The sequence below is a fragment of the Cibotium barometz genome, chromosome 29 (assembly GCF_041138505.1).
Source record: "Cibotium barometz isolate CiBa-2024 chromosome 29, ASM4113850v1, whole genome shotgun sequence".
Taxonomy (NCBI): Eukaryota; Viridiplantae; Streptophyta; class Polypodiopsida; order Cyatheales; family Cibotiaceae; genus Cibotium; species Cibotium barometz.
In genome coordinates, this window is record NC_141074.1 from 31,610,412 (window position 1) to 31,682,500 (window position 72,089).

At 39.6% G+C, this 72,089-nt stretch overlaps 3 protein-coding genes across 3 annotated transcripts; all 3 read left to right on the forward strand.

Annotated features, from left to right (window-relative positions):
• The first annotated feature begins 28,817 nt into the window (after window positions 1–28,817).
• LOC147622054 (major pollen allergen Bet v 1-K-like) lies at window positions 28,818–30,354 on the forward strand. The gene is made up of 2 exons (XM_086823129.1): window positions 28,818–29,113; window positions 29,921–30,354. The coding sequence occupies exons 1-2, from the start codon at window positions 28,927–28,929 to the stop codon at window positions 30,199–30,201; spliced, it is 468 nt and encodes a 155-aa protein (XP_086679255.1). The 5' UTR covers window positions 28,818–28,926; the 3' UTR covers window positions 30,202–30,354.
• Window positions 30,355–34,301: 3,947 nt separating this feature from the next.
• LOC147622055 (major pollen allergen Bet v 1-B-like) lies at window positions 34,302–35,695 on the forward strand. Its single transcript, XM_086823665.1, has 2 exons — window positions 34,302–34,503; window positions 35,330–35,695. Exons 1-2 carry the CDS (start codon window positions 34,317–34,319, stop codon window positions 35,608–35,610), a joined length of 468 nt encoding a protein of 155 aa, XP_086679791.1. The 5' UTR covers window positions 34,302–34,316; the 3' UTR covers window positions 35,611–35,695.
• Window positions 35,696–51,381: 15,686 nt separating this feature from the next.
• Window positions 51,382–53,114, forward strand: LOC147622056 (major pollen allergen Bet v 1-K-like). The gene is made up of 2 exons (XM_086823130.1): window positions 51,382–51,697; window positions 52,539–53,114. Exons 1-2 carry the CDS (start codon window positions 51,511–51,513, stop codon window positions 52,817–52,819), a joined length of 468 nt encoding a protein of 155 aa, XP_086679256.1. The 5' UTR covers window positions 51,382–51,510; the 3' UTR covers window positions 52,820–53,114.
• The last annotated feature ends 18,975 nt before the right edge of the window (window positions 53,115–72,089 follow it).

Sequence of the window (72,089 nt, forward strand, 5' to 3'; positions counted from 1 at the left end):
GTAGATCAGTGTTTGAATAGTCTAACTTTTACTAATGTGGTTCCTTATGCCTTTATAGGATTGTGTTCTTTTTGAGATGATCTTATCTACTTTGTTTTTTATAGGGATTGTAATGATGGATATGAGTGTATAAAGTTTGAAGTTTCTAAATTTCATTGTTCTATGCCCAGATACCTCCTGATGGATACTTGGCGAGATACATGTCCACCATGCATTGACCCTGATAGTACTCAACCTGAACATCGCGGGGGTTATTGTGCTCCTCCTTTTCAAACTCATTCTAGGTACTTTTATGCTCCCTTAGGTGAAATTTGTTGTGGGCATCACTTTGTCACTTTATTCTATCAACAACATCATCCATTTCCACATTGTCAAGAGTGTGCAGCACGACTCGTATTAGGGGAAGCTTCACACATTTATTGGCTATGCTGCTCTTACTTTCGACGATATGGCACCGGCTTAATGAAACAAATTGTGGGAATTACACCCCAACGCCATAACCTTCTTGATGTGAGAGTACCAGACCGAGGACCAAATCAACATAGATTACCTGAGGAGGTTCAAGCACAACAATGGAGGGATACATGCATAAATGTCTTGCAACCACCTATCTTGCAAGCCCTTCTTCCCCCAGCCTCAACATGTCAATTTTGGATCACTATGAGCACCTATATTGAGCAATTTCAAAATCGGAATTGTCTGCTTAACCTTCCCATAGAATCAATGCCATATTTTAGCGAGGAAGCACTCCTTCCTCTACCACCTTCTCTAGAGGCCGGCTTTTGTACAGGGTTGTTCTTACATCCTGAAGTGATTGATACCATCTTTCCAGCAGAAGTGGACACGGATCCACCCGCCAGTGCAAGGATAATCTCATCAACTCCACAATAAGATCAACAAGCCAGGGCACTTTTCTCCCACTGGGTTTTTCCCCTCGGCTATATTCGGTGATTGGCACCAATAATAAATTTTATTTTTTTCTTTTCTTGTTTGTTAATAAGACATTTTGCAGAGATCTCAGCTAAACAAGAGCATAAAAACATGCTCCAATAGTCCACCTACCGTGCACACAAATTAGGAAGGGGGAGACATGCAATGCCTACAAAGAGCAAAGAGAAGCACTCTGCACATCAGCAATGCATCAAGACAAACACAAAACATCAATGAGCACTACAACAGGTGTATTCAAATCATAATATTTTATTCTTTATGTGCTTTTCACTTTTGCATATATTGTTTGCATGTTCACACACAGTTGGCTGGTTTAAGTTTTAAATTAGTTGTTACTATGTGGTGAGTTATTTCTAGATTCTTAGAGGACTTAGTAGAAGGTATTTCTATTTGAAGACAGTGTAAGATATATGCCAACAGAGTATGCCAAGTTCTTATGCTCTAGAAGTATATTAGTTATCCCTAGTGGTAGCTACCTCTTGGACTAGGTGCTACGATAAACAAAACTTTACGAAACACATGCCCTAAAAATATATAGAAGTGACTTGAGACGACGTGCCTACGGCCATGTGAGATGCTTGGTAGGACCTTGGGTTGTTTTAGCACCTTGGGGTCGATGCCTTGGTTTCCATGGGGTGAACACTGACGTCTAAAAGATTAAGACCTACAAGGACTCTATCGCCTTGATAGATGCTGGTAGGACTCTTGGGTACATTATGGGCCCTCAAGACCGATGCCCTCATCTTCATGGGGTACTCCTTATGTCAAAAAGAAAGAAAAGGGTTTGTCGCCCTTAAGATACTTAGCGGCCTTTAGATTCTCTTGGTGGAGGTCTCTTGGCCATTGCTTGTGTCTCATTGGGATGGAACCTTCCTCTTTATCAAGCTAAAAATAATAATTCTCTTTAATCTTCTGCTCTTTACACACAAAAAAAAAAGAAAGAAAGAAAGAAAGAAAGAAAGAAAGGTCCAATCACCATGGCTTATATTTAGGAGTAGGATTGCCACTTAGGAATAACTTAAACACTTGTAGGACATTGAGACTGTGGTCATAACCTATGGTGTACAAACAGACTTGCCTTTGCATAGCACTATCTACCACTTAGTCTCACTTTGATTAGTTTTTACTCGCTTCTTTTAGCACTCTTTAAAACTCTAATCGGCCTTTCACTTGCATGCTCACGTGTGAGATAGTCATTGCTGGTTTTTTTTCAATAAAAGACTTTACTTGTTTTTTGCAGCTTTTGTTTCTACGGCGCCCGAGGACGTGCGCGATTTAGGAAGGGGGGAATGTTCACTCACGGGAACATGGATTATGGAAGGAGGCCGGAAGCAATTAATGCGAGAGAGCAGGATTGTAGCCATGGGAACATAAAGACGCACATAATTTTTCCATATATTTTGTGCCGAAGTGCAATGTAAATCGTTTTAGGCCAATGTGGGTTCTAAATGAGAGTTCTAAGTGTATTAAGCAAGGCTCACTTATGGGGTTGTCCGCCCATGTGTGAAAGAGGCCTAGGGTTAGGGTTAGTGACATCTCTATAAAAGAGATGTTAGCTAAAGAAAGAGGACATTTTTGGCCACTCATAAGCTATTGAGTGAAGCTCTTGAGCTCTCAAGATATGGCAACTCTCTAACTCTCTCTATTGTACTCTAATGAGCATTAAGCTCCAATGAGTATAGCTCCACTTCTTTCTCTTAATCTGTTTTAGCATCATTGAAGTAGATTAATCTATGATTAGTTGAATGCTTCTTTCTTTCTCTTGTGTATGCATGCTTATAGTGTGTGTGTGTGTAGTCTCCATTGATGCAAGCTCTTGCCCACTTCATTGGCAATGAGTTATTCATGGATAGACTCTCTCTATGAGCTTGTGGGTTTGTGAATGTTACATTCTATGCTTGCTTAAGCTTGTGGGTTAGTAGATGCATGCTTATGGGTTTGCTGGCATTATGGAAAGCTAAGATTTAATCAATGTTTGAATGGGATTAAGAGATTGCCATGCATTGCTTGTTCTCTTGATTAGTGTAGTGGGTTTAAGGGATTGAGAGATTGATTGAGGTGTTGAATGGTTGAATCATCAAGTGGTGGTTCGTGTATGTGAGCTCTCCCGTAAGGGATAAGCCTTCATGCACTAATCGGGTCGAGTCCTCGGATTGACATTGTGTTTCTCAACACATTTGTTGATCGGTAGTGCTCTATGAGCACTATATTGCACGGTAGAGAGAACCGCTCTTCAGTGACCCAAGACTCCTTGAAGGAGCCGATGATGTATTCAAAAATCGCAAGGTTCACATGGGTATTGGTCCCAAGGTTTAATAGAATGAGGTATTTAAAGTCGCTCCGATATGGGGAAACCAATGACCCTTCAGTGGAAGGAATCCACCTCTTGTGTAAGGATTAGATAAGATGAATTAGTGTTAAATGAATGATTGACATTGTTTAGCATTTGTCCTTCTTATATTTATGGAATACAATGAATAATAAGGGAAAGATTAAACCATCCATGGAACCAAGTGGTAGGGTGGTAGGTTGGATTATAAGAAGGATGGACTGAGGCTCGAGCCTCCTTCTCTATTTTCCTCACAGAAAAAGATGATTAGGATCTTGTACCTTAAAAATCTTAATGTTAAATATTCTGCTATAGTCATTAATCTAAAGTTCCTAGGAAATATTGTTTTGACCCCCTTTGGTTTGGAGGAGAGGCTTTCTAGATTCCAAGTGGGAGGGTAGCCAGTCTCTCATGATGGGTAGTGTGTTGAAAGAGGGAGGGCTCGCATGCAGATGGGCCATAAAATAAGTTTGTACAAGGAAAAATGGAGCTATATTAGCTTCCACTTTTCATATGCTTTGCTCAATAACCATTTTTTACAATTTTTATCAATCTATGCGGCTGAAAATATCTACCAAAATTTTACTCCTTTTATTATGTTTAACAAGATATTTTTATAAACTATCTTTTTAAAAAAACCAAAATGGGTTTGGTATAATAAAGTGATGTTCTCTTTTCTACCATCATTCTAGATAATTTTGACCACTTTGTATTCATACCTTTTATTTTCTGAAGTCGCATGATTTTGTATATTTAAACTTTAGTCTTCTTCAATTAAGATTATGGTGAGGAACTACAATAAAATCTAAGAGCTTCTATAGACTTCTTTTTTTTGAAATGCATTGCTAGGTTATTAACACCTTTGATCCCCAATACTCTCCTTGATGGTACCACAAGTCACATAGAAGATTTCTTTTCGGGTAATCATATTTTTTCCATAATCCCATAAGTGTGTAGAGTTATATTGTGCCAACAAGGAAATAAGTACTAGATTAAAGCTCGTTCATTTTGAGAGCCCTTCAAAATTCTTATGTTCTATGGAGCTACAAAATTTGTGTTAAGTTAAATGACTTGGTTCTCTAGAATTATCACAAAATTAAAAAATATTGAAATACACTATGCTCTTGAATTATCACAAATATGTTGTGCTCTAGAATTAATACAAATGTCCCCAAGGCAGTAGCCTATAAGTGGATAAGATCTTGGACTTTCTACGGGAGGTCTTGGGGACATCTTATACTAAGGGTGTGTTTGTGTGCAGGTGGGCATGTAGGCAGCCACATCCGCACTCCTTACGCCATTATCCTTCAATCATCATGGTGCTTTCTTCCACCTTCCTCTTCAACAATCCTGCTAGACAACAATGTGCAATGCTTGCCCTTCAAGCTCATGTTCTGGATCAGGGAACGATGGTTTCCATGGACATCAAAGATCGTGACTCGACTTATGAACGCCCATTTCTACTGAAGCTGTGCCAAGGTGTTCACTCCAATTGGCTGAGTGAGTAACTTGTGGAGTTTGTCTTGCAGCTTGTCCACTACCTATAAAGTGGCCAATATTTGGAAATGGTGGTACCCCCTTGTGGTACTCGGGTGTGTGTGTGGTTAGTATGGTGTGTGTGTAGCCGGGTGAAATTCCCATGTGCGACTAGGAATGGAATAAAACCTCAGGGAAACAAATTTATCACAAATAACAAACTATTGAAAATGTGCCAAAAAAACTCATTACCTTTATTTTATAGCCTAGAGTTTGACTTTTACTAGCACGTATAAATTAATGGTTCTTTCTCGTAGATGGATTTTGATAGATTTTGTGCTAATCATCTATTTTTTATCTTGGTTGAGCATCTATTTTAATTTCTAAATTTGTGCTTTTATTATTTGGTTCCAAAGGGATCATTTATAATTGTTCTCTCTTTTGATACCCTTTGGTTGATATGTGCTACTTAAGATTGCTAAATTGAGAGGAACTTTAAACTTGTCCATCATACAAGTCATAGTCTTCTACGTAGGAATTTAGATACCTCTATATGAAAATATCATGTTTCCTTGGAATACTTTTTATTAACAAAAATATTCGATGTGATGTTTGCTCTACCAAACTCATTTACACATAATCTAATGTTCTAGATCTTCTCACAAGAGAGGTACGGCACAAAAGATTGTGTACCTTTTTTAAAGGGAAATATATATTTTAGGAAAATATAGTTCTTTATAATATATTATAAACACACATACATCATTGCTACAAGGAGCAATTACCATCGATACATTATAAAACTCCCATCTCGTTTATCTCTTAGCACAAGTTTGTGGCATTAAATCAAATATATGTGAATAATTTGCTAATATGCGATTGATCAAACCCATGAAAAATCATGCACACATATTATATAGTAGGAAATTGCAACCTTGAAAATTCATATGGTCTCTTCATGGTGAACTTGTTGGGCTTGGTAATTTTTTAGAAAATTGACTTGTGTGTCATAACTCTTAGATAATTATAAACTTTCATATACACTCAATAAATCAACCCAAATTTTGGGTGAGCAAAATTGCACTAGTTTATAGAACCAAAATGAAGGAATTTTGAATTCTAATTACAACCAGGCAGCTAGGAATATAACTTGCACTTTGCATGCATGTTTTACCTTATGTCCTAAGTTTCCAAGGACAACACAACAAGATGCATTAGTGGTGGCTTTTACAAGAGGGTCGAAGTCAGTGTTCGTAGAAAACATTTTTTCCAACAATTCAAAAAACCTTCAACCTTAAATTTATGTAGGTTTTTTCCTAAATTTTAAAGTTTTTTAGCAAAATTATAACTAAAATCCCTTAATTTTTTAGGTTTTTGTGAATTGTTATTTTTAATTTTGAAGGTTATTTTTCAACATTTGCCATTCACCTGACACTAAACCTCTGTTTTTCATGAACACTGGTCGAAGTAGAGGAGGAGACTAAGGAGAGGGAGGCAAACATCAAGAATGATTATTTATTTATTTTTCTTTCTTCACCACTTTTATTTAAGATCACATGGCAATGGATCCAACAATACTTCTACATTATACATCAATGGTTGTTTCTCATATATGGATTTTGATAGATTCTATGCCAGTCGAGCATCTATGTTTTATCCTGGGGTCGAGCATGTATTTTAATTTCTATTTTTTTATTTTTATTATTTGGTTCCAAAGGGATCATTTATAATTGTTCTCTCTTTTGATACCCTTTGCACTACAAGACACTGCTGCCATACACGTTGTCGTGACGTGGGCGGTGTCGCTGGGGAAGTGCGAGACTTCTAGCTGTGAGAGTAGCTTCAAATCCTAGCAAAGAAACAGAATATTTATTTCTTCAAGGGGCATCACCTGCAGAAGCTTGATACATGGCTTTAGCACATGGTGTACAGGAGATCATTTGGTTTCAAACCTTTCTCAATGAAACTAACTTGCTCATCGTTGCTGTTTACATAGACGATCTCATTATCATCAGCAATCATATGCTTACCATCATGCAAAGCTTCAAAAACCTCATGAGTAACCAATTCTGCAAGACTGATTTAGGCCCGATAACATACCGCATTGGCATCAATATTATTCATGATAGAGCACAACACACCCTCATCATGCACCAAGCCTCAGCAGCCTCCCCTCTTGCGCCTTGTGCCTGCAGCCTCACTGTGCGCTATGCCCAGCCTACTTCCCAAGCTCCATCTGAGCTGCCACCATGCGCATCCAACAAGCCTGTAAAGCTGTTCCAGCTAAAGGTAAATCCACCAGACCAACAAGTTTGGCTGGCAGCCAAGCAGAAGTGTGCTTTGAATGATGATAAGCTCCGTCATTCAACTGGCCATGCAGCTGACTCTTTATTTCTGGAGTGTGCATGCTCAAAACAGCAATCCTTGTCGTTGCAGGCACTAGATTATCGATGCTACTTTCCCCATCTTTGACAGCACAGAAGTCGTAGCTTTTGGAACGCAATGCTTGGTCACTGTCTTTATGGGATAATGGACTTGTTCCTTGCAATCGAGAAGTGTCCACATGAGCTAAAGCCCAGCCCCCAGCTCTTCTCACGAACCGGACCCTCCTTTCCCCACGTGCCCTCTGCGCCAGTCAGCTGCGCAGCTCCGCTTCAGAGTTCCCCTTTTTCACCAAAGCTTCCTTCTCTGCTGTAGCGCCCCGTTGGTTCAGCTCGTCAGCAGCACGAGCTTCTCTCCACTCTCCAGCGCCTCAGCACTCTGTGCCTCTAGACGACCCCCTCCCCTTTCTTTTTCTGCTCATCAACCCCCCCCTCAGTATTACCAGTTTTCCCCCCACTACTCACGTCCAAGGCCACCTCTTTTTCCCCGTCTGCAGAATTCCCCTTTGCTTCTTCTTTTTGCTGCGGTAGAGAGCTCTCTGCGTATGGCTGCCTGCAGCCTTGTTGGAGGGTCACCACAGAATCCCTTTCGAGTTATCAGACCCCCTTCCTCGTCTCTGCCTTCCGCCAGAGGGTCCTCCTCCCTGCTGCCACTCAATCCTCCTCGCCAGCTTCTTCATCTTCTCGAAGATGCGCTGGCAGCCCTCTCAAGCTCCACGCCCTTACTGCCAGCTGGCCACATCATCTTTTTTATTTTATTTATTATGAGGAAAACGACCACCATGTTATTCTTTTCACACCAAGTCCATATCTCCATACCTTTTTTTTGCCCATACCCACATACCTCAAATGCGACCTTCAGTGCCCACTCATTTGGACGCGCATACAACTCAAGTGGCCGAACAGTTGAGACCATCTCCAGCTACGTTCCGGACGAGCTTGCTTCCAGAATTTCAACATTGTCTCTGCACATTCACTTCCATCAAAACCCATAGCGTGATTGCCGCATCCACGACGCCCACACTGAGTCAATGGGTGCCCCCATGACTTTACCACAACACGAACAACACTCATGTACACAGTGGCACTTAATCTCATGCATCTGGATTTGCATTTAATGGCCTCACATGCATGATTTCACACCATAGACGCGCCATAGCACGACATCCACCCCCTCTAAACCTGCACATCCTCTGGTATGTGCCACACAGGTCCTGGAATTCAGTGTCCATTCATTATTTGCACACCAACATTGGTATATGTACAAGCATCCAACTAGGCGTCTTAAACCCTGTCAAACTTGACCCAGTTGGTATCACCCTAGTAAACATGAAACAGTAGAAGAATATACATAGTGCCACTCACAAGGGGTTATCCTTTGTTGAAACATAGCATGACATCTTAGCCTACCCCCCTAGCCTGCAAGATATTTATATCTTAGCAATCACATCTGAATGGTTCTGCTTTCCCACCTGGATCAAATACCAATCGCTTTTGGCATATGTGCCATATCCTTTGCTCATATGAAGGCCTATCCTCACTTAGATTCCCTGCATATGCATAATTACCCTCATCATTCAAAGTGGGATGCTCTTCAAAATAATTTGCTTCAAAATTTTCCTCAGGCCATGTTTGAAGCCTTTGCACCACATATTGTATGGCCACACCAAATAACAACTGCATTAACAGCATGGAACATACACTTGGTAGCATCCCGTCCAAATCTACCTTGCCTGGATCCAGCTCACCCACTGACAAACATTCATTCTTCTCATCCAAAGACGGAAAAGCATGGTCTTCATTGGCTTCCTCAATGCTATTATATACCTCTTCTTTAGGCCGTTGCAAAGTATGCAAAGCATCCACACCATCAACACATACAAAGTCCAACAAGGCATCATCGAGAATAGCCTTTAGATCTTAATCAATCTCATCACAATCATTTGGCTTACATAACACCTGCACACCCTCACTTGCAACCGACAGTTGACTAGCATCAAGCATAGAAGAGCCCAAAGCTGATGGGGATCTATTATATACCATGAAATCATCCAATGCATCATCTAAGATAGCATCCAATCCAGGATCAATCGCATTGAAGCCATTATCATCTTGCAATCCCACATGTTGATTATCATGAACATTCATCCCCCCATAGCTATATCCATTTGGTTGCTCATATGCATCCTCATGAGGCTCTGTGACCACACTTTGCATATCCTGCATGTTATCTCCCAGTATTTCTTGATACCTATTTACAGATGGGCTTAGAATTATGGGTCCCTCACCCAAGTACCCTTGAATCTGTATGTCATTGAACCCTGTATGATCCAAAAAGACAGATTCAATTTCCCTCTCCAAATCATCATCATAAACAGGCTTCCAAGCTCGAGATTGTTGCTCACAAATGTGGTTGCAAGGTAACCCTGACATTGATGACATAGCATCACCCTGTTTATTGTTGGAACACCCTGTTAGCATTCCAGAATAACCCAAATCCAAAGAACCTTGGCAACCAGCTTCAGAAGCAACATCACTGTTGGAATCACCCATATCACTAACCCCCTCTAAATCAATCACACATACTTGTGGCCCATCTGCATATTCATGTACATCATCCTGCTTATAAGCATCATAACCAGATAAGAATGCAGTAATGATAGCATCTTCTTCTTGTCTTAGATCTTCAAACTCTGCAATCATGCTTTCAGCAAGAAGCATTGGTTCCTGCTGTTCTTCACACATATGATACGACACCTGAGGAATACCCTTCGAATGAGCACTTTCGTCATAAGAATCCTCAAGTTTACACAGCTTACATGCTTCACAGCCCAAGAGGAAACTATTAGCGATGTCCTCTTCCTCGTGTATTGGGTCTTGAGCACCTGTCCTGAAGCTCTCTGAATCAAGTGTCTCCTCAAGCATAGGCATACACACATCATTTGGTATGATTATAGGACCCTGTATGTCTGCACCCTCAAACAAGGAAGACAGATTATACTTGCAGAGTTCACCCATTGCATCTTTATGAGGCTGTAGCAAAGCATCCCTTTTGGCACTGTGAAGGCCTTGTTGCTCACTAATGGCTTTTTGCAGTCCCAATTTAGCATAAACAGCCTCCACAATCTCTATATCAGCCTTGAATAGCAATTGATTGTCCTCCATAAGACATGCATCGACAACCGCTTCTAAATTGGCTCGGATTGTTGCTGGAACACTATCACAGCTCACATTATACCTGGAACTCGCATAAATAAGTGCATCTGCAAAATCACTCCATCGTTTGGAGTGATACTCTGCTAGTTCCAGCACTTCATCTTTTAAATCAGGACTTACAAGGTATGCAAAAGATGCAATCATCATGTTTTCTGGAACCCCTTGATTCTTCATCTCTGTCTCATAACACCTTAGATAGCTTTCTGGATCGTAACCATCAAATATATTGACCCTGTCATATACCAATTGCACCGCAATTTCCACCGCTTCCTGATTTCGCTTTTCTTCTTCAATCTTCCTGAACCGCTCTTCAAGCTCTTTCATCTCTGCATATAAATGCTCCATTTTGCTAGCCATCTCTACGTACTCTCACCCCAGCGGTCTCACGTCGGGTTCACCAAAGCTGTCGTGACGTGGGCGGTGTCGCTGGGGAAGTGCGAGACTTCTAGCTGTGAGAGTAGCTTCAAATCCTAGCAAAGAAACAGAATATTTATTTCTTCAAGGGGCATCACCTGCAGAAGCTTGATACATGGCTTTAGCACATGGTGTACAGGAGATCATTTGGTTTCAAACCTTTCTCAATGAAACTAACTTGCTCATCGTTGCTGTTTACATAGACGATCTCATTATCATCAGCAATCATATGCTTACCATCATGCAAAGCTTCAAAAACCTCATGAGTAACCAATTCTGCAAGACTGATTTAGGCCCGATAACATACCGCATTGGCATCAATATTATTCATGATAGAGCACAACACACCCTCATCATGCACCAAGCCTCAGCAGCCTCCCCTCTTGCGCCTTGTGCCTGCAGCCTCACTGTGCGCTATGCCCAGCCTACTTCCCAAGCTCCATCTGAGCTGCCACCATGCGCATCCAACAAGCCTGTAAAGCTGTTCCAGCTAAAGGTAAATCCACCAGACCAACAAGTTTGGCTGGCAGCCAAGCAGAAGTGTGCTTTGAATGATGATAAGCTCCGTCATTCAACTGGCCATGCAGCTGACTCTTTATTTCTGGAGTGTGCATGCTCAAAACAGCAATCCTTGTCGTTGCAGGCACTAGATTATCGATGCTACTTTCCCCATCTTTGACAGCACAGAAGTCGTAGCTTTTGGAACGCAATGCTTGGTCACTGTCTTTATGGGATAATGGACTTGTTCCTTGCAATCGAGAAGTGTCCACATGAGCTAAAGCCCAGCCCCCAGCTCTTCTCACGAACCGGACCCTCCTTTCCCCACGTGCCCTCTGCGCCAGTCAGCTGCGCAGCTCCGCTTCAGAGTTCCCCTTTTTCACCAAAGCTTCCTTCTTTGCTGTAGCGCCCCGTTGGTTCAGCTCGTCAGCAGCACGAGCTTCTCTCCACTCTCCAGCGCCTCAGCACTCTGTGCCTCTAGACGACCCCCTCCCCTTTCTTTTTCTGCTCATCAACCCCCCCCCTGTATTACCAGTTTCCCCCCCACTACTCACGTCCAAGGCCACCTCTTTTTCCCCGTCTGCAGAATTCCCCTTTGCTTCTTCTTTTTGCTGCGGCAGAGAGCTCTCTGCGTATGGCTGCCTGCAGCCTTGTTGGAGGGTCACCACAGAATCCCTTTCGAGTTATCAGACCCCCTTCCTCGTCTCTGCCTTCCGCCAGAGGGTCCTCCTCCCTGCTGCCACTCAATCCTCCTCGCCAGCTTCTTCATCTTCTCGAAGATGCGCTGGCAGCCCTCTCAAGCTCCACGCCCTTATTGCCAGCTAGCCACATCATCTTTTTTATTTTATTTATTATGAGGAAAAAGACCACCATGTTACTCTTTTCACACCAAGTCCATATCTCCATACCTTTTTTCTGCCCATACCCACATACCTCAAATGCGACCTTCAGTGCCCACTCATTTGGACGCGCATACAACTCAAGTGGCCGAACAGTTGAGACCATCTCCAGCTACGTTCCGGACGAGCTTGCTTCCAGAATTTCAACATTGTCTCTGCACATTCACTTCCATCAAAACCCATAGCCTGATTGCCGCATCCACGACTCCCACACTGAGTCAATGGGTGCCCCCATGACTTTACCACAACACGAACAACACTCATGTACACAGTGGCACTTAATCTCATGCATCTGGATTTGCATTTAATGGCCTCACATGCATGATTTCACACCATGGACGCGCCATAGCACGACAACGTGTTCCATACACGCGATAAGTTATGGACGCATGTATGGTCGTGCATGTATTTGAATAGTATCGGGCGCATGTATATTAGCATCTAAATTCGCGTGTATTGAACTTTAAGTAACGCGTCTACCAGCGCGTGTATATACACGCAATTATACACGCATCAATACACGCATGAATACACGTTTTATTTAGAAAGACTAAATTCTTTTACAAAATTAAAAACTATTTTCTTTAAACCGTCTCATAGTACATTACAGTATATATCATTACACAATCCCACTACATGCATTTACAACAATGAAATATATTCAAAAATAAATCATGATATAATTAAAAGACAACATATACAATAGAAATGTCATCAATTTAGAACGATACAGTGATGGATTGGTTAGGGCTCGATCTCATCTTCAATAAGATCCATCCTTGCCAAACGATCAACATCAATATCCATTTGATCAATTTGTAAGGCTACGATTAAATTTATTCCACTATCGATATTCTGTCCATTGATAATGGTATCGATGTCCTGATCATCCTCATCAACATCACCATCATCCTCAATGGTAGGGTCATTCTCATGATCATGAGAAATGGCATGCTCATCCTCATTATCATGATCATCTCTTATTTCTTGATCATCGATCACAACATCTTCATTGGCATGTTCGACATCATCTTCATTGCGGCTTGTTACATCCTCCATATGCTCCATATCAGTGAATGTATTATACATCACTTTGGAACGTGGTGCAATAGGGATGACGTACCACCATTTAATGTCATGTACCATTGGCAGATAGATAACCTACTCAAATACACATACTGCAGTAATTTTAGCATATCAAAAGTCAAGGGGTACGCGAGCTTAGACAATATGTACATGAAACACTAGTAAAAAAATGCATACCTGCTCACATTGTTGTGGCAATACGAGCCTATCTTTCTTTGTTTGCCAAAACTTTGTAGAGTCAATAGTTACATAGCCACTTGCATGGTGTTTTATCGTTGCATTATGCCCTTTTTCCACCACGTTCATTTGCCATTTGACATCCAAAACATACACAAAGAAGCGACGAAAGTCAAGCCTAAATATGTCTTGGATTGTGCCACAATAATCATCCATTTTTCCATTAGCTCCCTCAAAGCTACTAATGACACCGCAATCTTGTGTATTCCGCTTTTCATCAATTCTTTGTGTTCAAAAATGCTTGCCTTCACACCATATAGCATTGAACATAGTGCACTGGACCAAAATAGAAGCAATATTTGTGTAAGCAATGTGTAAATATTAAAAGAAAATCACTTACAACTAATGCAAAACATTAGTTCTATGTATCTTTAACATGCATCCTCGTGCATACTCCCATTCTTCCGTCGTGATATGCAGCCCCTCGTCGCTCTCTGCTCTCTCCATTTCCTCATGCAACCAATCAACATGGATATCATTCGGAAGTGTTGCTAGATGCTTAGGGTACGCCTTACGAGAGCCATGTTGCCTCCAAAAGAGAGCTCTTTCTGCTTGCCTTTTTGTCTTTGCATACTCATATCTTTTAACCCATCTGCTCATCACATCACTATTAAGGATGCAAGTGAAATTGAGATCATCAATCAATGTTCTGTCAATTACTTTACTCTGTCCTTTTCCTTGAGGCACAATAGAGGTCATCCTCAAGTCCTCTTCATTGCTCCATAGTCATGGCAAAGAGCTGTCCACCTGACCAAGAAATTCTGAAATATATACAAGAGACTCTTGTATTAACCAACCCTCGGCCATGCTTCCTTCGGGCCTTGCACTTTGCCTCACAAAGTCTTTTAAGGTCTTCATGAAGCGCTCTAGGAAGAACATCCAACGTGCATGCACAGTGCCACATAAAGCAATTTTGTCCGGCACTAAATGCACAATGAGATGTAGTTGACTTGTGAGAATGGTTCGCGGAAAAGTCTCCTCTACCAAACAAACCACCTCCACTGCCATAACACGCGCATCATCCAACATGGTTGGATCAATTGCTTTGGAACTAATATATCTGAAAAATAAACGAATAGTACGTTATACCTCATGCACGTTCATTTTACAAGGTATAATGAAGGGTCATCTGACATGGGTTTTACATACCTCACACAACTAGCCACACGCTGTATGCGGTGTTTTTGAAACCAAATGGATTCACTCCATCCATACCTAGGCCAAGTCTCAAGTTTCGGGGCTCTGTTTTAAAGCTGGGCCACTCATCTTCAATATGCTTCCAAGCAGGAGTGTCTGCGGGAATTCTCCACATGCCATCATCCGATCGATGTGAGGAATGCCATGACATGAGCTCTGCTATGGATTTGCACTTGAACATATATTTGATGCGAGGAATTATAGGAAAGTGTCGCAAGACTTTACGAGGTACATCAAAACTCTTCACATCTGTTCTATACCTTGCTTCACCATAAGTGGGACAATGTCGAGCCTCCTTATGCGTCCCACGAAAGAGAATGTAATCATTGACGCATGCATGCATGGGATCATAATCCAATCCTCCAAGAGATGTCACATAGCGCCTCGCTATGTCTCTTGAGGTGGGTAGTCTATTTCCCTTTGGAAGCATGTTTGATAACAGCCTGCATCCAATATCATCAATTAGTCCTAGACCCTAAACCCTAAACCACTAATTCAAATTTGCAAGTTAGAATGCTTACTTCAATAATACGTCAAGACTTGCATTGCTCCATCCATAAACTGTTTATATATTGAGTAGTTCAAGTGAAGCACGTAAAATAGAGAATGTGCACCCTTCAAAAACCGGTGTCGATGAGGCCTTGTAAAGATGCTCTTGTTCCATATCATCGTCGTCCATACCTTTGGGATCATCCCTAAAAAGATACTGCACCATATCATCAAACACTTCCTCTTCCACAACTTCGTGGGGTGCAGGGCTATTGTCATCCCTTTCCCACTCATCTCTGACAATAGATCCCGAAGCTCAGCATCATCTTGTTGACGCTTTGCGTGCTCTCGTCGCGCGTAGGGCACCATGTTAGGGTGTGGTACGCTTCAATTAGAGTATATATATTACAACTCCATTAATTTAATTTGGATACCATGAGTCATTTGAATACTATCAATTTACATCTACTCACCTCTAAACATGTTTGATTCCATTCTCCATACATGGAGATGTGATTCAAGGTAATTCGACGTGCTCGTACAATGCATCCTTGACATCGATTACACATACACTTGATCCTTTGTCCCAACCACACATCGCGATTACGATGACGCATTGTCTCATCCTCACTAGAACTGCTTGAGGAGGTTGATGACATCCTATGTACAAAAGAGTAAACAAAAAATCATAATCAGTTTTCAGCTAAACTATAAAAAACGCGTGTAATAACGCGGCTATATCCTCAACATCACGTGTATCAACGCAGCTACATCCTAAAAATCGCGTGTATCAACGTAGCTATATCCTCTTCTTCGCGTGTATAAACGTGGCTACATGCTGAAAATCGCGTGTATAAACGCGGCTACATCCTAAAAATTGCGTGTATAAACGCGGCTGATTTATTGTACACGCGAAAATACACGCGCTTTTACACGCGGCGACCTGTCCATATCTAAAAATAACCCGCCGTCTCCAAATAAACATTTTCAAACTCAAGATTTGCTCTCCTTCGTCGTCGCCTCTTCCAACAGAGCACTAAACCTAAGTGCAAGGAGCAGACAAGGAGCACACACGGGTGAAGGAAACCAGCCAAAAAGAAGACTCACTTTTTCAGAGGTGAGTCAGTTTGTCCTTTGTCCTCTCTCTTTCCTTCCATTTGTTTATGCTATTGTCTCTTTCCTTTATGCATTTGTTTCCATCCTTCTCCTTCTCTAGTTGCCATCTGGTGAACCATTGTGACAGTGGGCGACAGTTAGCTTTTTATAAGTACGATTTGTCGGAGGTCGGTCGTTTTCAAAAAAAAAATTCGCAGGCCGCGTGTAGAAACGCGTGTATGTCTGCATGTATGCTGTCTGCACAGACTTTCACGGGCATATACACGCATTTTTTGACGGGTGTATACACGTATTTTTTGACGGGTTTATACACGCGACTGTGTTTCACCCATGCTTGCTATCTAGGTTCTTCAGAGAGATGATCCCATTTGCATATGGCTTGCCTTCACAAAATCATATGTGCTAGCTTGCATTTGTGCTTTGATGCAATCATGTATATACTTTTCTTTTTGCAGATTCTTTATCGATCCAGGTTCTTCATCCGATCCATTTGCGTATAGCAATTGGCTGATGGAGATGCTAAATCATTTTGGGTGCCATCCTGGTCCAGTTGAGCTTACAGAGTACATGTATGCCCATCCCCCTCCTTCCATGCCTGGTATCTATACCCCGCCCGCGAGTATCCAGGTCACTCCACTGCCGTCTATGCCTACGAGTCTGACGAGACGGCATGTAGCTTCTCCTCTTCCACGCCCACCGAGGAGACATACCCCGTCCTAGACACAGTCACACACACCCTCCCAAGCACCGTCACGTCACGGCTCACAGCCACCATCACGTACTCCCTCTCAGAGCCACCGTCACGTCAGGGCTCACAGCCACCGTCACGTAGACAATCCCCCAGTCGTGACTCCACTCGCAAACAGTAGGAAGAGTGGGAGTGGAGGATGCGGCGGGTGCTTTGGTGGAGGAGGTAGTAGGGCACGCGGTGAGAGAGGAGATAGAGGGAGAAGAGTTAGAGGAGACAGTGAGGATGAGGAGGAGGTGAGAGAGGTGGAGGGAGTGATCTGCTATGATGTGACGGATAGGGGCGGGGTAGTGATGGATGCGAGGGGAAAAGAAGTAATGGAGTACATGCGTGGGGTAGTTTCAAACTTGTATAGAAATTATTTTATTAGATTTAAAGATCAAAATAGCCGATTAGTTGGGGAGGTGATAGATGCTGTACATAGTCGGTACCCCAATCCCCCACATGCGACATTCTCGGATGTATGGGGAAGGATGCGAATAAGGGAGATCTTAAGTAATAAAAGATCTCACCTTAAGAAACTCGCGTACGATGATGGGCTAAATGTAGCTGCGGGTGGCTATCCTGCCGAGAAACCTGTCATCACTACGCACAAACGCGAGTGGAAGGAGACAAAGAAACGAGCAGAGGGTGGCGTGAAGAGCAGGCAGCATGTGGAGGCACGACGGATCTAGATGGAGACCAGGGATTTCATTAACGTCTTCATAATTTCGTGATCACGTTAACAAAACCTATTGTTAACATATTAAAACTTGTGATCACATTGTATATTCACATGACCTGAGAAATGACCTGCCGGAACCCACTATTCCAGTAACACCTCCGGGCTTCTATCATTCCCGGCGGGCCCGCCGGGGTACAGAGTTTTCCCGGCGGGCCCGCCGGGAAAGACAAAAGCCCGGCGGGCCCGCCGGGAAAAACAAAAAACACCGGCGGGGTATTATTCTGTATATAAACACTGCCCGACACCCATCGTACAACTTTTGGGAAGATAGTCCTTGTTTTGGGGGCGTGATATCTCTCCTCAAAGTACTTGTAGAGCTCTCGAGTTGCTAGAAGTGTCCTCTTGGGAAGAACGTTCTTATTTTAGGGGCTGTCGTCTTTCCTTGTAGGCACTCCTAAGGCTATTAGGCCACTCGTCCTTAGTTCTTTGAACTGGGGGCAGGGTGTGGTTCGTAGCTAATACTTGCGGAGATTTAGGGACAAATTTGGAGTCATTCAGCTTTGCATTTGAGCCACGTACGTAATCTACCTCATTCTGCTTTATGAATGGTTTGATAGAGCCAAGAGTCCTGCTTAGGGGCTTGTATTGGTTCTTGATACTTGATATAGTTTAGAGTAGACAAGGGTCTATTGTCCTATACTAGAGTATTGGGCAAGCATAGATCTTTGTTTTTTTTTGTGAATGTTAGAGAAGGTCTATTGTCCTATACTAGAGTATTGGGCAAGCATAGATCTTTGATTGTGTAAAGTATCCTTAATTGGGTACAAAAGGCATCCTTCATTGGGGGTGCAATGTGCATGATAGTTTCGAAGTAGTTTTGTAGTAAGACCTTGCAAGATAGTTTGAAATAGTTTTGTGTTATGTGATGATCTTTTGTATTTGTCAAGATAGTTTCGAAGTACTTTGTCTGCAGATGTATGTTTTGTTATACGTGAGTGATTTGTTGTTTTTTCATTTGTGTATTCATTGTTATATGCTTGGTTGAATAGGTTATTTGTTGAGATGGAGGACAATGTTGGATAGTGATACCTCCAATAGAGTCCAAATTTCAAATAGCAGGAAAAAAAAGGCACCTGGGATAGAGTGGCAATATGCAATTAACGTTGGTGATCGATTCATAGATTGGGAGTGTAAGCTATGCCATGCAGTAAAATCAGGTGGGGCGCCTCGACTAAGAGAACACTTTTTAGGCAGACCGAAGAAAAAGTCATGTACCCACCCCTCTGCACCTATAGTGACCAAACGCATAAGAGAAGAAATTCAAAAGAAAGATTCAAGAAAACATGACACTCCTACCGTTAATGTATCAAGGCAGCAAGAACACTGTTGTTCTAATCATCAAACTCCCGCTACATCGCCTACTTGTACCCCGAACGGCAATATGCAGCCAGAAAGTAATCTACCCAGTGCATCTTCTTGCAAGCAAAACTTTGACGTAGGAAATATACCCATGCGTCAAACTTCATTGCAAGAAAGCCTACGTCAAAGTCGACTCGATGATGCACAACTCGTCCTTGCTGAAGCGATTTACTTTTCTGGGAGTGCTATGATGATGGTGGACAGTGAGCATTGGAAGAGAGCATGGAAGAAAATTGGTGAGTTTGGACTAGGGTTTTCACCGCCTACGTACCATGCTATGCGAAATGATCTATTAGAGAAATGTTATGCGCAGGTAAAAGAACGTGTACAAAGAATAATTCTTAGCAATATAGAGCTTTCTGGATGTAGTATAGTAAGTGATGGATGGTCTAATGTGCAAAGAAAACCATTAATTAATGTAATGGTTATTTCACCTAGAGGTGAGACTTTCATCCGTGCCGTGGATTCAGCTGGTTCAATCAAAACTGGGGCTTACATTGCTCAAGTCATTAGCTCTGTGATAGAGGAAGTGGGTGCCAAAAATGTAGTCCAAGTCGTCATGGACAATGCAAAAAATTGTAAAAATGCATCCAGAATCCTACAGCGACAATATCCACATATTTTTCCGGTAGGCTGTAATACTCATAGTTTGAATCTTGTATTAAAAGATTGGTATAAATCTGATGATACCAAATGGTTTGCCTCAATCGTCGACACTGCTCGCCAGCTTGTGAAATTCATGCTCAAGAGACAGAGAGTTTTGGATATGTTTCGACCTCGCATGTCAGTTATGTTAAAGCTTCCTGCGGAGACTAGGTTTTGCACTCACTTTTACACTTTTGAGTCTCTTCTTAGAAATAAAGATGCAGTTTGTGAAACATTTACATGCATGGCATTTCATGACTGGGAGAACACTCAACTTGAAAAAGTGAAAGAGAAAATCAAAGTCTTGAAGGGAGCGCTTACGAGAAGAAGTTGGTGGAACAGTGTGATGGATGCATACCATGTAATGATGCTTGTTATGTATGCTGTACGAAGCCTTGATCAAAGAGCGCCTAATCTCAGAAAAGCATGGATGCAATGGTGGACTGTCCAGCGGAGTTTGGAGTGTCCTGAGAAATTAGAGCATTCAGTGGTGGAAAAGCAATGGCGTGTACCATTCTCCAGTAGACAAAGAAAAGTTCTGTTGAAGTACTTTCATGCTAGATGGATTGGAGCGCATTCACCACTGCACAGTGCTGCTTACATGTTAGATCCTGAATATTGGAATATGGATTTGATGTCCAACATTGAGGTGGTGCAAGATTTTTATAAAGTGGTAAACACTTTCTATAATAATGATGATGATCGTGTACAGTGCATAAAAGAGATGACCTCATTTCGGTTGAAAGAGGGTTTATTTTCCAACTCCCTTGTTCAACAAATGGCTAAAGAGCAACCTGCATGGAAGTGGTGGATGATGAATGGTGGTGAGCATTATGCTTTATTGCGCAACCTTGCGATGAAGGTTCTAAGTCAGTGCTCTTCAAACTCAGGCTCAGAAAGAAACTGGAGCATGTATAAATATATTCATAGTACTATTCGCAATCGACTTCTTGCAGATCGAGCAGATAAACTTGTTTACATGTACTGCAATGAAAAGATCTTGCGAGACATCGAAAGCGAAGAGTATGAAGAAGATATGCCCAGATGGATGTACAATTGTGGAGATGTAGTAGACGAGAACTTTGATGTTGGACGTACGTTGTGCACCACCCTTGAGATAGAAGACAATTTAGACATTGACTTAGATGAGCTTAATTTAGCAGACGAGAGAGTAAACGGTGAAAGAATTTTGGAGCAAGATACTGACATAGAGGAAGAAGTCACTTCATTAATTTAATAAAAAGTACTTGTACAAATGATCATATTTGGAGAAATTATCAATACAAAAGTAGAATTTGTTTTTCTTAGCTCTCATCTTGAAATAAATTGCGAATTGCACTAGGAGTTGCATCTAAAGGTCCTGGTGGTTTATATTCGCTAGCCATGCCGAACACTGTATAAATACCTTGATTTATTGGGACATTGCACAATGCACATGTGGAAGTATTTTGCATTTGTCTCACTAAACATATTAAGTGGTAGTAGTGTCCACATGGTAGTATATACTGGCCGCTCCACCCATCGAATACTTTGTAACATACAGGACATTGGGGGGTGGAGGAACTTGTAGCCTCAGCAGAAACTCCCACAAGATCAGGATGTATCAAAAAATGAGAGATGTGGTTTCCTTGGCGCACAGGAGCAATACGTGAAGAGATGCTCTGCACATCTTGGCTGATCTTTGTTAGCTGCTCTTGAATCCCTCTATTGGCCGGGGGAGGAGTTGACGCTTGAGTTAATCGGTCAGCTTCTTTCTCCTTCTCTGCTAGCTGTGCCCCTAAGCTTTCTTTGACCTGGTTTAACTCCAGTCCGGCGCCCTCCACCATGAGAGCAAGTTCTTCTCTTGTGAATGTCACTGTCTCTTCACGTATGTCGTGGGTGTTGACAGTGGCCTCTCTGGAGGCGAAGTCCACTGGAGTTTCCAGGATAAAGTGAGCATATAGCATTTTAGCAAAATAGAGTGGAGCGTCAGCGTTATGGAGAGGACGACCGTACACCTCCAAGAAAATGCGCTCGGCATTAGTTTTGATATCATTGTGAGTGCAACGAGAAATCTTCCATCTTCCCTTCTTAATCTCGCCATCTGGACATGGCCATATTTCCTTTATCATCTCTGTGGTTACGCGTTTGTTTATGTCTTTCCATTGGGCATAAGTTGGATTTGTCCATTTCGATAACCTGCATGCTGTTCTTGTAGCTTCGTGGGCTGTCAGGCCATGTGCAAGGGCCTTCATTCGCTCGTATGCCTTCTTGGCTAACTCCTGATGCTCGTTCGCTTGCGCCTGCTCCATATCTGCATGAACGTAAACAACTTTAGGATTTTAATGAACTGTAAAGATCAACGTAAGATAAATTGACCATTACTCTCAAAATCTTGAAGTCAAACACAACGAGAGAAGATATGTATTGCAAAGACTCGATGAGAAATATCCACTTGACTCCAAAAACACTTCAAACAATGCTCGCACATCAAATTTTGAAGAGAAAACATAAACTTAAACACCACAAGAGGAGAGAGATATTGCAAAGACTCAATGAAGAGAGAAACAAAATTTTGAAACATTGGACACATCAAATTTTGAAGAGAAACAAAATTTTGAAACATTGGACACATCAAATTTTCAAATTCTTGAAACTTCATCTCTTGATACTGTATCATTACAAAGTTGGGGTGAATGCCACCGATAGCTCTACAAGAGGACGTTGTGCCCTCGTAGGGTCAGTATTTAGTGATCTAAAAAATTCAACTACTTGCAAAATTGGTTTTCGCTCATCGCGATTAGGCAGAAACATCCAATTTTTGACTCTATGAATAATAGTATCCATGGTAACTTTGTCATGGGAACTATTATCCATCCACAACTCTTGCACTTTCTTCCAAAAGTCATATAAAGTTTGTAATAAATATCCCAAGGCAAAAACATCAGATGCAGGAGTGTATGCATCTGCCAAAAATGGATCATAAAGCTCTGGGGCTATCCACGGCCGTTTATTTCGCTCTCTATCTGCGTAGGAGACTGCCTGTGCCACCTTCTCCGGGTTCTTGTCTGCTTCAAAAACAAAATTGAGAGACACCCGTTTTTTGGGCGCTCTCAGCAGCAACCCCCAATCGATAATACCTATGCGTGGCTTTAGCTCTTTTGTATAATCCAACACTACATTAAAAGGATGTAGGTCGGTATGTACAATACCTGCCATATGTGCTGCCGCTAGACCTTCCACTAGGGCATGCATAATATGTGGCATGTTTATTACTACCTCTTTTATTTTTGAGAGTTCTAGATGACTTAAAGGGATATTATCAGGCGGGGGTTGTCTCTATTCTCGATCCAAATGAAAAATTGCTCTGGTGAACTCACTGAATCTGAAGGGAACCTTCAGAAGAGTATCACCAAGAGCGCCGCCATTATAGTACGGGAAAATTGTGATCCAAGGAGCCTCTTTTGTAAAGGCAATGCATCGGACAATCGATGGATGTAGCACTTGCATACCCTGCTCTGCCTGGAAGCTCTCGAACTTCGCGTTGCCTTCTCCTTTGTAGTGCTTTCCGCAAAAAGTGATGTGCTCCGGTAAAAATGATATACCTTTAATTGCATACTCTTTTACTGTTCCAAACACACCGGAGCCTATTGTTCGTCCTTCGTGAAGAGCTTCGTGCGGGATGCCAATAAGATGTGTGCACATAGAATTGTAGATGGTACGATTAATGACACCTGTACCACTTGCATTTGCCTGACTGGACGTTGCAGCGACGTCCTGGGCAATTCGCACTCTTTTGGGGAGGGACTCTGCATCCAACGCCTTCATGCGCTTGCTCTTGGCTCTTTGCTCGCTCCATACAACGTCCCATAACTGTAGACGTTGCATATTGGCTTCAGGCGGGGCAGCATCTCTAAGATCACTGCATGCTACACGCATGCTCCCCAAAATGGTTCGTGTTATGTGCTGATGGTTGAAATCTGCTATCTTCTGTCTATCTAGCAGCTCAGCGTTGCCTCCGCTTCGAAGCCGACACTGTGCATTTTCCCATATTTGGTCTATGAGATCTCGCATGAGTATCTCAGACTCGTTGATCTTTTTGACGACATCATCAGTACATTGTGATACTGTGATGACCGCTTCAACGCGAATTGCTCGCAGAATAATTTTGCGCTCTTCGGGAGAAAGCATGTTGATCGTCTTCGTAAATCTAGCAAATATCACTAAACACAAAAAAACAGAATATCAAACATTACTGAAATAAACATCAAGCAAACGTGAGAGAACAGCAACAAGTATATCAATATCGTCAATGTTCATACAAAAACGGAATATCAAATAATTTTAATGAACTCAACATCATCCAATACATCATCAAACGTGAGAAAACAGCAATAAGTGTATCATTACTTATCAATGATCAAACAAAAACAGAATATATCAAACAACATTACTGAACTCAACATCATGCAATACATTATCGAACGTGAGACAACCGCAACAAGCGCATTATTACTTACGAAGTGTATACATTATCGAATGAGAGAGAGAGAGAGAGGGGGAGGAAGAGAGAGAGGTGTGACAGATAGAGAGAGGAAAAATTAAATGACATTTTTTATAGTTTTGTGAGTTCCTAAAGAGAGAAAAATAATGTTTTGTAATCCTAAAGCACTCCTCATCTACATACCTATCGTGATAGAGAGAGATGTGAAGTGTATCATGAGAGAGAGAGAGAAAGAGTTGTGAAGTGTATCATTGCGAGAGAGAGAGAGAGAATTGTGAAGTGTATCATGAGAGAGAGAGAGAGAGGAGAGGAAGAGAGAGTTGTGACAGATAGAGAGAAGAAACATTAAATGACATTTTTAATGTTTTTGTGAGTTCCTAAAGAGAAAAATAATGTATTGTTTTAATTTTTAAGTAAATAGAGGGAGAAAAAAGAAATTATTAAAAATTATGTATATTTTAAGAGAAATAAAAAAAATCATTATCTACACATCTATCGTGTTGTGAAGTGAATCATGAGAGAGATAGAGAAAGAGTTGTGAAGTGTATCATGAGAGAGAGAGGGGGGTAAGAAGAGAGAGATTCATATTTTTCGAGTTACAAATCACGATATTATAAAATAAAACGTTTAGACAATATGATGTAAACTTTGATCCATGAAATACTAATGCCGCATTAGCAACCAAGTATCGCATGGATCAAACACAATAAAAACAATACAAGTCAAATCAAACAAATTTACGACATTTATTCGACCGCGTTAACGATCATATGCCAAAATACGCAAGCAAATTTACGACACTTTTTCGACCGCGTTAACGATCAAATGCCGCAATATGCAAAAAACATTTTATGCACTAGCGGACGACACCAACTTGCCGTGTTAACGACAAAATGCCGCCCGATTCTATGGGAATACCAATAGGATATGAACATACACTGGCCGCGTTACCGACCATATGTCCGCATTTGACAAAGGGAAGGGAAGGGAAGGTGACATCGCCATAACGATACTATGCTTGCCGCGTTACCGACTAGTACCGCTACGGCGTGCCATACTTACCATAGGACACAGACTAGCCGCGTTACCGACTAAGTGCCCCAGGGTAAGCACCATTCCGAAGAATGGCCTTACACACACACACCAGTCGTGTGGCGGGCCACCCAAATCCTGCCGCGCATTGCGACAATGGGCGGCTGCCCGCACGAACTCACCCACACACACATCCCTCGTGTGGCGGACCACCCACATCTTGCCGCGCATTGTGACAGTGGGCGGCTGCCCGCACGAACACACCCACATACACACACACACACACACAAGTTTTCATTACCTGTGTATGCTGTCAGCAATGAAATCCCAAAGGGCCCCCCGGGCCCATATATATAGGAAAATGTACCCCGCCGGGCTATGTGACGACCCCGCAGGGACCCGCCGGGCTTTTGCTCTACCCCGGCGGGCCTGCCGGGGTACAGCAAAAGCCCGGCGGGATTTTTCCCGGTTACCAGGTCGCTTGCCACCGGCTTTTTTGAGAACATGTTAACATGTGAACATGTTAATAACATGTTCACACATGTTATTAACAAAAAAAAATTTGTGATCACGTGAATATAAAATCAGAGATGGAGACCATTGGATCTTCGCATTTCGGATCTGGCGGCATCGAGTCATGGGAGGCAGAGTTCGTAAGTATCTTCCACTTTATTTAATTGTTTAATTAATTCATTGATTCTATGATTGTTTTAATCTTACAAATTGTGTTGATTATGATATAGCGATGGGTTACGGGGAGGAAGCCCACAGCCCACGATACTGGGTATGCTCGCCGGCATAGCAGACGTGACACGTGGGCCATCTTCAGAGCCGAGGGACGTATTACGGACGCATAGTTTGAGATGGCCATGAGACCATACGGTCGACAGGTACTTGAAAACTCTAAACGAATGATTTTGGTTTATTGAATTACATATATATATACTTATATACTATATATTACTTGAATAGGCACAAGCTGCTGATGATCCACCCGCCGCCACTGCAGAGGGTGGACGTGAGCACTACTCATCGGACATTCCGACCGATGTGAGCTCATCTGATCATGGAGGGAGCACCGAGTCATCATCTGGGTCTGAGTAGTACTCAGACTTATAGTATCACATTCCATATTGAGGATGTGTTTGTATATATATTTTTGTAACTGAAGCCATGGGCTACTTCGACATATGGACTCCCTTGTATATATGTGTACACATAAAATTTTGATAGTAATATTGAATCGTGAATCGATAGTATTGCATTCATGTCTGTCTTGAATCGTGTATTGACAATGTATGCATTCATGTCGTTCTTGTCTTAAATCTTCCTCGTGGATGGTCCAAAATGCACCAAAAAAAATTTCCAGAGAGTGTTATTGGGTGCTGGAATGCTGGAACATCATTCAGGTACTAAATAGCACTTTCTGGATTTTTTTTTTGGCTCTCTGTTCGCATGTATAGACGCGTCAACTCTGCAAAAAGTCACGTGTATATACGCGGATACTCTGTAAAATATGCGTGTATAGACGCATCAACTCTGGAAAAGTCGCGTGTATATACACGGATAATCTGTGAAATACACGTGTATAAGCGTAGCTAAAATGACAAAACGCGTGTATACACCCTCCTATCAGCGCGTCTAAGTGCAGCTAAACTGACAAAATGCGTGTATACGCCCGTGTATCAGCGCGTCTGACTATTCCTATACACGCGCTTTTACACGCATGTCTCTGGCCGTGATGATACACGCGCTGATACACGAGCCCGTTACTTTTTTTTCACAAGTCATTTTTAGCAGCTAGGAGCGCGAGTATGAGCCCGATCCCTTGTAGTGTTGGTTGATATGTGCTGCTTAAGATTGCTAAATTGAGAGAAACTTTAAACTGGTCCATCATACAAGTCATAGGAACTTTAAATTGGTCCATCATACAAGTCATTGGTTGATATGTGCTGCTTAAGATTGCTAAATTGAAAGAAACTTTAAACTGGTCCATCATACAAGTCATAGTCTTCTACATAGGAATTTAGATACGTTTATATGAAAATATCATGTTTCCTTGGAATACTTTTTGTTAACAAAAATTTTGGATGTGAGGTTTGTTCTGCCAAACTCATTCACACATAATTTTATGTTCATCCATATTAGATCTTCTCACAAGAGAGGTAAGGCACAAAAGATTGTGTACCTTTTTTTAAGGGAAATATATATTTTAGGAAAATATAGTTCTTTATAATATATTATAAACACACATACATCATTACATCATAGCTACAAGGAGCAATTGCCATCAATACATTATAAAACTCCCATCTCATTTATCTCTTAGCAAAAGTTTGTGGCATTAAATCAAATATATGTGAATAATTTGCTAATATGTGATTGATCAAACCCATGAAAAATCATGGGTTTGCTAATATATGTGAATAATTGGCTAATATGTGATTGATCAAACCCATGAAAAATCATGCACACATATTATATAGTAGGAAATTGCAACCTTGAAAATTCGTACTGTCTCTTCATGGTGAACTTGTTTGGCTTGGTAGTTTTTTTAAAAACTGATTTGTGTGTGTCATAACTCTTAGATAACTATAAACTTTCATACAATCAACCCAAATTTTGGGTGATCAAAATTGTACTAGTTTATAGAGCCAAAATGAAGGAATTTTGAATTCTAATTACAACTAGGCGCGGCTAGCTGAAATATAACTTGCACTTTGCATGCATGTTTTACCTTATGTCTGAAGTTTCCAAGGAAAACACAACAAGATGCATTTAAAGTGGTGGCTTTTACAAGAGGGTCGAAATGGAGGAGGAGACTAAGGAGAGGGAGGCAAACATCGGGAATGATGACAATATGGTTATGTATATGTTGGATTATTATTTATTTTTTCTTTCTTCACCACTTTTATTTAAGATCACATGGCAATGGATCCAATCTTTATCATATGGAAATTGGGAGGCTCTTTATTTTCATAGAAAATAGTACGGTAGAAATAGATAATGGTTTGCTTCGTTAATGAAAGAGCGTCATCATGAATATTATTGGCGAACACAGTAGACTCGTCACGAGACAATAGCGACTGATAACCTCCCACGAGAAGCATGCAGGTCTCAAATAAATACGCATAATTTATAGGGCTCGTCTTACAACGTAGTGTTTCAATTTATAGCTGTGTCGAGCTTGTTAGGAAGACCCATCCTGCATCCTGATCAGATGGCCATGCAGTGGCATGGCTATGTAGCCAATCTTTATGATACGGAGTGCCAACTTGTACAGAGGCTAAGGAAATGGAAAGTGGGAACTCAGTAGCCTGCCGTGATTCCCACGAGAGAAGCATGCACCTACGTCTCAAATAAATACAAGCTGCTTTGAGAGCGCCTAACCACATAGTACAATGATTGTTGTATTTATTAATTAAACGCCTAACCACATAGTACAATGATTGTTGTATTTATTAATTAAAGGAAAGAGCTTCATCGACGTCAACAGTGAGAACATTATTGCCTTCAAAACAATAGCCTCAGGACTCACGAGCCTGCCGTGATTCCCACGAGAAGCATGCACCTACGTCTCAAATAAATACAAGCTGCTTTGAGATTGCTGGTATAAGCTGTAGTACTGTCGAGCTTGTTAGAAGACATGGCCAAGACCCAGGAGCTAAAAGTTCCCGTGAGCCATCCTGCATCCTCCGTGTGGCAGACTTTCATCAAGAACTTCCAAGTAGCCTTGCCCACTATCATGCCTGAGCTTTACAGCGCTGTCGAATATCAGGAAGGCCCTCCTCTAGCGCCCGGCGGCGTGGTGTTCGTCAAATACAACAACAATGGTAAGCAACAAGCTAGATTTCGTTTTTCTCTTACTACCTTCGGAATTATACATTAATCTGGTGCACTGGACTCTCTACTTCTCGCACACTTGACTAACACCAACTAGTGGTGAGGCTCTCAGAGACATGGATATATATATATATATATATATATATCCATGTCTCCCATATATATATATAGGATCTGAACTTGGGACCTCCCCTTCGGGAGTCACAAGCCCCACAAACATTACTTATCACATCCTACGTCCATAACCACACAAATGCTAAGAAAAGAACAAATGCAAGCATGTATGTATGCATGTATTTACTTTACTTTTGTGTCAACTTCATGTTTCAAGACATAAAGCAAAGTCTATCAAAGAAGGAGCTTAACTTTTGACTATAGACACTAATGTAAAAATTTCCTACAATTGCTTCCTAATCTCATAATTTTTAACCATGTCTTTTTTGTTCATATCCTCTTGAATCTGGAGGGTCGTTCCATGGAATGAGAGTGGACCAATTAGGGCCTTTTCCATAAATCATGACCACACTAGTCTATCGACCAAACGTGTAAAAATGAGGTTGCATATTTGATTATATTTGAAACATGTTATTGCATACTTTATTATTGTTTGAGTCATCAATTAGATTGGCATATTTCCTTTGGAATGACCAACCCAAAAACATAACTTCTTATTTTGTTAAAGGCTAAATTTTTCCCAAGTGTTGGTTATTTATAGTCCTTGCATCATACAGGTGTCTTATTAATTAGACAACAATTTGTTCATTTGTTTTACAAGTTTGTTTACACTTACTTTGTAGCTTTCAAGCATTATGATTACTTAAAAGGCAAATGGGAAGTCATGGATCATGACAACTACTATGCAAAGATGAAGATTTTTGAGGGAGGGGCTCTTGGCAAGCACTTTGCAAGCTTGGCCTACTCATTGGAGCTCTTGCCTGGGCCCGATCCCAAGTCTTGCATCAAGGCATGGACCCTCTACTATGAGGACATTGGCGAACACACCTTCCACGATATCCTCAAGCAAGAACTCAATATTTTTGGTCAAAACCTTGAATCCTATTTTACCAAGGGCACTTGACAACTCATGCTATCCTTTAATATATCCTCTTATATAATAAGAAATAAGATTGTAACCATAAACTCACAATCTACATGATCTTATAGATGGATCATGGAGCTTATATAAGGACTGTTTGTACATATTTTGTCCTATGGTATATATATATATATATAATAAGTGATGTTGTTTGTACCCAACTTATAGTAAGAATAATAGGTGATCCTTTCAAATTTTGAAGATTTCGACAATATGTAATAAATAGTAAGATTTGGACATTCTGTAATAAATAGTAAAAGTAAGAAGCTTTTCTTAAAATTTCGTACTTCATTAGGAAGACATCTCAAGAGGTACTCATAATAGTCTTTAATGTGGGGTACATGTTTACACTTGTGATTATAAACTACCATATTATGGATGAGCTATAATCTCCATTATTTTTAGAAAACTACATATGTTCATACGTCCCAAGATTTAGAAACCTTATACCGTAAGCTATGTACCCCAGATAGCCAAGTAGTATTTGGGAACACCTTTGAGGACATCTTTACCATATGGTAGTGACCCCAAGTAGCCAAGTAGCATTTGGGGACATCCTTGAGGAAATATTTACCGTACAAGATTAGGTGACCTTGTACCGTATGGTACAGAATCCAAGTAGCATTTGGGGACACCTTTAGGACGTTAATACCTTTGAAGCCACTTTTTCTTTAAAAAAATCAAATAAAACATTTTGATAACATGAGAGTTCAAGTCTACCATAAATTCAAACCATATGTTGTATATAATTAGGATTAAAAAAGTAACCATTTAAAAATATGTATATAAGGATTTTTTATCATAAGTTGAAGTTATTTAGAGTGTGTGTGCCATGAAGATTCAAGATTTTATTTTTTCAAGTTTTTACTTTTCAATCACTACAAGGGAATGATAGGTTACCAACGCATATACCGATGCTGGAATATGGCATTGTAAATGCCTCAGCCTTGGTACATGGGTTGGTATAGGCACGATGTCATGGTTTTTACCATGAAATGGTTGATCCATTGATTAGGCACTACTTCACTTGTAGCAATGTACTCAATCTTAATATGTGAGATGATGAAGTTTTGTTTTCCTACTCGAGGGCTTCGCACTTCTTCATCACCTCATTTGCAAAATGAATCTTTAGGAGTTGGTACACACTTTCATCTCCTTCCCTGTCTAATCCTACACTACTGCTCCATTGCACACACGATAAAATTTATGTATGAATGCTTTGCAAGGAGTGTAATCCTAAGTGTGCATGGTGTACTAGATGCTCGGGGGGTTCGCTTAAAAATATGCAAGTATGGCACATGAGTCCAAATGAAGGGGTTTTAAATACAAAATTTTAGGGTTAATTTATAGAAATACATTTATAAAAGGGGTCATTTCATAAATGAAAAATTCACAAGTAAAGGTTTTTTTTAAATACCCCTTAAACGTACATGATACTCATGATTTCTTAGTAGTGCAGCCCCTGAGACTAGATGTCGAGGAGATGGGTGGGCTCTGGCATGTAGGCATCAGTCATGTGTTCCACCACTCCCACAACAACAACCACCATATCTACGCATAGAAGAGCAACGAGTAGGTGGGGTGCGCACCAGTGTATGAGAGGGACTGAGGATCGATGTGAGTGTAGCAATAGAGGGATGGGAGGGCCCATGTCCCCCAAAAGTAATTTGTTACCATGACTCTGTGCTATAGGGTTTCTTGTGATATGAAATGGAAAAACTACTCAGGGCTCATGGGTTGTGCTCTAGGCATGAACGCAAGCTCCTGGGTGAATGTGCTTAAGGGGTTATAAGCTTTTGGGGTTTTAGCCATGATTCTACACACCTGCATATAAAATTGAAATTGGTCAAGCAGTAAGCTTAAATATTATGCATAAAAATCATTACTCTATGTATACTCTAGGCGTATGTAGAGCATGGAGCATGGAGCATGGAGCATGGAGCATAGAGCATAGATCGTGGAGTATGGAGCATGGAGCATGGAGCATGGAGCATAGACCATAGACCATAGAGCAATATCGTGCACGGAGCATGGAGCAAAGCATGCATACTCGATGGAAGCACAAAACATTCTCTCTTTATGCATGCATAGACTATGCATACTATATGCATGCATGCATAGAGTATGCAATCTCTAAGCTTGGCCATGCATAGGCTTGAGTATTCCTAGGCCAAAGCATGTATAAAGAGTATGCTTTATGCATGTATAGAGAATGCTTTCTCTCTCTCTCTCTCTCTCTCTCTCTCTCTCTCTCTCTCTCTCTATCTAATCCTAAACCCCGGCACCCAAAGGGTGCAAACAATAAAAGCTTAAATATAAAAAGAGCTTACCAAAAGAGCTTACCTCAAACTGTTAAGAAGAGTTGGGCTAGAAAATAAAGAGACCTATAATACAAAATACTAAATTGGGAAGTACTATGAGGGAGATGATAAGAATGCCACCATCCGAATCTAACTTGGGGGAGTGACTACCACTAAAATCCTCACAAGGCAATGGGAGTGAGAATTTCTAACAAAGAACATGTGGCAAACATTGAGAAGCAAGCCTCTTAAAAAAGAGCAAATATATTCCTTATGCTAGGAGACGGAATTTAGGAACCCCTATGGAAATTCTGAAGGATGTTGAGATAACTTCATGTGGCTTGACTATGAGTATAGATTTGTCATTGTTGTTGACTTTAAAAGACCCGCCATTTACGATGTAATATTGGGAAGACTATTCATGAGCAAATTGGCAATGATTCATGGTTGGGAATATGATGTAATTTATCTCTGTCAAGAGGGAAATACCATTATGATAAATGTGAAGGACCATAAGTACAAAGAGGTAACCAGAATTTGCCTATCAATGACTTAAGTTCAAATAAGGGATGACACTGCTCATCCAATTGCCCATGTTGGAGATGTGCCATTGTCTATGCAGGATGGCAAAGTGAAGTACCTTGCAAATGTACTTCATGTTCCGAACATAACAAAGAATCTAGTTTCAGTTGGCCAGATGATTGAGCAGGGTTTGCAGGTTCGGTTTAACCCTGATGGTTGTTATGTTGAAGACTTTAAAGATAAGTGTAGGTTGGTTGCAAAAGGCAATAGAGTGGGCAAAATGTTTACATTGAATGTAAACATGCCTGGCGATGTTTGCAAATGGTTCAGGAATTGTTGCAAACATAGACATTTGGCATAAAAGAATTGGACATGTGAATGTGTAGAGAATGAAGTCTATGCAGACTAAAGGAATTGTGATAGGGCTACCAAAGTTTAAAGTTGAAGGTATGCAGAAAATATGTGAAGCATGGCAATTTGGAAAGCAAACAAAGCATGTATTTCCACGCAACAGAAATGTGAGCAGAAATGCACTAGATATTGTGCATTCACATATATGGGGTTCTACGAAGACCATGTCTATGGGAGGCTACAGAGGTATTATGTGACATTTATTGATGACCACACGTGTGGGTATACTTCATGAAGGAGAAGAGTGAGGTGTTCACTCATTTTCAAAATTTCAGAGTTATGGTTGAAAAGCAAATAGGAAAATATGTAAAGTGCCTAAGGTCAGATGGAGGGGGAGAGTACTTCTCCAATGAGTTCTCTGAATTTTTGAAGAAGAATGGTATTCGGAGATAGTTTACATGCAAATACACTCAACAAAATGGAGTTGCTGAGCAGAAAAACAGGCACATTGCTGAGATTACGCGAGCATTGATGGGAGAGAAGAATATGCCGCATAGCTATTGGGCTGAGGCTGTTTCTACAACAAGTTACATCATGAACAAAACTCCTACTGCAGCCAGAGGAGAGGTTTACTGGCAAAAAATCTGATTTGTCTCATCTGAAAGTCTTTGGATGCATTGCATATGTGCATGTGCCAGATGAGCTGAGAACTAAGCTGGATCCAAAAGTGAGAACATTATTAATTAATTATTAATTAATAATTAACGAAAAGAGCTTCATCGACGTCAACAGTGAGAACATTATTGCCTTAAAAACAATAGCGCCGTGACTCCCACGAGAAGCATGCACCTACGTCTCAAATAAATACAAGCTGCTTTGAGATTGCTAGTATAAGCTGTAGTACTGTCGAGCTTGTTAGAAGACATGGCCAAGACCCACGAGCTAAAAGTTTCCGTGAGCCATCCTGCATCCTCCGTGTGGCAGACTTACATCAAGAACTTCCAAGTAGCCTTGCCCACTATCATGCCTGAGCTTTACAACGCTGTCGAATATCAGGAAGGCCCTCCTCTAGCGCCCAGCGGCGTGGTGTTCTTCAAATACAACAACAATGGTAAGCAACAAGCTAGATTTCTTTTTTCTCTTACTACCTTCGGAATTATACATTAATCTGGTGCACTGGACTCTCTACTTCTCGCACACTTGACTAACACCAACTAGTGGTGAGGCTCTCAGAGACATGGATATATATATATATATATATATATATATATATCCATGTCTCCCATATGTATATATATATATATATATATAGGATCTGAACTTGGGACCTCCCCTTCGGGAGTCACAAGCCCCACAAACATTACTTATCACATCCTACGTCCATAACCACACAAATGCTAAGAAAAGAACAAATGCAAGCATGTATGTATGCATGTATTTAGTTTACTTTTGTGTCAACTTCATGTTTCAAGACATAAAGCAAGGTCTATCAAAGAAGGAGCTTAACTTTTGACTATAGACACTAATATGAAAATTTCCTATAATTGCTTCCTAAACTCATAATTTTTAACCATGTCTTTTTTGTTCATATCCTCTTGAATCTGGAGGGTCTTTCCATGGAATGAGAGTGGACCAATTAGGGCCTTTTCCATAAATCATGACCACACTAGTCTATCAACCAAACGTGTAAAAGTGAGGTTGCATATTTGATTATATTGGAAATATGTTATTGCATACTTTATTATTGTTTGAGTCACCAATTAGATTGGCATATTTCCTTTGGAATGACCAACCCAAAAACATAACTCCTTATTTTGTTAAAGGCTTTTTTTTCCCAAGTGTTGGTTATTTATGGTCCTTGCATCATATAGGTGTCTTATTAATTAGACAACAATTTGTTCATTTGTTTTACAAGTTTGTTTACACTTACTTTGTAGCTTTCAAGCATTATGATTACTTAAAAGGCAAATGGGAAGTCGTGGACCATGACAACTACTATGCAAAGATGAAGATGTTTGAGGGAGGGGCTCTTGGCAAGCACTTTGCAAGCTTGGCCTACTCATTCGAGCTCTTGCTTGGGCCCGATCCCAAGTCTTGCATCAAGATGTGGACCCTCTACTATGAGGACATTGGCGAACACACCTTCCACGATATCCTGAAGCAAGAACTTAATATTTGTGGTCAAAACCTTGAATCCTATTTTACCAAGGGCACTTGACAACTCATGCCATCCTTTAATATATCATCTTATATAATAAGAAATAAGATTGTAACCATAAACTCACAATCTACATGATCTTATAGATGGAGCTTATATAAGGATTGCTTGTACATATTTTGTTCTATGGTGTGTATATATATATATAATAAGTGATGTTGTTTGTACCCAACTTATAGTAAGAATAATAGGTGATCCTTTCAAATTTTGAAGATTTCAACAATATGTAATAAATAGTAAGATTTGGACATTCTGTAATAAATAGTAAAAGTAAGGAACTTTTCTTAAAATTTTGTACTTCATTAGGAAGACATCTCAAGAGGTACTCATAATAGTCTTTAATGTGGGGTACATGTTTACACTTGTGATTATAAACTACCATATTATGGATGAGCTATAATCTCCATTATTTTTAGAGAAGTACATATGTTCATACATCCCAAGAACAAGATTTAGAAAACTTGTACCGTAAGCTATGTACCCAAAGTGGCCAAGTAGTATTTGGGAACACCTTTGAGGACATCTTTACCATATGGTAGTGACCCCAAGTAGCCAAGTAGCATTTGGGGACATCCTTGAGGAAATATTTAATGTACAAGATTAGGTGACCTTGTACCGTATGCTAGAGAATCCAAGTAGCATTTGGGGACACCTTTAGGACGTTAATACAATCAAAAACCTAGGGTTGATACATTTGAAGCCACCTTTTCTTTAAAAAAATCAAATAAAAGATGTTGATAACATGAGAGTTCAAGTCTACCATAAATTCAAACCATATGTTGTATATAATCAGGATTAAAAAAGTAAGCATTTAAAAAATATGTATATAAGTATTTTTTATCATAAGTTGAAGTTATTTAGAGTGTGTGTGCCATGAAGATTCAAGATTTTATTTTTTCAAGTTCTTACTTTTCAAATCACTACAAGGGATTGATAGGTTACCAACGCATATACCGATCCTATGTACATGGGTTGGTATAGGCTCCGGCTCATATTCACTAGTATAGTCATGGATATAAGTGTTGGTGTATGCGTCCATATAGGCATTGATGCAAGCATGGGTATAGGTACTAGTACAAGTGTCAATATAGGCATTGCTATAGGTGTTGGTGTCGATATAGGCATGGGTATAGGCATTATTATTGACGTGGGTGTAGTTGTCAGTATAGGCTTGGGTATAGGCATTAGTATAGACGTGGGTATAGGTGTTGTTATAGGCACAGGTAGCTAACAGTGTATCAGTGCTTATATGAGCGCTTGTACCAGTGCCTATATAGCAATTCTTTGTGCAAAAATGGTGAATCGAGCTATAGATTAAATCTGGATACACCATTTTGCATATTGGTAAGGGTACTTATCCAACTGTACTCATGGTAAAGCGAAAAATTGTGTTTCATATCATGTAAAAATATAATTGCATATTTGCAAGATTACATCGAGGTGTTGATCCAAGGCATGGATAGCAAAGCCAAGACGTAAGTGATGGGGCTCATCTTTAAAATATCACCATTGATGTTCCACCTGTTGCCATGCTGGTGAATCAACTCTACGATCCTGATGATGCCATCGGTTGAGCAAAGAGTAGCATGCCATGTCATTAGTTCTCCTATCCCCTTACATTTAAACATGTGTTGGATGCGAGGAATGATAGGGAAGTGTCTCAACACCTTCTTGGGAACTTTATCTCCTTGCAAATCATCCCTATAGTGGCTCTCCCCACATTGTAGACATTGTGTTACATCTTTATTAACCCCTCTAAATAGCACATGCAATCATTGGGACATGCATGTATTTTTGTGTGATGCATACCTAGCATAGAGACCATTTCACGACACCCATCTCATGAGTTCGGTAATACATTTTAAGGGGAAGAATCTTCTTAAGAAGCTACAACATAACATAGGAAATCATATGTCAAAATATTAGCAAGGAGATTGTATAGGACATGAAACATTTTCTATTTAAGATAATAGAATGAGACGATCTTACCAAAGGGCTAATATATACGACAATTCCTCGACCCCCCCGGTCCATCACACCCCTCTATCCCCCTGGAGCCATGCTGTCACACACCACTCGGCTCTTTGGAGCCGTGCCCTCACACCCCCCAGCCCCCCGTAGCCATGCCATCATTCCACCCTTGTCGTGCGGTGCCCTCACACCCTACAACCCCCTGGTGTCATGCCGTGTCATGCCCCCCCCCGGTGCGGTGCCCTCATGTCTCATAGCCCCCCCATCGTGTTGTGCCATCACACCCCGTAGCCCCCTGCCTCACGCGCACCGTGCGATGCTCTCACACCCCGTATCTCGCCCCGGGAGGGGGGGAGGGGGGGCTGCGGGGTGTGATGGCATGACATTGGGGGGGCGTTGTGGTGTGACAGCACAATACGGGGTGGGGGGGAGGGGGGGCTATGAGGTATGATGCACCGCATGGGGAGGGTGGGGTCACAGTATGACACGACACTTGGCTATGGGGGGGACTGTGGGGTGTGAGTGACGGCACGCTCCGAGGGGCCGAGGGGCGTGAGGGCACGACACAGGGGGGGTGTGAGGGCACGGCTCTGGGGGGATGGGTGGTGTGTGACAGCACGGATCTGGTGGGGATTGGAGGGTGTGATGGCACTGCACCTGGGGGGTCAAGGATTGTAGTATATATTGACCCTTGCATCGATCACACATATACAATGATTTTTTTCTCTCTACCATGCCTCGGAACCAACTCTCAGCTCTTGATGAGCACTGTCAGACATCTGAAACCTAGCTAAAACTAATTTAAGGTTAATACAAAACACACAACACCATCTAGAACTTATGATAGAAAATTGCCTAGGATTTCGTTGCTACACAGCGACGACGATAGCAGTGTTACTTTGCTACTCAGCATCGAAGTTAGGAGAAAAAAATTTCTCTACTATGAGTAACGACTAGAAAACTCGGACTCCTGCCTAAACCGTCGTGGCAACAATGGTAATATTGTGGTTCCTTACAATGAGTTCAACAATATATTTGTTGATACAACGTCTTTAGAAAGTTATGATCTTATTCTATGGATTACCTAATACTTGTACGTAACTTTAATCTCTTGCAAAGTAATTGAAAAAGTCTATGAAAAATTAAAGCTTATTTATTTATTTTTGTCATGCAAGGTAACAAAGTTAGCTTTGTGTTGAAAATTGATGAGTGTCAGGTTGTGAAAGGGTAGAGCGAATGAGTATCACACTCATGAAGGAGACTATGGCATATGCAAAAAGTTCAGAGTTATCATCTTTTCTCAGTAAAGACACATTTGAGTGGAGTACTGAGATCAACCAAACTCCTGATATAGGGAGAGGATTTGCAAGCTAGACCTTCCCTCATATAGTGTCCAATCTAAGAAAGAGATATGGTGGCTTGGGGCATTTGAAGTACCAAAAGAGACACATGAAGTTCTCGCTTGGATGTTTGATAGGATACCCTGGATTACCACTATTATCAAAGCACAGATTCAGGGAGAAAAACTTGAGGTAGAGGGCAAGGGCACTTATATAGTAGATTGGCATTTGTTGGGGGTGACCTGAAGACAATAAAGTGCTTGCTTGGCGGTGATCTGAAGACAATAAAGTGCTTGCTTGCTTGGGTGTCCATAAGGTGCCAACACCCCAAATACTTGTCCGTGGTGCATGAGAATGGTAAGGGAAAACAAACAAAAGTTGGGAAAGAAGAGGATGCTTGAGAATCAAGATATTGAGCACGACCCCATGGACGATGTTGTGGCAACTCGATTGGAGGTGTCTTGTCTGCCAACATGCTAGCTATGCCAAACAGGCATTTGAGAGACCCAGAATAGAATCCTATAATTCCATTTGACCTAAAGAACGTCCACTTCTATACACTGCATGCATTCATGCATGTGTTTGATCGTTTGCTCAAGTGTCACATAGATTATGCATTTACCATGCAAGGCAAATAATGACAAGAAGAAGCTATTCACATAAAGTAGAGTAACTACTCAACTCAATTGGGTGCCATGGTGGCAATGTGCAGATTACTGTTAACAAAAAAACCTCTAGCATGAATCATGAGGTTGCACAACAAGTGTCCATGAGTGGAAATAAAGCAAGACATTTTTTGGAGAAGCCAGAAAATGCCAAGGACTCAACCAAGCCTTGGAACTTGTGGAAGGATTTATGCAAATGTACAACATTTGAGTGCACCAATTCAAGCCTTGTAATTCTACATGAGAAGGTTTGGCCAGACTTCAAAAAGATGGTGGAACTTTTGACCGAAAGAAGGACAACCACAAAGGAGCAACAAAAATTTAAAGACGAGCTTTCTAATTTTACGAAGTCCATGGTTGATACATGGGGTGAACCCAACATTACGCACTACATGGTAAACACATTTGCTCCTTCCTACTAGATATTAAGAAATGAGTATGAATAACTACTGACTCTCTTAATTTTTTTACAGCACATTCTTTATGCTCATGGTGCATACTTCATGAATGAGTATGGTCCTCTGGACATGTGGAGCACACAAGGAATGGAGAAATCTCACTATGAAGCAAGAGGAGTATATTTTGAAAACACCCGCCATGGAGGAGGGAAGACTTGTACAAATTACCTAAAGGAGATATTTAACTGGTTTTATAGATACACTTTTGGGTCTCTCATGATGGGTAGTGTGTTGAAAGAGGGAGGGCTCGCATGCGGATGGGCCATAAAATAAGTTTGTACAAGGAAAAATGGAGCTATATTAGCTTCCACTTTACATATGCTTGCTCAATAACCATTTTTTTATAATTTTTATCAATCTATTCGACTGAAAATATCTACCAGAATTCTACTACATTACAAAACTAGTACACAATCTTAACTCCTTTTATTATGTTTAACAAGATATTTTTATAAACTATCTTTTTTAAAAAACCAAAATGGGTTTGGTATAATAAAGTTATGTTCTCTTTTCTACCATCATTCTAGATAATTTTGACCTCTTTGTATTCATACCTTTTTTTTTGTGAAATCGCATGATTTTGTAGACATCAAGCTGTATGACAAGCCCAAGCTCAGTAGTGTCAAAGATGGCTACCCAAACCCCTTCTCAGAGCTCAAAACTATCCTCTCGATCACTTGATTTATGTATCGAAAGAAACCAATTACCAAAAACAATGTGCCCAAAAATCAAATTAAATTAAAGATCAAAAGAACTTAAGGTCCCTAAGGCACTACTTTTAGCCTAAGGTTATTACCAGGGGATGCGATCCTTGTGGATTCCAAAACTAAAAATGATTTACACATTGTATAACAAACTTACTAAACCAAGTCCCACTGCTACCAACTATTTGTAAGATATTCCTATCGACCATTCTTCTCACAAATAGTGTCATGTAGGTCAAAAATTTCTTAAAATAACATCACCGGGTGAGACTGTTTTTCCATCTTATCCACCTACTCTTGGCCCATCGTCTTTTACACCAAAAGGTCCCAATTTACTCTTAACTATGATAAATGTTTTATTCGTAATTGCTAACAGTCGTCGCCATGGTCTTTTAAGTCAACAAATCCTAGCAACATACCTTTGTACAAAAAATAAAGTGGTGTGAAGCTTCTTTCCCATCAGCCAAATAGTCTCCTTTGCTTTTCCTATCGAACCTTTTTCAAGCATACCTCATTCATGCATTGAACACCTAAGATAGACACCTCGTCAAACGACAACCATGGACCCAATCATTCCTTGCGCAGCATGATATTGGCATTGTGCATGAGTAGGGAACTTTGGGGGTGCATTAATAAGAAACCCTGTGTATCACATGCATTCAAGGGGTATTTAGAAAACCCCTTAGCTGTGAATTTTTCATGAATAAAATGACCCCTTTTTCTTTATGGACTTACGGTTTTTTTCAAAATTGATTTAAAAAACCCCTTCTGTAAATGTATTTCTGTCAATTTACCTTAAAATTTTGAATTAAAAAACCCCTTTATTTAAACTCACGTGCTATACTTACATATTTTTAGGTGAAACCCCCAAGGTAGGGCACTACAATACATGCTGCACACATTAGACACTATAATTAGATGTGACCCACCATGTACCAAATCCTTGCACAAAAGAAAAATAAAGAAAATAAAGAATAAGAAGAAGAAGAAGAAGAAGAAAAGAAAAGAAAAGAAAAAATATAAAGCAAAAATACAAACAAAATGGAGAGTGACTTATCTCTTATCCATTAGATGCCCAATACTGTAACTTAACAAACACAAACAAATAAAGCATGTTGCCCATCTAGAAGCTACAATGAAGATGTGGATAACTGAAGGTAATTAGCTGAATGATTTATCATAGCATCGACTTCTTATATGTACAGATACCAGGTACTATCACCGGTTAACTTTGACACAATCACTTTAGGAAAATGACATGCAGTGTAACACAACTTTGACACAATCACTTTAGGAAAACTACATGTATTATAACACAACAACTCTCGCAAAGATAGGTAGTGGGAACATGCCAACATCTTATGAAATCTTTTAAAACACTATGCAGAAAGGGATATTAATTGTCCTCTCAGTTGCTTAAAGCCAAAAAAATGGTGTCAAGTTATCGTTCATCTTTTACTCATTGTACTTAATTTTTCCCATTTTAAGACATTGTCCAAGGTCGTGTGTGTTGGAGAGACACACATAAGAGTCTAAGTCAAGTCGCTTTTGCCAAACAAGCAAGCATAAGAGTCAAATCATAATTTTTTGGAGAAGGGAGGAGAATATCAATTTTCTAAAGTTCCACACAATCCCAGGCATGCACTTTAAACACTACTTTAAACCTCGACATTGAGAGCCCTCCCCATTCAACTATTTTTTGCACCACATACTATTCTATTTTGTGAAGCATATAGCTAGCTAGGTGCTTGCACCATTCAAGAACATGCATTAAGAACCCTTACTTGTTTCTTCCCATGCACATTCATTTGCACTGACATCTACACCCTCAACAACAAGTGTCCAATCACACACCACTGACTAACTCACCAAATGACATGTCTTATAACTTCACCACAAAAACCCCTCAAATTACTTTCCTCTCAAGTCTCACACCACAACCATTCATTCCCTAGGTCTAAGGACGGACTTAGAAACGAGAGGGGGGAATGTTACCTCGAGGTTAACACACGGACCACCGACATGCATAAACAATGCACACACCTACATCTATGACAAGCTTAATGGAAGTGTGTGTTCGTCAAAAGTGGAGATGATCCATCTACAATGCACTAGTAGCATGCATAACCAATGCAACTAAAGGATGTACACACATAATGGGGCATTCCTGAAAGATCCTTGTCCACCCTCAATTATGTGTTGTTTGCCTAAGGGGAATTAATAACTTGTTCCAATCATTGTATTTCTCATGTAATTATGGTTAATGATGTATCCAAGGGATGACCGAGCCAAGGGAAAGGGTCAACATCCACTCAATGTGTGCTTAGACTAGCCTGGACAATAAGTAGGCACCCAATGCATTGAGAATGCATTATTGGGTGTGGATGCCCAAACTTATACCTCCCTTGTATATAAGTGAATTTCTCCAACGAGAGAAAGAGACATTCCATAATCGAGTGTTGATTGAGAGTGTTCTATTTCTCCTTGTGCTCTAGCTCTCTACCCTATCCTCTCGTCCTCTTGGTAGTGTGCTTAGGTGAGAGTTGTTGAGAGATGTAACCGCAATTTTGTGTGTATTTGGAAAAGCACCCTAGAGGTGCAAGATATTGTGGTAAGATAAGAATGCCACATGTAATATTGTATGGTGTGTGAGTGTTGACCAAAAGAGTGGAAAAGGGAGGTCCACATGGATGATGATGTGTAAAGTGGGATAAGGCTAGAAGGCCTATATCATTGTATGTTTACTGCTGTGAATGCAGTAGAAGAAAGAATTAAGTGTTGAGTGTGCTATTCTCTCTCTCTCTCTCTCTCTCTCTCTCTCTCTCTTATGGAGTTCTTAATGTGGTTTAATCCACCATAATTCTGTTTAATCTATGTTGTCTATCACCATGATGAATCCTATTTTAGGATTGTTTACATGGTATCAAAGCTTAGGTGGGCTCTTGGTCATGGTGAATATTTATGTATAGTTTTTCTTAGTGATGAGGTTATTTGATTAAGCATTATTTTTAGTTTATTATGAAAAAAATTAGCACACTCATCGTCATTAGTATTACATTTGGAGAGAGATTATGCGCATGGAGATTTAGAGATTATTGTGCTGCCTAAAGAAGCTGAAAAATGAAGATTTCAGCAACAAGTATGAAGGCTATGGAGTCTTCGGTGTCAACAAGGAAGCTTCCAAGAAATTTGTGAAGTTTTACCTCAACGTTTTTTGGTGTTTGAGCTTGGAAAATGCTCAATGTAAATAAGGGTTGCTAATTTATGGGATGAGTGAATCCCATGGCTCTTACAAGTTTGCAAAGAGCATATGTGGAGGTGAAAGGCTTGTCCAAGCAAGGGGCAAGCATTGTGGGAAAGAAAGGAGCCCATAATGTGTACATCAAATGGAGAGATGTGCTGATTGGCTCATCAAAGATGAGCAATGTTCGGTGGAAGCAAGAGAAAGATTTCACAAGGTATATCACCCAAGATTTCTTGTGAGAAATCTTACATAGAGGCAACCTTGGAAATGGATGCATGCAAAGAAGGGCATGCATATTGGAGCTCAATGGTGGGCTCATGTGGCCATGTTGATGGCTATGGAGGAGAAACCCCTACTAGGAGGTTCTCTGAGGCAAAGAGTAGGAACTTGGGCACTGCTCAAGGTCATATGAAACACAGGATTGTGTAGCAACCATGAGTGCCTCGGGGGAGAGGGCTGCGATGGAAGACGACCTCGTGATTCGGGTCCCATGTGCAAGATATCCCCAAAAATTCAGATGGCGCCGTTTAAAGGTTGCAAAGATCTTCGAGGCATTTTGGACTTTTTCCAAATTTGGTGTAGTTCTTGATAAGGTTTTTAAAACCTTAGAGTTTAGACTTCATTCACACCATATCATATGTTTTTTTATTATAAAAAGCATAAGCCTTGTTCACATGGAACAATAGGTATAGTTGTATTTTTAAATCAATTTGTACGCACATGTGGATCTCCTGCTTGGTTGTTATGACAAAATGGAAATGCAATTTATAATTGGATTATCACCCATGTATGAGAAGGGTAACCATACCCGAGCATGAAAGCTTAAAACGAGGATTTTGTACTTCACCCAAAGCATGAGGGTACTCCTACTCGAGTTGTTGAGAGCTCAAAAGAGAATGTAGTGCATGTGTGGTTTCTCGTGATGTTCATACACGTCCGAGATGCATGTGTAAGTTGTTGGGCTTGTCACATAGGTACCCAACCTGAGATCGAGAATCTCAAAATGGATTATGGTAGTGGTGTGCACGGGTTGATGCCTTTCTCGACCATGACATTGGTTCAAAATGGATGAGGGTGGTTTCGCCCGAGTATACGTGCTCAAACGAACTTGGTGTCTATGTCAAGTAGATACGACACACACCCATGTAGACACATGCTAGTGGACTAGATGCGTCTAGCCATAGTTGATGGACACTTCAAAGTGTCATTGAGGGGGAGTGTTGAGAGGTAGCGATTGCAGTTGTGCAATCCTACATTAATATGGGTGTTGGGTGATGGATGAGAACACATTGATTAAGAGGGGGTGTTTAGAGATGTAATCGTGGTGTTGTGTGTATGTGGGAAAGCACCCTAGAGGTGCAAGATATGGTGGTAAGATAAGAACGCCACATGTAATATTGTATGGTGTGTGAGTGTTGACCAAAAGAGTGGAAAAGGGAGTGCCACATGGATGATGATGTGTAAAGTGGAATAAGGCTAGAAGGCCTATATCATTGTATGGTTTGTGAATGTAATAAAAGAAAGAATTGAGTGTTAAGTGTGCTATTCTCTGTCTCTCTCTCTCTCTCTTTCTCTCTCTCTCTCTCTCTCTCTCTCTCTATATATATATATATATATATATATATATTATGGAGTTCTTAGTGTGGCTTAATCCACCATAATTATGCTTAATCTATGTTATCTATCACCATGATCAATCCCATTTTTTAACAAGAGTGAGTGTATGTGAGAGTTGTACCATGTCACCCTCTTGGTCTTGCCATGTCTTGATAGTGAGAGAGTGAGAGTGACATATTGTCTTTGCACAGTGGAGCTCTGTCTTGCAACAATAAGGAGAGTACCAAGCTTTATAGACAACTCTTGTGGTTGTGACAATGGCTGGCTTGCATTCGTGGAGTTGCCTCTTCCATGAGATGGTGGGTAAGCTACCAAGATTTTGACACGTGAAAGGTCAGTACTCTTCACTTGGTTAGCTTTGCATTAGTGAGTGTGGTGTATTTGGGCTTTCCATTCATTCATTATTGGGGTTTTTTAACAATGCTTCTTTCCATCATCAAAAGTTTGGGAATGTCTCCATTCAAGGATTTGTATGATCAAGAATAAGTTACTCCATTACTGTGGTCAAATTCTTTAATTAAAGTTGAGGTTTTGAAGAAAATATTAGATAAGATTTAAAGAGGGCTCATGATTTTTAAATTAACTATGCAGATTAAAAGAATAAGAGCTTTTGAAGAAGGGGATATGGGGATCATGCTTAAGCATAGTTTTTTATCATTAGAGAATTTCTTGTTTTTTATTCGATTAGTGGAGATGACCTCCCATCATATCGATCACCCACCACGGTAGGGTAAGAAACACCATTAGCCCCTCACTTGGTGGAGCGGAGGTTTGGAAACCTCATGTTTAGTGGGTGAGTGGTCCAATGAGGGAATTGATGAGGAATCATGGGGATTTCACCCAACCTCATCAAGTCTCACCAATGAATGACCAAGGATGAGGTCTTTATGTTGCGACCAAGGTGGTGACCCAAGACTCCTTGAAGGGGCCGATGATGTATTCAAAAATCGCAAGGTTCACATGGGTATTGGTCCCAAGGTTTAATAGAATGAGGTATTTAAAGTCGCTCCGATATGGGGAAACCAATGAACGTTCAGTGTGGAAGGAATCCACCTCTTGTGTAAGGATTAGATAAGATGAATTAGTGTTAAATGAATGATTGACATTGTTTAGCATTTGTCCTTCTTATATGTATGGAATACAATGAATAATAAGGGAAAGATTAAACCATCCATGGAACCAAGTGGTAGGGTGGTAGGTTGGATTATAAGAAGGATGGACTGAGGCTCGAGTCTCCTTCACTATTTTCCTCACAGAAAAAGATGATTAGGATCTTGTACCTTAAAAATCTTAATGTTAAATATTCTGCTACAGTCATTAATCTAAAGTTCCTAGGAAATATTGTTTTGACCCCCTTTGGTTTGGAGCAGAGGCTTTGTAGATCCCAAGTGGGAGGGTAGCCAGTCTCTCATGATGGGTAGTGTGTTGAAAGAGGGAGGGCTCGCATGTGGATATGGGCCATAAAATAAGTTTATACAAGGAAAAACGGAGCTATATTAGCTTCCACTTTTCATATGCTTGCTCAATAACCATTTTTTACAATTTTTATCAATCTATTCGGTTGAAAATATCTACCAAAATTCTACTACATTACAAAACTTGTACACAATTTTAACTCCTTTTATTATGTTTAACAAGATATTTTTATAAACTATCTTTTAAAAAAAACCAAAATGGGTTTGGTATAATAAAGTTATGTTCTCTTTTCTACCATCATTCTAGATAATTTTGACCACTTTGTATTCATAGCTTTTGTTTTCTGAAGTCGCATGATTTTGTATATTTAAACTTTAGTCTTCTTCAATTTGGATTATGGTGAGGAACTACAATAAAATCTAAGAGCTTCTATAGACTTCTTTTTTTTGAAATGCATTGCTAGGTTATCAACACCTTTGATCCCCAATACTCTCCTTGATGGTACCACAAGTCACATAGAAGATTTCTTTTCGGGTAATCATATTTTTTCCATAATCCCATAAGTGTGTAGAGTTATATTGTGCCAGCAAGGAAATAAGTACTAGATTAAAGCTTGTTCATTTTGAGAGCCCTTCAAAATTCTTATGTTCTATGGAGCTACAAAATTTGTGTTACGTTAAATGACTTGGTTTCCTAGAATTATCACAAAATTAAAAAATATTGAAATATGCTATGCTCTTGAATTATCACAAATATGTTGTGCTCTAGAATTATTACAAATGTCCCCAAGGCAGTAGCCTATAAGTGGATAAGATCTTGGACTTTCTACGGGAGGTCTTGGGGACATCTTATACTAAGGGTGTGTTTGTGTGCAGGTGGGCATGTAGGCAACCACATCCGCACTCCTTACGCCGTTATCGTTCGATCATCATGGTGCTTTCTTCCACCTTCCTCTTCATCAACAATCCTGCTAGACAACATTGGATTTTGATAGATTTTGTGCTAATCATCTATTTTTTTATCTTGGTCGAGCATCTATTTTAATTTCTAAATTTGTGCTTTTATTATTTGGTTCCAAAGGGATCATTTATAATTGTTCTCTCTTTTGATACCCTTTGGTTGATATGTGCTACTTAAGATTGCTAAATTGAGAGGAACTTTAAACTTGTCCATCATACAAGTCATAGTCTTCTACGTAGGAATTTAGATACCTCTATATGAAAATATCATGTTTCCTTGGAATGCTTTTTGTTAACAAAAATATTTGATGTGATGTTTGCTCTGCCAAACTCATTTACACATAATCTAATGTTCTAGATCTTCTCACAAGAGAGGTGAGGCACAAAACATTGTGTACCTTTTTTAAAGGAAAATATAGTTCTTTATAATATATTATAAACACACATACATCATTGCTACAAGGAGCAATTACCATCAATACATTATAAAACTCCCATCTCGTTTATCTCTTAGCACAAGGTTGTGGCATTAAATCAAATATATGTGAATAATTTGCTAATATGCGATTGATCAAACCCATGAAAAATCATGCACACATATTATATAGTAGGAAATTGCAACCTTGAAAATTCATATGGTCTCTTCATGGTGAACTTCTTGGGCTTGGTAATTTTTTAGAAAACTGACTTGTGTGTCATAACCCTTAGATAATTAAACTTTCATATACACTCAGTAAATCAACCCAAATTTTGGGTGAGCAAAATTGCACTAGTTTATAGAACCAAAATGAAGGAATTTTGAATTCTAATTACAACCAGGCAGCTAGGAATATAACTTGCACTTTGCATGCATGTTTTACCTTATGTCCTAAGTTTCCAAGGACAACACAACAAGATGCATTAGTGGTGGCTTTTACAAGAGGGTCGAAGTCAGTGTTCGTAGAAAACATTTTTTCCAACAATTCAAAAAACCTTCAACCTTAAATTTATGTAGGTTTTTTCCTAAATTTTAAAGGTTTTTAGCAAAATTATAACTAAAATCCCTTAAATTTGTAGGTTTTTATGAATTGTTATTTTTTATTTTGAAGGTTATTTTTCAAAATTTGCCATTCACCTGACACTAAACCTCTGTTTTTCATGAACACTGGTTGAAGTAGAGGAGGAGACTAAGGAGAGGGAGGCAAACATCAAGAATGATTATTTATTTATTTTTCTTTCTTCACCACTTTTATTTAAGATCACATGGCAATGGATCCAACAATACTTCTACATTATACATCAATGGTTGTTTCTCATATATGGATTTTGATAGATTCTATGCCAAGCATCTATTTTTAATCCTAGTCGAGCATCTATGTTTTATCCTGGGGTCGAGCATCTATTTTAATTTCTATTTTTTTATGTTTATTATTTGGTTCCAAAGGGATCATTTATAATTGTTCTCTCTTTTGATACCCTTTGGTTGATATGTGCTGCTTGAGATTGCTAAATTGAGAGAAATTTTAAACTGGTCCATCATACAAGTCATAGTCTTCTACATAGGAATTTAGATACGTCTATATGAAAATATCATGTTTCCTTGGAATACTTTTTGTTAACAAAAATTTTGGATGTGAGGTTTGTTCTGCCAAACTCATTCACACATAATTTTATGTTCATCCATATTAGATATTCTCACAAGAGAGGTAAGGCACAAAAGATTGTGTACCTTTTTTTAAGGGAAATATATATTTTAGGAAAATATAGTTCTTTATAATATATTATAAACACACATACATCATTACATCATAGCTACAAGGAGCAATTGCCATCAATACATTATAAAACTCCCATCTCGTTTTTCTCTTAGCAATATTATATGTGAATAATTTGCTAATATGTGATTGATCAAACCCATGAAAAATCATGCACACATATTATATAGTAGGAAATTGCAACCTTGAAAATTCGTACTGTCTCTTCATGGTGAACTTGTTTGGCTTGGTAGTTTTTTTAAAAACTGATTCGTGTGTGTCATAACTCATAGATAATTATAAACTTTCATATAATCAACCCAAATTTTGGGTGATCAAAATTGCACTAGTTTACAGAGCCAAAATGAAGGAATTTTGAATTCTAATTACAACTAGGCGCGGCTAGAAATATAACTTGCACTTTGCATGCATGTTTTACCTTATGTCTGAAGTTTCCAAGGAAAACACAACAAGATGCATTTAAAGTGGTGGCTTTTACAAGAGGATCGAAATGGAGGAGGAGACTAAGGAGAGGGAGGCAAACATCAGGAATGATGACAATATGGTTATGTATATGTTGGATTATTATTTATTTTTTCTTTCTTCACCACTTTTATTTAAGATCACATGGCAATCTTTATCATATGGAAATTGGGAGGCTCTTTATTTTCATAGAAAATAGTACGGTAGAAATAGATAATGGTTTGCTTCGTTAATGAAAGAGCGTTATCGTGAACATTATTGGCGAACACAGTAGACTCGTCACGAGACAATAGCGACCAGGCCTTAAAATTGACTCCCCAGAGCACAAGGACTGTGACTCCCTGTGTACTTATTCTAGGCTTCCTATGAAGCTTCCCAAAGTATTCTAGGCTTCCTGACTCTAACGGAGCTGCTGCCTGCAGTTTCAGGAAGACGTGCCACCGGCGTCAATCTACCACATTTACTTCACACCAAGGCTGCGTGCTAGATGCCACCGCCACGTATATTTACATATTTTAGACACCTTGCATTCTCGAATCCCAAGCTGACACCACTACTTATATATATATATATATATATATATATATATATACTTGGGACGCCTAGGACTCATGGTTTAGGCTTCGTTTGACGCTTTGTAGAAATTATTGGGTTTCAAAATGACGCTTGAGCTATTTCTTGGAAGCTTCCTTTGAAGCCTGAGATGGTCACGGACGCCCAGATGGGCTTCAATTTTAAGGCCCGATAGCGACTGATAACCTCCCACGAGAAGCATGCAGGTCTCAAATAAATACGCATAATTTATAGGCTCGTCTTACAACGTAGTGTTTCAGTTTATAGCTGTGTCGAGCTTGTTAGGAAGACCCATCCTGCATCCTGATCAGATGGCCATGCAGTGGCATGGCTATGTAGCCAATCTTTATGATACGGAGTGCCAACTTGTACAGAGGCTAAGGAAATGGAAAGTGGGAACTCAGTAGCCTGCCGTGATTCCCACGAGAGAAGCATGCACCTACGTCTCAAATAAATACAAGCTGCTTTGAGAGCGCCTAACCACATAGTACAATGATTGTTGTATTTATTAATTAAACGCCTAACCACATAGTACAATGATTGTTGTATTTATTAATTAAAGGAAAGAGCTTCATCGACGTCAACAGTGAGAACATTATTGCCTTCAAAACAATAGCCTCAGGACTCACGAGCCTGCCGTGATTCCCACGAGAAGCATGCACCTACGTCTCAAATAAATACAAGCTGCTTTGAGATTGCTGGTATAAGCTGTAGTACTGTCGAGCTTGTTAGAAGACATGGCCAAGACCCAGGAGCTAAAAGTTCCCGTGAGCCATCCTGCATCCTCCGTGTGGCAGACTTACATCAAGAACTTCCAAGTAGCCTTGCCCACTATCATGCCTGAGCTTTACAGCGCTGTCGAATATCAGGAAGGCCCTCCTCTAGCGCCCGGCGGCGTGGTGTTCGTCAAATACAACAACAATGGTAAGCAACAAGCTAGATTTCGTTTTTCTCTTACTACCTTCGGAATTATACATTAATCTGGTGCACTGGACTCTCTACTTCTCGCACACTTGACTAACACCAACTAGTGGTGAGGCTCTCAGAGACATGGATATATATATATATATATATATATATATATATATATCCATGTCTCGGATATATATATATATCCATGTCTCCCATATATATATATAGGATCTGAACTTGGGACCTCCCCTTCGGGAGTCACAAGCCCCACAAACATTACTTATCACATCCTACGTCCATAACCACACAAATGCTAAGAAAAGAACAAATGCAAGCATGTATGTATGCATGTATTTACTTTACTTTTGTGTCAACTTCATGTTTCAAGACATAAAGCAAAGTCTATCAAAGAAGGAGCTTAACTTTTGACTATAGACACTAATGTAAAAATTTCCTACAATTGCTTCCTAATCTCATAATTTTTAACCATGTCTTTTTTGTTCATATCCTCTTGAATCTGGAGGGTCCTTCCATGGAATGAGAGTGGACCAACTAGGGCCTTTTCCATAAATCATGACCACACTAGTCTATCGACCAAACGTGTAAAAGTGAGGTTGCATATTTGATTATATTGGAAATATGTTATTGCATACTTTATTATTGTTTGAGTCACCAATTAGATTGGCATATTTCCTTTGGAATGACCAACCCAAAAACATAACTCCTTATTTTGTTAAAGGCTTTTTTTTCCCAAGTGTTGGTTATTTATGGTCCTTGCATCATATAGGTGTCTTATTAATTAGACAACAATTTGTTCATTTGTTTTACAAGTTTGTTTACACTTACTTTGTAGCTTTCAAGCATTATGATTACTTAAAAGGCAAATGGGAAGTCGTGGACCATGACAACTACTATGCAAAGATGAAGATGTTTGAGGGAGGGGCTCTTGGCAAGCACTTTGCAAGCTTGGCCTACTCATTGGAGCTCTTGCCTGGGCCCGATCCCAAGTCTTGCATCAAGGCGTGGACCCTCTACTATGAGGACATTGGCGAACACACCTTCCACGATATCCTCAAGCAAAACCTCAATAATTTTGGTCAAAACCTTGAATCCTATTTAACCAAGGGCACTTGACAACTCATGCTATCCTTTAATATATCCTCTTATATAATAAGAAATAAGATTGTAACCATAAACTCACAATCTACATGATCTTATAGATGGATCATGGAGCTTATATAAGGACTGTTTGTACATATTTTGTCCTATGGTATATATATATATATAATAAGTGATGTTGTTTGTACCCAACTTATAGTAAGAATAATAGGTGATCCTTTCAAATTTTGAAGATTTCGACAATATGTAATAAATAGTAAGATTTGGACATTCTGTAATAAATAGTAAAAGTAAGGAGCTTTTCTTAAAATTTCGTACTTCATTAGACATCTCAAGAGGTACTCATAATAGTCTTTAATGTGGGGTACATGTTTACACTTGTGATTATAAACTACCATATTATGGATGAGCTATAATCTCCATTATTTTTAGAAAAATACATATGTTCATACGTCCCAAGATTTAGAAACCTTATACCGTAAGCTATGTACCCCAGATAGCCAAGTAGTATTTGGGAACACCTTTGAGGACATCTTTACCATATGGTAGTGACCCCAAGTAGCCAAGTAGCATTTGGGGACATCCTTGAGGAAATATTTACCGTACAAGATTAGGTGACCTTGTACCGTATGGTACAGAATCCAAGTAGCATTTGGGGACACCTTTAGGACGTTAATACCTTTGAAGCCACTTTTTCTTTTAAAAAATCAAATAAAACATTTTGATAACATGAGAGTTCAAGTCTACCATAAATTCAAACCATATGTTGTATATAATTAGGATTAAAAAAGTAACCATTTAAAAATATGTATATAAGGATTTTTTATCATAAGTTGAAGTTATTTAGAGTGTGTGTGCCATGAAGATTCAAGATTTTATTTTTTTCAAGTTTTTACTTTTCAATCACTACAAGGGAATGATAGGTTACCAACGCATATACCGATGCTGGAATATGGCATTGTAAATGCCTCAGCGTTGGTACATGGGTTGGTATAGGCACGATGTCATGGTTTTTACCATGAAATGGTTGATCCATTGATTAGGCACTACTTCACTTGTAGCAATGTACTCAATCTTAATATGTGAGATGATGAAGTTTTGTTTTCCTACTCGAGGGCTTCGCACTTCTTCATCACCTCATGTGCAAAATAAATCTTTAGGAGTTGGTACACACTTTCATCTCCTTCCCTGTCTGATCCTACACTACGGCTCCATTGCACACACGATAAAATTTATGTATGAATGTTTTGCAAGGAGTGTAATCCTAAGTGTGCATGGTGTACTAGATGCTCGGGGGGTTCGCTTAAAAATATGCAAGTATGGCACATGAGTCCAAATGAAGGGGTTTTAAATACAAAATTTTAGGGTTCATTTATAGAAATACATTTATAAAAGGGGTCATTTTATAAATGAAAAATTCACAAGTAAGGGTTTTTTTTTAAATACCCCTTAAACGTACATGATACTCATGATTTCTTAGTAGTGCAGCCCCTGAGACTAGATGTCGAGGAGATGGGTGGGCTCTGGCATGTAGGCATCAGTCATGTGTTCCACCACTCCCACAACAACAACCACCATATCTACGCATAGAAGAGCAACGAGTAGGTGGGGTGCGCACCAGTGTATGAGAGGGACTGAGGATCGATGTGAGTGTAGCAATAGAGGGATGGGAGGGCCCATGCCCCCCAAAAGTAATTTGTTAGGTACCATGACTCTGTGCTATAGGGTTTCTTGTGATATGAAATGGAAAAACTACTCAGGGCTCATGGGTTGTGCTCTAGGCATGAACGCAAGCTCCTGGGTGAATGTGCTTAAGGGGTTATAAGCTTTTGGGGTTTTAGCCATGATTCTACACACCTGCATATAAAATTGAAATTGGTCAAGCAGTAAGCTTAAATATTATGCATAAAAATCATTACTCTATGTATACTCTAGGCGTATGTAGAGCATGGAGCATGGAGCATAGAGCATAGATCGTGGAGTATGGAGCATGGAGCATGGAGCATGGAGCATAGAGCATAGACCATAGAGCAATATAGTGCATGGAGCACGGAGCATGGAGCAAAGCATGCATACTCGATGGAAGCACAAAACATTCTCTCTTTATGCATGCATAGACTATGCATACTATATGCATGCATGCATAGAGTATGCAATCTCTAAGCTTGGCCATGCATAGGCTTGAGTATTCCTAGGCCAAAGCATGTATAAAGAGTATGCTTTATGCATGTATAGAGAATGCTTTCTCTCTCTCATTCTCTCTCTCTCTCTCTCTCTCTCTCCCTCTCTCCCTCTATCTAATCCTAAACCCCGGCACCCAAAGGGTGCAAACAATAAAAGCTTAAATATAAAAAGAGCTTACCAAAAGAGCTTACCTCAAGCTGTTAAGAAGAGTTGGGCTAGAAAATAAAGAGACCTATAATACAAAATACTAAATTGGGAAGTACTATGAGGGAGATGATAAGAATGCCACCATCCGAATCTAACTTGGGGGAGTGACTACCACTAAAATCCTCACAAGGCAATGGGAGTGAGAATTTCTAACAAAGAACATGTGGCAAACATTGAGAAGCAAGCCTCTTAAAAAAGAGCAAATATATTCCTTATGCTAGGAGACGGAATTTAGGAACCCCTATGGAAATTCTGAAGGATGTTGAGATAACTTCATGTGGCTTGACTATGAGTATAGATTTGTCATTGTTGTTGACTTTAAAAGACCCGCCATTTACGATGTAATATTGGGAAGACTATTCATGAGCAAATTGGCAATGATTCATGGTTGGGAATATGATGTAATTTATCTCTGTCAAGAGGGAAATACCATTATGATAAATGTGAAGGACCATAAGTACAAAGAGGTAACCACTATCAATGACTTAAGTTCAAATAAGGGATGACACTGCTCATCCAATTGCCCATGTTAGAGATGTGCCATTGTCTATGCAGGATGGCAAAGTGAAGTACCTTGCAAATGTACTTCATGTTCCGAACATAACAAAGAATCTAGTTTCAGTTAGCCAGATGATTGAACAGGGTTTGCAGGTTCGGTTTAACCCTGATGGTTGTTATGTTGAAGACTTTAAAGATAAGTGTAGGTTGGTTGCAAAAGGCAATAGAGTGGGCAAAATGTTTACATTGAATGTAAACATGCCTGGCGATGTTTGCAAATGGTTCAGGAATTGTTGCAAACATAGACATTTGGCATAAAAGAATTGGACATGTGAATGTGTAGAGAATGAAGTCTATGCAGACTAAAGGAATTGTGATAGGGCTGCCAAAGTTTAAAGTTGAAGGTATGTAGAAAATATGTGAAGCATGGCAATTTGGAAAGCAAACAAAGCATGTATTTTCACGCAACAGAAATGTGAGCAGAAATGCACTAGATATTGTGCATTCAGATATATGGGGTCCTACGAAGACCATGTCTATGGGAGGCTACAGAGGTATTATGTGACATTTATTGATGACCACACGTGTGGGTATACTTCATGAAGGAGAAGAGTGAGGTGTTCACTCATTTTCAAAATTTCAGAGTTATGGTTGAAAAGCAAATAGGAAAATATGTAAAGTGCCTAAGGTCAGATGGAGGGGGAGAGTACTTCTCCAATGAGTTCTCTGAATTTTTGAAGAAGAATGGTATTCAGAGATAGTTTACATGCAAATACACTCAACAAAATGGAGTTGCTGAGCAGAAAAACAGGCACATTGCTGAGATTACGCGAGCATTGATGGGAGAGAAGAATATGCCGCATAGCTATTGGGCTGAGGCTGTTTCTACAACAAGTTACATCATGAACAAAACTCCTACTGCAGCCATACATGATGTAACTCCAGAGGAGAGGTTTACTGGCAAAAAATCTGATTTGTCTCATCGGAAAGTCTTTGGATGCATTGCATATGTGCATGTGCCAGATGAGCTAAGAACTAAGCTGGATCCAAAAGTGAGAATATTATTAATTAATTATTAATTAATAATTAACGAAAAGAGCTTCATCGACGTCAACAGTGAGAACATTATTGCCTTAAAAACAATAGCGTCGTGACTCTCCACGAGAAGCATGCACCTACGTCTCAAATAAATACAAGCTGCTTTGAGATTGCAGGTATAAGCTGTAGTACTGTCGAGCTTGTTAGAAGACATGGCCAAGACCCAGGAGTTAAAAGTTCCCGTGAGCCATCCTGCATCCTCCGTGTGGCAGACTTACATCAAGAACTTCCAAGTAGCCTTGCCCACTATCATGCCTGAGCTTTACAGCGCTGTCGAATATTAGGAAGGCCCTCCTCTAGCACCCGGCGGCGTGGTGTTCTTCAAATACAACAACAATGGTAAGCAACAAGCTAGATTTCTTTTTTCTCTTACTACCTTCGGAATTATACATTAATCTGGTGCACTGGACTCTCTACTTCTCGCACACTTGACTAACACCAACTAGTGGTGAGGCTCTCAGAGACATGGATATATATACATATATATATATATATATATATATATATATATATATATATATATATCCATGTCTCCCATATGTATATATATATATATATATATATATATAGGATTTGAACTTGGGACCTCCCCTTCGGGAGTCACAAGCCCCACAAACATTACTTATCACATCCTACGTCCATAACCACACAAATGCTAAGAAAAGAACAAATGCAAGCATGTATGTATGCATGTATTTACTTTACTTTTGTGTCAACTTCATGTTTCAAGACATAAAGCAAGGTCTATCAAAGAAGGAGCTTAACTTTTGACTATAGACACTAATATGAAAATTTCCTATAATTGCTTCCTAAACTCATAATTTTTAACCATGTCTTTTTTGTTCATATCCTCTTGAATCTGGAGGGTCTTTCCATGGAATGAGAGTGGACCAATTAGGGCCTTTTCCATAAATCATGACCACACTAGTCTATCAACCAAACGTGTAAAAGTGAGGTTGCATATTTGATTATATTGGAAATATGTTATTGCATACTTTATTATTGTTTGAGTCACCAATTAGATTGGCATATTTCCTTTGGAATGACCAACCCAAAAACATAACTTCTTATTTTGTTAAAGGCTTTTTTTTCCCAAGTGTTGGTTATTTATGGTCCTTGCATCATATAGGTGTCTTATTAATTAGACAACAATTTGTTTATTTGTTTTACAAGTTTGTTTACACTTACTTTGTAGCTTTCAAGCATTATGATTACTTAAAAGGCAAATGGGAAGTCGTGGACCATGACAACTACTATGCAAAGATGAAGATGTTTGAGGGAGGGGCTCTTGGCAAGCACTTTGCAAGCTTGGCCTACTCATTGGAGCTCTTGCTTGGGCCCGATCCCAAGTCTTGCATCAAGATGTGGACCCTCTACTATGAGGACATTGGCGAACACACCTTCCACGATATCCTGAAGCAAGAACTCAATATTTGTGGTCAAAACCTTGAATCCTATTTTACCAAGGGCACTTGACAACTCATGCCATCCTTTAATATATCATCTTATATAATAAGAAATAAGATTGTAACCATAAACTCACAATCTACATGATCTTATAGATGGAGCTTATATAAGGATTGCTTGTACATATTTTGTTCTATGGTGTGTATATATATATATAATAAGTGATGTTGTTTGTACCCAATTTATAGTAATAGGTGATCCTTTCAAATTTTCAAGATTTCAACAATATGTAATAAATAGTAAGATTTGGACATTCTGTAATAAATAGTAAAAGTAAGGAACTTTTCTTAAAATTTTATACTTCATTAGGAAGACATCTCAAGAGGTACTCATAATAGTCTTTAATGTGGGGTACATGTTTACACTTGTGATTATAAACTACCATATTATGGATGAGCTATAATCTCCATTATTTTTAGAAAACTACATATGTTCATACATCCCAAGAACAAGATTTAGAAAACTTGTACCGTAAGCTATGTACCCAAAGTGGCCAAGTAGTATTTGGGAACACCTTTGAGGACATCTTTACCATATGGTAGTGACCCCAAGTAGCCAAGTAGCATTTGGGGACATCCTTGAGGAAATATTTAATGTACAAGATTAGGTGACCTTGTACCGTCTGCTAGAGAATCCAAGTAGCATTTGGGGACACCTTTAGGACGTTAATACAATCAAAAACCTAGGGTTGATACATTTGAAGCCACCTTTTCTTTAAAAAAATCAAATAAAAGATGTTGATAACATGAGAGTTCAAGTCTACCATAAATTCAAACCATATGTTGTATATAATCAGGATTAAAAAAGTAAGCATTTAAAAAATATGTATATAAGTATTTTTTATCATAAGTTGAAGTTATTTAGAGTGTGTGTGCCATGAAGATTCAAGATTTTATTTTTTCAAGTTCTTACTTTTCAAATCACTACAAGGGAATGATAGGTTACCAACGCATATACCGATGCTAGAATATGGCATTGTAAATGCCCGAGCGTTGGTACATGGGTTGGTATAGGCTCCGGCTCATATTCACTAGTATAGTCATCGATATAAGTGTTGGTGTATGCGTCGATGTAGGCATTGATGCAAGCATGGGTATAGGTACTAGTACAAGTGTCAATATAGGCATTGCTATAGGTGTTGGTGTCGATATAGGCATGGGTATAGGCATTATTATAGACGTGGGTGTAGTTGTCAGTATAGGCTTGGGTATAGGCATTAGTATAGATGTGGGTATAGGTGTTGCTATAGGCACAGGTAGCTAACAGTGTATCAGTGCTTATATGAGCGCTTGTACCAGTGCCTATATAGCAATTCTTTGTGCAAAAATGGTGAATCGAGCTATAGATTAAATCTGGATACACCATTTTGCATATTGGTAAGGGTACTTATCCAACTGTACTCATGGTAAAGCGAAAACTTGTGTTTCATATCATGTAAAAATATAATTACATATTTGCAAGATTACATCGAGGTGTTGATCCAAGGCATGGATAGCAAAGCCAAGACGTAAGTGATGGGGCTCATCTTTAAAATATTGCCATTGATGTTCCACCTGTTGCCATGCTAGTGAATCAACTCTATGATCCTGATGATGCCATCGGTTGAGCAAAGAGTAGCATGCCATGTCATTAGTTCTCCTATCCCCTTACATTTAAACATGTGTTGGATGCGATGAATGATAGGGAAGTGTCTCAACACCTTCTTGGGAACTTTATCTCCATGCTAATCATCCCTATAGTGGCTCTCCCCACATTGTAGACATTGTGTTGCATCTTTATTAACCCCTCTAAATAGCACATGCAATCATTGGGACATGCATGTATTTTTGTGTGATCCATACCTAGCATTTTCTATTTAAGATAATAGAATGAGACGATCTTACCAAAGGGCTAATATATACGACAATTCCTCGACCCCCCATCACACCCCTCTATCCCCCTGGAGCCATGCTGTCACACACCACTCGGCTCCTTGGAGCCGTGCCCTCACACCCCCCAGCCCCCCGTAGCCATGCCATCATTCCACCCTTGTCGTGCGGTGCCCTCACACCCTACAACCCCCTGGTGTCATGCCGTGTCATGCCCCCCCGGTGCGGTGCCCTCATGTCTCATAGCCCCCCCATCGTGTTGTGCCATCACACCCCGTAGCCCCCTGCCTCACGCGCACCGTGCGATGCTCTCACACCCTGTATCTCGCCCCGAGAGGGGGGAGGGGGGGCTGCGGGGTGTGATGGCATGACATTGGGGGGCTTTGTGGTGTGACGGCACAACATGGGGTGGGGGGGAGGGGGGGCTATGAGGTATGATGCACCGCATGGGGAGGGTGGGGTCACAGTATGACACGACACTTGGCTATGGGGGGGACTGTGGGGTGTGAGTGACGGCACGCTCCGAGGGGCCGAGGGGCATGAGGGCACGACACAGGGGGGGTGTGAGGGCACGGCTCTGGGGGGATGGGTGGTGTGTGACAGCACGGATCTGGTGGGGATTGGAGGGTGTGATGGCACTGCACCTGGGGGGTCAAGGATTGTAGTATATATTGACCCTTGCATCGATCACACATATACAATGATTTTTTTCTCTCTACCATGCCTCGGAACCAACTCTCAGCTCTTGATGAGCACTGTCAGACATCTGAAACCTAGCTAAAACTAATTTAAGGTTGATACAAAACACACAACACCATCTAGAACTTATGATAGAAAATTGCCTAGGATTTCGTTGCTACACAGCGACGACGATAGCAGTGTTACTTTGCTACTCAGCATCAAAGTTAGGAGAAAAAAATTTCTCTACTATGAGTAACGACCAGAAAACTCGGACTCCTGCCTAAACCGTCGTGGCAACAATGGTAATATTGTGGTTCCTTACAATGAGTTCAACAATATATTTGTTGATACAACGTCTTTAGAAAGTTATGATCTTATTCTATGGATTACCTAATACTTGTAACTTTAATCTCTTGCAAAGTAATTGAAAAAGTCTATGAAAAATTAAAGCTTATTTATTTATTTTTGTCATGCAAGGTAACAAAGTTAGCTTTGTGTTGAAAATTGATGAGTGTCAGGTTGTGAAAGGGTAGAGCGAATGAGTATCACACTCATGAAGGAGACTATGGCATATGCAAAAAGTTCAGAGTTATCATCTTTTCTCAGTAAAGACACATTTGAGTGGAGTACTGAGATCAACCAAACTCCTGATATAGGGAGAGGATTTGCAAGCTAGACCTTCCCTCATATAGTGTCCAATCTAAGAAAGAGATATGGTGGCTTGGGGCATTTGAAGTACCAAAAGAGACACATGAAGTTCTCGCTTGGATGTTTGATAGGATACCCTGGATTACCACTATTATCAAAGCACAGATTCAGGGAGAAAAACTTGAGGTAGAGGGCAAGGGCACTTATATAGTAGATTGGCATTTGGGGGTGACCTGAAGACAATAAAGTGCTTGCTTGGCGGTGATCTGAAGACAATAAAGTGCTTGCTTGCTTGGGTGTCCATAAGGTGCCAACACCCCAAATACTTGTCCGTGGTGCATGAGAATGGTAAGGGAAAACAAACAAAAGTTGGGAAAGAAGAGGATGCTTGAGAATCAAGATATTGAGCACGACCCCATGGACGATGTTGTGGCAACTCGATTGGAGATGTCTTGTCTGCCAACATGCTAGCTATGCCAAACAGGCATTTGAGAGACCCAGAATAGAATCCTATAATTCCATTTGACCTAAAGAATGTCCACTTCTATACACTGCATGCATTCATGCGTGTGTTTGATCGTTTGCTCAAGTGTCACATAGATTATGCATTTACCATGCAAGGCAAATAATGACAAGAAGAAGCTATTCACATAAAGTAGAGCAACTACTCAACTCAATTGGGTGCCATGGTGGCAATGTGCAGATTACTGTTAACAAAAAAACCTCTAGCATGAATCATGAGGTTGCACAACAAGTGTCCATGAGTGGAAATAAAGCAAGACATTTTTTGGAGAAGCCAGAAAATGCCAAGGACTCAACCAAGCCTTGGAACTTGTGGAAGGATTTATGCAAATGTACAACATTTGAGTGCACCAATTCAAGCCTTGTAATTCTACATGAGAAGGTTTGGCCAGACTTCAAAAAGATGGTGGAACTTTTGACCGAAAGAAGGACAACCACAAAGGAGCAACAAAAATTTAAAGACGAGCTTTCTAATTTTACGAAGTCCATGGTTGATACATGGGGTGAACCCAACATTACGCACTACATGGTAAACACATTTGCTCCTTCCTACTAGATATTAAGAAATGAGTATGAATAACTACTGACTCTCTTAATTTTTTTGCAGCACATTCTTTATGCTCATGGTGCATACTTCATGAATGAGTATGGTCCTCTGGACATGTGGAGCACACAAGGAATGGAGAAATCTCACTATGAAGCAAGAGGAGTATATTTTGAAAACACCCGCCATGGAGGAGGGAAGACTTGTACAAATTACCTAAAGGAGATATTTAACTGGTTTTATAGATACACTTTTGGGTCTCTCATGATGGGTAGTGTGTTGAAAGAGGGAGGGCTCGCATGCGGATGGGCCATAAAATAAGTTTGTACAAGGAAAAATGGAGCTATATTAGCTTCCACTTTACATATGCTTGCTCAATAACCATTTTTTTATAATTTTTATCAATCTATTCGACTGAAAATATCTACCAGAATTCTACTACATTACAAAACTAGTACACAATCTTAACTCCTTTTATTATGTTTAATAAGATATTTTTATAAACTATCTTTTTTTAAAAACCAAAATGGGTCTGGTATAATAAAGTTATGTTCTCTTTTCTACCATCATTCTAGATAATTTTGACCTCTTTGTATTCATACCTTTTTTTTGTGAAATCGCATGATTTTGTAGACATCAAGCTGTATGACAAGCCCAAGCTCAGTAGTGTCAAAGATGGCTACCCAAACCCCTTCTCAGAGCTCAAAACTATCCTCTCGATCACTTGATTTATGTATCGAAAGAAACCAATTACCAAAAACAATGTGCCCAAAAATCAAATTAAATTAAAGATCGAAAGAACTTAAGGTCCCTAAGGCACTACTTTTAGCCTAAGGTTATTACCAGGGGATGCGATCCTTGTGGATTCCAAAACTAAAAATGATTTACACATTGTATAACAAACTTACTAAACCAAGTCCCACTGCTACCAACTATTTGTAAGATATTCCTATCGACCATTCTTCTCACAAATAGTGTCATGTAGGTCAAAAATTTCTTAAAATAACATCACCGGGTGAGACTGTTTTTCCATCTTATCCACCTACTCTTGGCCCATCGTCTTTCACACCAAAAGGTCACAATTTACTCTTAACTATGATAAATGTTTTATTCGTAATTGCTAACCGTCGTCGCCATGGTCTTTTAAGTCAACAAATCCTAGCAACATACCTCTGTACAAAAAATAAAGTGGTGTGAAGCTTCTTTCCCATCAGCCAAATAGTCTCCTTTGCTTTTCGTCACCATGGTCTTTTAAGTCAACAAATCCTAGCAACATACCTCTGTACAAAAAATAAAGTGGTGTGAAGCTTCTTTCCCATCAGCCAAATAGTCTCCTTTGCTTTTCCTATCGAACCTTTTTCAAGCATACCTCATTCATGCATTGAACACCTAAGATAGACACCTCGTCAAACGACAACCATGGACCCAATCATTCCTTGCGCAGCATGATATTGGCATTGTGCATGAGTAGGGAACTTTGGGGGTGCATTAATAAGAAACCCTGTGTATCACATGCATTCAAGGGGTATTTAGAAAACCCCTTAGCTGTGAATTTTTCATGAATAAAATGACCCCTTTTTCTTTATGAACTTACGGTTTTTTTCAAAATTGATTTAAAAAACCCCTTCTGTAAATGTATTTCTGTCAATTTACCTTAAAATTTTGAATTAAAAAACCCCTTTATTTAAACTCACGTGCTATACTTACATATTTTTAGGTGAAACCCCCAAGGTAGGGCACTACAATACATGCTGCACACATTAGACACTATAATTAGATGTGACCCACCATGTACCAAATCCTTGCACAAAAGAAAAATAAAGAAAATAAAGAATAAGAAGAAGAAGAAGAAGAAGAAAAGAAAAGAAAAGAAAAAATATAAAGCAAAAATACAAACAAAATGGAGAGTGACTTATCTCTTATCCATTAGATGCCCAATACTGTAACTTAACAAACACAAACAAATAAAGCATGTTGCCCATCTAGAAGCTACAATGAAGAAGTGGATAACTGAAGGTAATAAGTTGAATGATTTATCATAGCATCGACTTCTTATATGTACAGATACCAGGTACTATCACCGGTTAACTTTGACACAATCACTTTAGGAAAATGACATGCAGTGTAACACAACTTTGACACAATCACTTTAGGAAAACTACATGTATTATAACACAACAACTCTCGCAAAGATAGGTAGTGGGAACATGCCAACATCTTATGAAATCTTTTAAAACACTATGTAGAAAGGGATATTAATTATCCTCTCAGTTGCTTAAAGCCAAAAAAATGGTGTCAAGTTATCGTTCATCTTTTACTCATTGTACTTAATTTTTCCCATTTTAAGACATTGTCCAAGGTCGTGTGTGTTGGAGAGACACACATAAGAGTCTAAGTCAAGTCGCTTTTGCCAAACAAGCAAGCATAAGAGTCAAATCATAATTTTTTGGAGAAGGGAGGAGAATATCAATTTTCTAAAGTTCCACACAATCCCAGGCATGCACTTTAAACACTACTTTAAACCTCGACATTGAGAGCCCTCCCCATTCAACTATTTTTTGCACCACATACTATTCTATTTTGTGAAGCATATAGGTAGCTAGGTGCTTGCACCATTCAAGAACATGCATTAAGAACCCTTACTTGTTTCTTCCCATGCACATTCATTTGCACCGACATCTACACCCTCAACATCAAGTGTCCAATCACACACCACTGACTAACTCACCAAATGACATGTCTTATAACTTCACCACAAAAACCACTCAAATTACTTTCCTCTCAAGTCTCACACCACAACCATTCGTTCCCTAGGTCTAAGGACGGACTTAGAAACGAGAGGGGGGAATGTTACCTCGAGGTTAACACACGGACCACCGACATGCATAAACAATGCACACACCTACATCTATGACAAGCTTAATGGAAGTGTGTGTTCGTCAAAAGTGGAGATGATCCATCTACAATGCGCTAGTAGCATGCATAACCAATGCAACTAAAGGATGTACACACATAATGGGGCACTCCTGAAAGATCCTTGTCCACCCTCAATTATGTGTTGTTTGCCTAAGGGGAATTAATAACTTGTTCCAATCATTGTATTTCTCATGTAATTATGGTTAATGATGTATCCAAGGGATGATCGAGCCAAGGGAAAGGGTCAACATGCACTCAATGTGTGCTTAGACTAGCCTGGACAATAAGTAGGCACCCAATGCATTGAGAATGCATTATTGGGTGTGGATGCCCAAACTTATACCTCCCTTGTATATAAGTGAATTTCTCCAATGAGAGAAAGAGACATTCCATAATCCAGTGTTGATTGAGAGTGTTCTATTTCTCCTTGTGCTCTAGCTCTCTACCCTATCCTCTCGTCCTCTTGGTAGTGTGCTTAGGTGAGAGTTGTTGAGAGATGTAACCGCAATGTTGTGTGTATTTGGAAAAGCACCCTAGAGGTGCAAGATATTGTGGTAAGATAAGAATGCCACATGTAATATTGTATGGTGTGTGAGTGTTGACCAAAAGAGTGGAAAAGGGAGGTCCACATGGATGATGATGTGTAAAGTGGGATAAGGCTAGAAGGCCTATATCATTGTATGTTTACTGCTGTGAATGCAGTAGAAGAAAGAATTAAGTGTTGAGTGTGCTATTCTTTCTCTCTCTCTCTCTCTCTCTCTCTCTTATGGAGTTCTTAATGTGGTTTAATCCACCATAATTTTGTTTAATCTATGTTGTCTATCACCATGATGAATCCCATTTTAGGATTGTTTACATGGTATCAAAGCTTAGGTGGGCTCTTGGTCATGGTGAATATTTATGTATAGTTTTTCTTAGTGATGAGGTTATTTGATTAAGCATTATTTTTAGTTTATTATGAAAAAAATTAGCACACTCATCGTCATTAGTATTACATTTGGAGAGAGATTATGCGCATGGAGATTTAGAGATTATTGTGCTGCCTAAAGAAGCTGAAAAATGAAGATTTCAGCAACAAGTATGAAGGCTATGGAGTCTTCGGTGTCAACAAGGAAGCTTCCAAGAAATTTGTAAAGTTTTACCTCAACGTTTTTTGGTGTTTGAGCTTGGAAAATGCTCAATGTAAATAAGGGTTGCTAATTTATGGGATGAGTGAATCCCATGGCTCTTACAAGTTTGCAAAGAGCATATGTGGAGGTGAAAGGCTTGTCCAAGCAAGGGGCAAGCATTGTGGGAAAGAAAGGAGCCCATAATGTGTACATCAAATGGAGAGATGTGCTGATTGGCTCATCAAAGATGAGCAATGTTCGGTGGAAGCAAGAGAAATATTTCACAAGGTATATCACCTAAGATTTCTTGTGAGAAATCTTACATAGAGGCAACCTTGGAAATGGATGCATGCAAAGAAGGGCATGCATATTGGAGCTCAATGGTGGGCTCATGTGGCCATGTTGATGGCATTGTGCAGCAACCATGAGTGCCTTGGTGGGGAGAGGGCTGCGATGGAAGACGACCTCGTGATTCGGGTCCCATGTGCAAGATATCCCCAAAAATTCAGTTGGCGCCGTTTAAAGGTTGCAAAGATCTTCGAGGCATTTTGGACTTTTTCCAAATTCGGTGTAGTTCTTGATAAGGTTTTTAAAACCTTAGAGTTAAGACTTCATTCACACCATATCATATGTTTTTTTTATTATAAAAAGCATAAGCCTTGTTCACATGGAACAATAGGTATAGTTGTATTTTTAAATCAATTTGTACGCACATGTGGATCTCCTGCTTGGTTGTTATGACAAAATGGAAATGCAATTTATAATTGGATTATCACCCATGTATGAGAAGGGTAACCATACCCGAGCATGAAAGCTCAAAACGAGGATTTTGTACTTCACCCAAAGCATGAGGGTACTCCTACTCGAGTTGTTGAGAGCTCAAAAGAGAATGTAGTGCATGTGTGGTTTCTCGTGATGTTCGTACACCTCCGAGATGCATGTGTAAGTTGTTGGGCTTGTCACATAGGTACCCAACCTGAGATCGAGAATCTCAAAATGGATTATGGTAGTGGTGTGCACGGGTTGATGCCTTTCTCGACCATGACAGTGGTTCAAAATGGATGAGGGTGGTTTCGCCCGAGTATACGTGCTCAAACGAACTTGGTGTCTATGTATAGTAGATACGACACACACCCATGTAGACACATGCTAGTGGACTAGATGCGTCTAGCCATAGTTGATGGACACTTCAAAGTGTCATTGAGGGGGAGTGTTGAGAGGTAGCGATTGCAGTTGTGCAATCCTACATTAATATGGGTGTTGGGTGATGGATGAGAACACATTGATTAAGAGGGGGTGTTTAGAGATGTAATCGTGGTGTTGTGTGTATGTGGGAAAGCACCCTAGAGGTGCAAGATATGGTGGTAAGATAAGAACGCCACATGTAATATTGTATGGTGTGTGAGTGTTGACCAAAAGAGTGGAAAAGGGAGTGCCACATGGATGATGATGTGTAAAGTGGAATAAGGCTAGAAGGCCTATATCATTGTATGGTTTGTGAATGTAATAAAAGAAAGAATTGAGTGTTAAGTGTGCTATTCTCTGTGTCTCTGTCTCTCTCTCTCTCTCTATATATATATATATATATATATATTATGGAGTTCTTAGTGTGGCTTAATCCACCATAATTATGCTTAATCTATGTTATCTATCACCATGATCAATCCCATTTTTTAACAAGAGTGAGTGTATGTGAGAGTTGTACCATGTCACCCTCTTGGTCTTGCCATGTCTTGATAGTGAGAGAGTGAGAGTGACATATTGTCTTTGCACGGTGGAGCTCTGTCTTGCAACAATAAGGAGAGTACCAAGCTTTATAGACAACTCTCGTGGTTGTGACAATGGGAGGTGGTCTTCACAAATGCTGGCTTGCATTCGTGCAGTTGCCTCTTCCATGAGATGGTGGGTAAGCTACTAAGATTTTGACACGTGAAAGGTCAGTACTCTTCACTTGGTTAGCTTTGCATTAGTGAGTGTGGTGTATTTGGGCTTTCCATTCATTCATTATTGGGGTTTTTTAACAATGCTTCTTTCCATCATCAAAAGTTTGGGAATGTCTCCATTCAAGGATTTGTATGATCAAGAATAAGTTACTCCATTACTGTGGTCGAATTCTTTAATTAAAGTTGAGGTTTTGAAGAAAATATTAGATAAGATTTAAAGAGGGCTCATGATTTTTAAATTAACTATGCAGATTAAAAGAATAAGAGCTTTTGAAGAAGGGGATATGGGGATCATGCTTAAGCATAGTTTTTTATCATTAGAGAATTTCTTGTTTTTTATTCGATTAGTGGAGATGACCTCCCATCATATCGATCACCCACCACGGTAGGGTAAGAAACACCATTAGCCCCTCACTTGGTGGAGCGGAGGTTTGGAAACCTCATGTTTAGTGGGTGAGTGGTCCAATGAGGGAATTGATGAGGAATCATGGGGATTTCACCCAACCTCATCAAGTCTCACCAATGAATGACCAAGGATGAGGTCTTTATGTCGCGACCAAGGTGGTGACCCAAGACTCCTTGAAGGGGCCGATGATGTATTCAAAAATCGCAAGGTTCACATGGGTATTGGTCCCAAGGTTTAATAGAATGAGGTATTTAAAGTCGCTCCGATATGGGGAAACCAATGAACCTTCAGTGTGGAAGGAATCCACCTCTTGTGTAAGGATTAGATAAGATGAATTAGTGTTAAATGAATGATTGACATTGTTTAGCATTTGTCCTTCTTATATGTATGGAATACAATGAATAATAAGGGAAAGATTAAACCATCCATGGAACCAAGTGGTAGGGTGGTAGGTTGGATTATAAGAAGGATGGACTGAGGCTCGAGTCTCCTTCTCTATTTTCCTCACAGAAAAAGATGATTAGGATCTTGTACCTTAAAAATCTTAATGTTAAATATTCCGCTACAGTCATTAATCTAAAGTTCCTAGGAAATATTGTTTTGACCCCCTTTGGTTTGGAGGAGAGGCTTTGTAGATCCCAAGTGGGAGGGTAGCCAGTCTCTCATGATGGGTAGTGTGTTGAAAGAGGGAGGGCTCGCATGTGGATGGGCCATAAAATAAGTTTATACAAGGAAAAACGGAGCTATATTAGCTTCCACTTTTCATATGCTTGCTCAATAACCATTTTTTACAATTTTTATCAATCTATTCGGCTGAAAATATCTACCAAAATTCTACTACATTACAAAACTTGTACACAATTTTAACTCCTTTTATTATGTTTAACAAGATATTTTTATAAACTATCTTTTAAAAAAAACCAAAATGGGTTTGGTATAATAAAGTTATGTTCTCTTTTCTACCATCATTCTAGATAATTTTGACCACTTTGTATTCATAGCTTTTGTTTTCTGAAGTCGCATGATTTTGTATATTTAAACTTTAGTCTTCTTCAATTTGGATTATGGTGAGGAACTACAATAAAATCTAAGAGCTTCTATAGACTTCTTTTTTTTGAAATGCATTGCTAGGTTATCAACACCTTTGATCCCCAATACTCTCCTTGATGGTACCACAAGTCACATAGAAGATTTCTTTTCGGGTAATCATATTTTTTCCATAATCCCATAAGTGTGTAGAGTTATATTGTGCCAGCAAGGAAATAAGTACTAGATTAAAGCTTGTTCATTTTGAGAGCCCTTCAAAATTCTTATGTTCTATGGAGCTACAAAATTTGTGTTACGTTAAATGACTTGGTTTCCTAGAATTATCACAAAATTAAAAAATATTGAAATATGCTATGCTCTTGAACTATCACAAATATGTTGTGCTCTAGAATTATTACAAATGTCCCCAAGGCAGTAGCCTATAAGTGGATAAGATCTTGGACTTTCTACGGGAGGTCTTGGGGACATCTTATACTAAGGGTGTGTTTGTGTGCAGGTGGGCATGTAGGCAACCACATCCGCACTCCTTACGCCGTTATCGTTCGATCATCATGGTGCTTTCTTCCACCTTCCTCTTCATCAACAATCCTGCTAGACAACATTGGATTTTGATAGATTTTGTGCTAATCATCTATTTTTTTATCTTGGTCGAGCATCTATTTTAATTTCTAAATTTGTGCTTTTATTATTTGGTTCCAAAGGGATCATTTATAATTGTTCTCTCTTTTGATACCCTTTGGTTGATATGTGCTACTTAAGATTGCTAAATTGAGAGGAACTTTAAACTTGTCCATCATACAAGTCATAGTCTTCTACGTAGGAATTTAGATACCTCTATATGAAAATATCATGTTTCCTTGGAATGCTTTTTGTTAACAAAAATATTTGATGTGATGTTTGCTCTGCCAAACTCATTTACACATAATCTAATGTTCTAGATCTTCTCACAAGAGAGGTGAGGCACAAAACATTGTGTACCTTTTTTAAAGGAAAATATAGTTCTTTATAATATATTATAAACACACATACATCATTGCTACAAGGAGCAATTACCATCAATACATTATAAAACTCCCATCTCGTTTATCTCTTAGCACAAGGTTGTGGCATTAAATCAAATATATGTGAATAATTTGCTAATATGCGATTGATCAAACCCATGAAAAATCATGCACACATATTATATAGTAGGAAATTGCAACCTTGAAAATTCATATGGTCTCTTCATGGTGAACTTCTTGGGCTTGGTAATTTTTTAGAAAACTGACTTGTGTGTCATAACCCTTAGATAATTAAACTTTCATATACACTCAGTAAATCAACCCAAATTTTGGGTGAGCAAAATTGCACTAGTTTATAGAACCAAAATGAAGGAATTTTGAATTCTAATTACAACCAGGCAGCTAGGAATATAACTTGCACTTTGCATGCATGTTTTACCTTATGTCCTAAGTTTCCAAGGACAACACAACAAGATGCATTAGTGGTGGCTTTTACAAGAGGGTCGAAGTCAGTGTTCGTAGAAAACATTTTTTCCAACAATTCAAAAAACCTTCAACCTTAAATTTATGTAGGTTTTTTCCTAAATTTTAAAGGTTTTTAGCAAAATTATAACTAAAATCCCTTAAATTTGTAGGTTTTTATGAATTGTTATTTTTTATTTTGAAGGTTATTTTTCAAAATTTGCCATTCACCTGACACTAAACCTCTGTTTTTCATGAACACTGGTTGAAGTAGAGGAGGAGACTAAGGAGAGGGAGGCAAACATCAAGAATGATTATTTATTTATTTTTCTTTCTTCACCACTTTTATTTAAGATCACATGGCAATGGATCCAACAATACTTCTACATTATACATCAATGGTTGTTTCTCATATATGGATTTTGATAGATTCTATGCCAAGCATCTATTTTTAATCCTAGTCGAGCATCTATGTTTTATCCTGGGGTCGAGCATCTATTTTAATTTCTATTTTTTTATGTTTATTATTTGGTTCCAAAGGGATCATTTATAATTGTTCTCTCTTTTGATACCCTTTGGTTGATATGTGCTGCTTGAGATTGCTAAATTGAGAGAAATTTTAAACTGGTCCATCATACAAGTCATAGTCTTCTACATAGGAATTTAGATACGTCTATATGAAAA

What these genes read in the sequence shown, in the direction of transcription:
- LOC147622055 (XM_086823665.1), top strand. Translation starts at nt 34,317, where the DNA reads ATGGCCAAGACCCACGAGCTAAAAGTTTCCGTGAGCCATCCTGCATCC. An exon ending in CTTCAAATACAACAACAATG is followed by an intron (nt 34,504 to 35,329) that starts GTAAGCAACAAG and finishes CTTACTTTGTAG; the next exon opens with CTTTCAAGCATTATGATTAC.
- LOC147622056 (XM_086823130.1), top strand. Translation starts at nt 51,511, where the DNA reads ATGGCCAAGACCCAGGAGCTAAAAGTTCCCGTGAGCCATCCTGCATCC. An exon ending in CGTCAAATACAACAACAATG is followed by an intron (nt 51,698 to 52,538) that starts GTAAGCAACAAG and finishes CTTACTTTGTAG; the next exon opens with CTTTCAAGCATTATGATTAC.
- LOC147622054 (XM_086823129.1), top strand. Translation starts at nt 28,927, where the DNA reads ATGGCCAAGACCCAGGAGCTAAAAGTTCCCGTGAGCCATCCTGCATCC. An exon ending in CGTCAAATACAACAACAATG is followed by an intron (nt 29,114 to 29,920) that starts GTAAGCAACAAG and finishes CTTACTTTGTAG; the next exon opens with CTTTCAAGCATTATGATTAC.